This window comes from Lontra canadensis, unplaced genomic scaffold (genome assembly GCF_010015895.1).
Source record: "Lontra canadensis isolate GAN:19392208 unplaced genomic scaffold, GSC_riverotter_1.0 scaffold41, whole genome shotgun sequence".
NCBI classification, from domain to species: Eukaryota; Metazoa; Chordata; class Mammalia; order Carnivora; family Mustelidae; genus Lontra; species Lontra canadensis.
Window position 1 is genome coordinate 17931420 of NW_022631035.1, and position 71002 is coordinate 18002421.

Consider the following 71002-nt stretch of genomic DNA (forward strand, 5'->3'; position numbering starts at 1 on the left):
CAGGGCGCGGGGAAGGGCAATTCCGCGAGGTGGGACGAAGCGCTGGAATCTAAGCTGAGTTCCAGTCCTGTTTAGTTAGTAACTGCGTGACTTCGGCCAAGTTACTGAACCTCTCTGAATCAACTGTAAAAAAGAGTCTGTTAAGAATACTCACCTGCGTTCCTGAGAGATAACGTAACCGCGCGCATGCCAACAGGCGCTCTGTTTAGAAGGTGCAAAACGCCCAGACGGACCACTGCAGGTGGATTGGCTCGCCGCCCCACGCGCCAGATTGTGGGTTCTCCTTCGGAGCATGCGCAGTGGGCCCGCAGCGCGGCCCGTCAGGCACTGCGGTAGGCGCCCGGGAGCCTGGCAGGACCCTGACCCCAAGATGGCGGCGCCCAGCGAAGTGGCTGCGGCTGCCTCCGGAGAAGGCGATGGCGTGAGTACCGCCTTTGGGTCCTGGCTGGATGGACGGTTGGAGGCGCTGGGAGTGGACCGAGCCGTTTACGGCGCCTACATCCTGGGTGTCCTGCAGGAGGAGGAGGAAGAAGAGAAGCTGGACGCTCTGCAGTGTATCCTTTCTGCTTTCTTGGTGAGAAGCCCGGACGCGTTCCTTTAGCTTTCTGGCGGCCCCTGTCAGTACTTCGTACCCCCTTTCCCGTACCTGGTGTCCCAGACAATTAGTGGTATCACCTGGGAGAGGAATATTTTGAGCTCTTGGCCGCGGGGGAAGGGGATTACTCACCAACCAGTGTTTGGGGAAGTCAGGAGGTTGCAGGTGCATAGAGAAGAATGGTTTTCCCTTATTCCTTGGGGACACGGCCCTCTCGGATGCTTGTGGGTGAGCTGGGTGAGTGTTCTGCCGAAGGCGCTGAAATGTCTAAATGAGAGTTTTATCATAAACGCCTAACGACCAATTTCATTCCCATCCATTGACAGTGTTCAGAGAGGGGAATAAAGTGCTCTGGGATGTCTGTGCTCTTTAGGAGGCAGTGCCCAGGGCTGTCCCATGACAAAAAAGCCTGCAGGAAGTACCCTCTCGGTTCCAATTTTGGAGGTAAGAGTCCAAAAAAGGTAAGTTGGCAGTAAAACTCTAGGTATAGGTCTAGGCCTAGGTGGGAACTGAAGCAAATACTGTGCTTGATCTTTTATAGTATTTAGAAATGCAGTAATCGCTGGTTTTTGCTGGGGGAAGTGGCAAATAAGGTCAGAGTTTTAAAGAAGAGAAATAAACTTGGTACCCAGCTGCTTAGAAGCAGATTCAAGAATTCAGAAATGTGTCTTTTAATCTGTTTAGGTGGTACATTACCAGGTTGTCCACTTTTCCAACCTGACCATTCTGCTGCCTTCATCTGTGGTTACACTTACTTGGTGGAAACACCATTCCATGATTGGGCAGATGGTTGAAATATAATACTGGTGCAGCTGTCCCAGGTCCTTCTGGCCATGTCCCCCTTTTAGTCCCAAAGCCTGCTCTGGTGAGATTGACCTATAAACGGGAAAGCTTTAACACAGCTTGTGATGCAGCTCCTAAGTTCAGTGGAGATAGAACGCTATGGAGTAAATTCTTTTCCTGGAGGCTGACATTGCAGATTGGTGGGGCAGGGGGAAAGATGGAGGGTGAGACAAGCAATTTAAGTTAGTTTTTATTTCCAGCTTGGAAGTTTCTAAAGACACCATGAAAAAGAAATTGAAATAACTTGGGTACCCACTGGTACTAGCTCCTTGACTTGTTCTTTTCCTGGTGTCATTATTTAGGACTGCATGTCTGCTGATAAAGGCAGGCATGAATTTGCTTATACTATTAAGTTTCTTGGTAGAAAAGAGAAAAGTTATCTAGAACCAGATTTGGTTCTTTATGTTTGCTTCTTGTTTACATGAACTATAGTAGACAGACTTCTTTCCCCCTCTCTCTGCCCATTCACACACTATGCTTAATTTTGCTCTTGGTTTTCCCACCCCCTTCTGTATAGGAAATGGCTTTGGGAAGAATTGGCCAGGAATTATATGGTGAGGCAGGGTTCATGACACAACTGAGAAACAACTTCACAGATCAGCAAGGCCAATGAATGGTATATATCAAACACGTCATTCATAGTGCTACTTACTTTCTGTCGGTCAGTATAAAAGCCGCTAACTGTTGTACCAAATTCCTTTCCAGAAAAAAACAAAAGGCATAGCCAGATCGATCACCAGATGGGGCTAGGATTCAATATTAGGAATTAAGAAATTGTCAACAACAATTTGAGTGAAGATTCAAGAACACTGTATCTTGTCAGGAGCAAATAACAGTTAAAGCCTTTTATTATCCTTTTTTTACTCCTTCCAGTAGCTTTTTTGTTGACTGATTGATTGATTTGAGTTTTTATTGATAGGTTACTCTCTGCCAAACACTGCCCTAAGTGCTTGGGATACCTCGGGGAACAAAACAGAAATCCCTGCCCTGATGGGGGGGACATTCTAGCAGAGAAAAACTTAATCAGTAAATTATATAGTGCATTAGAAAAATGGTAAGTGCTAGGAAAAAAGGAACATACTTTAAGAAGACCAGGAGTGGAATGGAGGGGTGAGTTTTCAATTTTAAGTAGGATTATTACATTAATTGGGATATTACATCTTGCACCTATTTCTATACCAGTTTTCTAAATTGTCAGTGTCATGAGAGCCAGGGCTGTTTCTGATTCATCTCTTATCACTCATCTTAGTGCCTTCAACATGGCAGGCACTATGTGATGTGGGTGAATAAATGAACAAATGGATGGATGAAGGCTTTTGGTCTGGGTGAAGCCTGGGAGGAGAATAAACCACCTTGTCCTCCAAGAGGACCCTTTCTCTTTTGCTCCTCTCTCCCTTTTCCTTCCATTTCTTCTTCTTTTGCTTTTCTTGCTGGGGGGAGGGGGGTTCTATGAACTACAGAAACTGGGCTAAAGAAGTTCTACGTGTTTGTCATTTGTGCTTAAAGGATGCAGGGGAGAGGATGGAATCCTTTGTTGGGTACAATATAAGGAAATCCAAAATACGGCTTCACCTGGCTGGTCATTCTGTAGAGCATGCAACGCTTGATCTCAGGGTTAGTTGTGTGTTCGAGTTCCACATTGGGTATAGAGATTACTTAAAAAAAAAAAAAAAAAAGAAGTCTGTGTTCTACACCTTCCTACTTTCTTTGAGAGATGGTATCCTATAATGGTTGAGAACATGGGCTTGGAGGTGGACTGCTTGGGTTCAAATCCTGTTTAATCCATTTGTGTGTGTGTGTGTGTGTGTTTTACTTGTATGACCTTGGACAAGTTACTTAACCTCTGTACCTTGGTTTTATCATCTATAAATTGAGAGTAGCAATAGCCCTTACATCTTGGGATTGTTTTAAGAATGAAGAGTTCTTGGGTAAAGTATTGAGAACAGTGCCTGGCACCTGAGCCGACAGCTCATTTTGAGGGTAGAGTATGAAGACGATAAGGTAGCTGTGATGAAGATGGAGGGAAATACCCGGATTTGTTGACATGCCTTTTCTTCGCCAAGCAGAGTCGGGGTTTTTCACACATTCTCATTCATCCTCACTAAAATCCTGACAAGATGTGAAGCTCAGAAAGTTAAGAAACTCGTTCATAGATCTGGGCTTGACTTCATCTGACACTGAAGCCAACATCCTTTTGTTCTACTGTGCTGAGGAGGAGGATTGGTAAACACGCAGAATATGTCTGCTTGTGTGAAATGGACAGAAGGATGGTTGGATGGGAGACAGCTACTCATTTATCATCTTAAGTGGTGGGGTCCCCAAGGTCGTGGATATGTTCCAGCATCAAAGTTGATAAACCCTGGAAAATGTACTGAGTTGAGTCTATCAGCCAAGGAAGATTTCACAGAGGAGAGTTTTAACTCCAGCAACAGGTTTTTGCTCCAAAAGCATGAGGAAGACTGTTCTAAGTTATTGTGAATCCTTTCCGTTGGTGCTTGGCAGGACAGAGCGGGTGCTTTTGAACTAGCAGGTGTGGATTCTGAGACTCGCCGGATTACTTCTGAGCCTCAGAAAAGGCCCTCAAACCTTCCCCATGAACTCCTCATCACCAGAGGGAGAGCTGTGCCCTGTGCATGGGCTTTGTTCAGGCTGAGGGCTCTCAGGAAATTAATTGGTCTACCTTTTCAACTAGGAAGAAGATTCGCTTCTTAACATCTGCAAGGAGATTGTGGAACGATGGTCGGAAAGTCAGAATGTCATCACCAAAGTGAAAAAAGAAGGTAGAGTTGGGATTTTTTGCCTGTCTTAACCGCCAGTGCCTTTTCCAGCAACCTTTCCTATATAGCTGTTAGCAAGAGGATTTTGAGTTTTTCTCCATTTCCTACTCATTTTGCCCAGGATAATTTGAACTGGTAAACACCTGGCAGCTTCCACGAGCTTTTTAACTGAACACTGGCTTCCTTTTCCCCTTTTCTTTTAGAAAGAAAAGTGAAAGCCAGAATGAAGGTGACTGTGGTCCAGTGAGGTGGGAAACCCACTGAGCCACCCAGGCGCCCCAGTTGATTTTATTTTAAAATAATCTATGAATTTCTTGGCATGCCTGGGTGGCTCAGTCGGTTAAGCATCTGCCTTCGGCTCAGGTCATGATCCCAGGGTCTTGGGATGGAGCCCCACATCAGGCTCCCTGCTCAGTGGAGAGCCTCCTTATCCCTCTTCCACTCCCCATGCTTATGTTCCCTCTCTTGCTCTCTCTCTCTCAAATAAATAAAATCCTAAAAAATAATAATAATAATTTATGAATTTTACCTGGCATAATCATCACTATGAAAAGGACCAGCGTAAGTTGATTCTAGCTTCCTTCTTAGGTTTCTGAGTTAAGAGGGGAGAAAGTTGCATGCTTGAAGCTGAATTTTCTATGATTCTAATGCAGAGCTTGTCAACCTTTTTTTTTTTTTTTTGTCCCTTAAAGCATTAGAACTTCAATTTATAAAACAGGTAAAAGCAGGGCTGCTCTGATCGGAGATGGATACAAGACCTAAAGCCTAGCCCGCGTGGCCTTTCCTTGTCTTTCTCATTGGCCCCCAAGGCACCTCCTTTGAAGCCTAGGGCCCTGAAGAGTCAGCAGATGCCACTGTCTTTCCTGCAAACATTATCTGGGTGGACTAGTGGTTCAGTGAGCTTGTTTTCTCTCACATACAACCCTGTTGTCCCTCCCTTCCTTTCCCCCTCCCAGATGAAGTACAGGCCATTGCCACCCTAATTGAGAAGCAGGCACAGATTGTGGTGAAGCCCAGGATGGTGTCCGAAGAGGAGAAGCAGAGAAAAGCCGCCCTTCTGGCCCAGTATGCTGATGTGACAGATGAGGAAGAATATCCTTTTCGGAATCTTGGGACCACTCCCTGAGGCTTGAGAGCGACATGTTTGCTGGTTTACAGTGAGCTTTGAGAAGTTACTAATCTCCCCCTGTAGTGTAATTTTTCCCTCTAAAGTGGCTCTGATCTGTGGCCCTTCATGGGTGTGAGGAGTGACGTTGGGAGAGTTGATATGAGACTTAACATTTTTCACCACATAATCCGTATGTTCCTGAAAACTGTGGTGTAAAAAAAAAAAAAAAAAGCCTTAATAATGGACCACTTGTATTGTATTTTCAGAAGCGTAAGATATAGCTGTCATTCTTTATATTTGTCTAATACCTTTCTGTCCAGTACAGTATCCTTCATATAATCCATCTTTATATGCTTTTCCCAGTTGAGAAGGAAACCATGACAGTTAGAGATGCCTGTGCGATCAGAGACATACATAGCTTTAGTGGCAAAACAGGGACTAGAATATGGGTATTTTTGGATGAAGGGTTCCCAAATTTGGAGCAGTTTCATTTGAATTTTTTTTTTTTTTAATATTCCAGTGACCACATAATTGAAAGTGAGACTGAATCCCCAGCCAACACAGAAGAAGTCTGGAATTTGGGGGCCTGTGCAAAAGGCACTTGCTACTGACCGGGACAGGCTCGGTTGCCTGTGAGTTTGAACTTGTTTAGGACATGCTGAGCTCACGGCCTGATTGAATGGGGCGTGTGGAGCCTGATGCAGGGGACCTCATACCAGAAATGTTAGCTGTCTTATCACAAGTGTAGGAATTAGCTCCTAGGCTCTTTGGGGCCAGCTTGTCTTCTGGTTTCTCCTTTTTTTCTTGCCAGGGTCAGCAGAGCTATGGTTCCAGTGGTTCTTTCTTGGGCTAGAAAAGAACATTTTAAGCAGTGGTGGTTCTGGAGAACTTGTTAAACCTCAGATGGCTGGGCCCCACTCGCCAGTTTCTGATTTAGTAGGTCAAGGGTGGGGCCCAAGAAGGTGCTTTTCTAACAAGTTCCCAGGGAGTTCCAGGACCCATACTTTGAGAAACACTGTTTTAGAAGTCCTCTTGCCATCCCCTGGCATTGCCAGGTAATGTGGAAGTCCACCCAGACCAGGCAGTTTCTTTTCAACCTCCGGGAGATAAGGATCTCACAGTAGCTCTGAACAGTCTTGAGAGTCCTGAAGATGACCGGGCCAGGCTTACCCCTGCCGCTCTGACGGTGTTTTTCTTCAGCATGCTTTCCCTGCCCATCACTTCACCGACTGTCTTCTGATGCTGGGTTGGGATGTGCTAGCCTTTGCTTTCCATCCGACTTTCCTTAACGACGCTCACCGAAGCAGATGAGAAGGACGACTCCTGTGCCTCCACAGTGAACATTGGTTCTGATAAATGTATCCTTCTCTTTGTCCATCCCCAAGTGTTTCTCCACTGAACGCTCTTGAGGAATAGTTTTCATGTTGCTGTCATTGAGGGGGGATCCTTTTACCAACAGGAACTCGTTTTGGGCCAGCATTTTAAGCCCCATTCTAAGGATAACCATAAACAGTCAATTTAATGAGAACTTTTCCCAAAGAAATCATGTTAACATCTACTGTGAAGGGAGGAAGGATTTCTTAAGGGAGGATGTCTAAGGGAAAATAAGAATCTATACTCCCTGTGTATAGTGCTGGGTTTCCCAGCAGCAGAAGCAAGTTAAATAATACTGAAATTTTGACTTTGTCCTCAGAGAGTGTATAATTATTTGGAAAGAGAACACAAACAGTAAATACTTTTGAACTAAAAATATGGACAGATGGAAATAAGTGCTGAGGAAAGTCCCTACCAACAGACACTTATGAGAAGATGCTTCATTTATTTATTTTTTTAAGAATTTATTTATTTTTGAGAGTAAGAGAGAGCACGAGCCGGGGAAAGGGGCAGAAGGGGAGGGAGAGAAAATCTCAAGCAGACTTCTCATTGAGCGCAGAGCCTGATGCAAGGGTTGATCTCAGGGCCCTGAGATCATGACCTGAGCTAAAACCAAGAGTCAGACACTTAACTGGCTGAGCTACCCGGGTGCCCTGAGAAGCTTCTACATTTAGAAATCCACCTTCTTAGGGGCTCAGTTGGTTAAGTGTCTGCCTTCAGCTCAGGTCATAATCTCAGGGTCCTAGGATTGAGCCCTGCTTTGGGCTCTGTGCTCAGCAAGGAGTCCTTCTCCCTCTCCCTCCGCCTCTCCCCCTGCTTTTGCAAGGTTGCACTCTCTCGCAAATAAATCTTTAAAAAGGAAAAAAATCCACCTTCTTAAAGATGCAAAGTATGGTGGGTTATCCAAGAAGGGGAGGTTATGTCAAGGGGACTTACTTTAAAGCAACAAAGCAAAAAGAGTTGTTTTAAGAGTGGGAGGAGCATGTCTGGTGCTAACGTGTTGTTGTTTTTTTTAGTAATCTCTACACCCGTTGTGGGGCTAGAACCCATGACCCCAAGATCAAGTCATATGCTCTTCTGACTGAGCCAGCCAGGCCCTCCCAGGCTGTGTTTTTAAAGTCCTAAGAAATGGAGGGTAAAGTTTTTGGCTAGTTATTTTCTGACTGGTTAAACTTACTTCATATCTTTATAAATTCAGATTTTGTGGTTATTAGAACATGTTTTTCACTTAAGCTTCAGTGGTCTAGGAAAAAAAGCGAATTGATAAAGTTTAGTGAGGTTATACAACTTATTTAACTCTTTTCAAGCATTTTAATAGTGCCAAGCACATAAAATTTTTGCCAGTTACATTAATACTCTATTCACTAAAACTAGCCTAGATCCTCCCAACAATATTCTGCCATGATCTAAGTACTTATTCGGGAATGAAATTTCATTTTCTTAAAATATTTTAACATTCAAATTTAAAGAAGTCTGAGATTTTTATTCTGAGGATTAGTTTTAAACCTTTGTAATGATAGTTTCAGTGTATCCCATGAGACCAAAGATAAATTATCATAAGGACTTTTTTTTAAAGACTAGGAATATGTGGAGAGAGAATAAAGACAGTAGTTGGGACCTGTGTGACTTGTACCCTAATCCCTTAACTCACCTGTAGCTTTGTTCCGAAACACCAATGTGGAAGATGTCCTCAATGCCCGAAAACTGGAGCGAGACTCACTTCGGGATGAGTCCCAAAGAAAGAAGGAACAGGACAAGCTGCAGAGGGAGAGGGACAAACTAGCCAAGCAGGAGCGCAAGGAAAAGGAAAAGAAAAGGACACAAAGAGGAGAGCGGAAGCGATAACCTTGGTCCACTCTATTCTTTCTCCTCATGAACTTGATCAAAGGGAGAAGCGATTGTGCACATGTGTATTTAAGAGAAATGAGAGAACATTGCAAAGTGGTTTCCCAAGGCATTTCCCTTTTGTTTACACGGTCAAAAGGAAAATCACAAACACTTCTAATTACAAAATGTGCCATGTATCTGTGGTGTGGGTAATCAGATTATTGTAGTTGATGTCTGTACCAAAGATCTGGAATGGGGGCAACTTTTATATTTTAATACTGAAGCCCTGGCTCCTTTTGGCCACTTTAAAAGTCTTCCCTCACCTACGATAAGTAGCAGAAATATTCAGAAAGCTGACTGTTACGGTTTTCATCCTGAAGGAGCAGCATCATGACCACTCCTTTTCTGATATGAAATGTGGGAGCGTAAAGTACTTTGAGAGTAGTATTTGCCTCTTAATGTATTGTTTTATGGATGAAATAGAAAGCTAATGAAGAGCCCTACCTGGATCCAGATATTATGTTAACATGGCAACAAACTATGAAAACAGAAGAGATGATGTGGTAGATGTTCTAGATTTGAGATATTTTAAGTTTCAGCCTATGGGAGGAAAAAAGGATCTTTTTACGTAGAGATAGTTACATATTTTTCCTCATCCAGGCTGTGATATTGAAGAATGTGTATTGGATGAAAGGATATCATTGTTAGCTAGATTCATTTTTTATAATCATGAGCCCTCTTGGGTGTTAGTAGAGATTTTAATCCTGATCTGCCCTAAAGCATGTGTATAAGGATGTGTAATTACAGGCTGAAAGAAACTGCAGGAACCATGTGTCTAAGGAAGAAACACTGGAAATCTCTGCTAATACAAAGATGTTTGAGAGTGTACATTGTGGGTGCTCAACAAATTTATTTAATGAATGAGTGGAAAAACCTGGGAGAGTCACAGGTGAGCAGGAACTCTCCATTTGTACTTTTGTCACAAGCCACATTCAATTGTAAATAAATCTTTTCTCTACTTATGGCAGCAGACTGTCTAGAAGCCTGAAGGGAGCAATCTCCCTGACAAGACAGAAAATAGGTATTTTATACCTGAGGTTGGCAAACTACTGCAGGCAAGGAAATTTGGCCCCGTTTGTTTTTGTATGGTGCAAGTCAGCAATAGGTTTTGTATTTTTAAAGGCTTGTAAAAGAAGGAATACGTGACAGATCCCTCTTGTGGCCTGTAAAACCCAAAATATTTACTGTCTGGCCCTTAAGAGAAAAAGTTTGCCAACCTGTTTTATACCATTAACTAAGAGGTTAACAAATTTTTACCTTTGTGTAGAGGGTAAAAAGCTTGGTTAAGGAAAAGATGTGTCACCTCTATACACTCCTATAATCGTGGCATTGCATTTTTAAAAAGTAACCATCTTTTTAAAAAAATAAACTATTTAAATCACTGTTTTCTGATTTATTCTGATTCCTTCTAGCTGTCCATGGAAATGAATTGTGCGAACACTTCAGAATGTGTTGAATTTTGCTTTAGATTTTGATTAGCCCAATATGATCTTCTATAAGTAAAACGTCTTCCTAGAATCAAATTCTCTGCCTCAGTTCTGTGAGGTTGGGTATTGGGAGATCAGAAAGAGTACCTTGTAATTGGGACAAGTATTGGAAGTCAGTAAATTGGCTTTGAAGTCCTTGCAAGTACTTTTGGAGTCTTAGTCCTCTATGGCAGTAGCAATAATAGGCTGTGGCTACAGATAGCCTATGAGAGAGCCTATTTTATTAACCCTTATTTTGGATTTTTGGTTTATTTTCACCTTGATTTTGGTCTCTGAAGCAGAGCCAGGTTATATCCATGGACCCCTGAAGGGTACTTGTTTTAGTCCAACAGTAGCCAGTTCTTCTGGGACTCTATACAGTTAGGTATATACTTGAACTAATGTTTATTTTATTTTATTTTATTTTATTTTATTTTATTTTATTTTATTTGACAGAGACAGAGAGATCACAAGTAGGCAGAGAGGGGGAAGAAGACTCCCTGCTGAGCAGAAAGCCCAATGGGGGGCTTGACCTGAGATCATGCCCTAAGCTGAAGGCAGAGGCTTAACCCACTGAGCCACCCATGCGCCCCTGAACTAATGTTTAAATGGGAAAAAAAGATCAGCTCATTAGGCTTTGAGTAAGGTTATTCACTTAATTCAGATGCTGCTAAATCCTTTATGTCTAAAATGTTCAATACTGCAAAGGGCAAATTTTAAACTCTATCTTCTGTAGTATGATAGACATTTTAGACCAAAATAAGGATTTCAGGGGCACCTGGGTGGCTCAGTGGGTTAAAGCCTCTGCTTTCAGGGTCCTGGGATGGAGCCCTGAGCCCCACATGGGGCTCTCTGTTCAGCAGGGAGTCTGCTTCCCTCTCTCTCTGCCTACTTGTGATCTCTGTCAAATAAATAAATAAAATCTTTTAAAAAAATAGTGATTTCAGACATTAATTTCCAACCCTCCAAAACGTTATAGTAGCAGATTACTCAAGTGGTAAGGATGTCTATATAATTCAGGATATATAATTTTTAACCACTTTTATGTAAATCACTTTGTCTATTAAAAAAAATTAAGTATACCAAATTCTTTTGGATTAAAAATGAGGAGAGCATCAGTTTTATTAGTTTCACTTCAAATTATGTGTGATGTTATTTTTTGTTCTCATAGGTTGTAATTCAGAAGTCCAATACATATGAACCATCTGTTAAGAGAGTATGCCATAGAAGGAATAACCAACTAACGTATGAATTATTTACAGGGTGATGTCATTAACAGAATTTCAAAGAATTTTTGTGTTTGGTTTTTGTTAATGGACTAGTGTTTTATTTCTAACAGCTGTCATGTTAAAACTTCCCCAGAATTTTTATTCTGGTTTGCCTGGATTAGTATAAAGGCAGAGCAAAAACTTCACCTTTGGGGTGCCTGGGTGGCTCAGTCAGGTAACCATCTGCCTTTGGCTTTCGGCTTAGTTCATGATCTCTAGGTCCCTGGCTCCCTGCTCTTTGGGGAGTCTGCTTTCTCCCTCTGCCTCTCTGCTTATGGTCTCTCTCACTCTCTCCCTCAAATAAATAAAATCTTAAAAAAAACAACAACAACCAAACCTTCAACTTTGAAGGAGGTCAGGTTCAATGCAAGGATATCTGAATGGCATTGGTTAGCCTACCAACATTCTTACTTACATGTTAATGAAATTTAAAACTCAGTGCCAGTTCTTATCAGTGAAATGAAATTTGGTTTTCTGACCTGTGTGACAATTAAGGTTAGAAACTAATACAAAAATTAAAAAAAAAAAAAGAAACCATATATTTTCCAACAAATTTATTAATTTCTTCCTGAGAGACTAAATTCAGTACAATATTTGTTTTCATAACATCCAACATGTCTTATGTCAAACTTAACCACTTTCTATGCAGTGAGTGTGGTGGGGTGATCTATTTTATTTGACTACCCTCAATGTAATTCATTTGGGTAGTTCTAAAGCATATCAGTGATCGAAATGTTTTTCCCTACAGTTACTCCTGCATTCTCAATCAGTTTCTTCCGCACATCATCTAAAGAAAATTTATGTGGTGTGATTACACTCTTTAATACCAAGATTTCTAAAACTAGGAAAAACACCAACATTTAAAAACATCAGTGTTTCTAGTCAAGGATAGTTCAATTAAATTTCATCAGTACATTATATTATAGTTTAACTCATGCTAGAAATGTTAAAACCCAAGATCTTCTGAGTCACATAATACCAACATTTCATATTAATGAATAAATTACTCGGGTTTCATACAAAGATATTAAGTGATGAGAAACAAAAAAAAGCCAAGCTTTCAAGAGCTCTTAAAAAAAAAATACAGAAGCAAACTAATGAACACAACTACACAAAATATACACTAACCAATTGCAAACTAAACTATAGATTAACCTTAAAAAAATACATTTTAGAACTTCCTGATACCCTCATAAAATGCAGCAAACTAAGGGTATTAAAACAACAGTCATTATTTTAGTCACTGTGCATCAAGTCTAAAAGATCCAGATAAAGGAAATGTTTTGTTTTTGATTCAGTTTAAATACTTTAAAATTGGAAATATGTAATAATTGATAGTATAATTAAATTTTAAAGAATATACACAAATGATTTGAACAGGTTTTATATTCAGTAACTTGCATGGTTTTTACACTGGCACTTTTATCACTAATTTAGGAGAATCAGATGCATTTCCTTCCATATACTTAGGCACTAAGATTTCAAATTTATAAATATGGTAGTATTTTAAATATTAAATTTTTACATGAATATTGGGTTCATCCTTGTTTTCCTTTGTTTCTTAGGTATTATCCAGTATTGTAAGAAAAACACTTTTATATCACAATCAAAACTTGTCTTGGTTACTAGACTGTAGCCGTAATTGGGTTACAGTCACTTAGATTCATTATTTGGAATTATACTTACTAAGGCAGACCTAAATGAAACTTATCTTCTAGAACAACTTCACATTTGCATTTACCTGCACTGCAGAATGGGCTTAAGCAATATTTTAGCTGTTAAGAAATATTTAATTTACTTAAACTTGTTAGTTTTGGCTACTCGGAACTCCTAGAGTAGTCAACTTTCCCTTTGAGTTCACTTTAAACTATATCTGATTCATTCCAAATAGAAGATTTTTAAATAGAAGTTAGACTTCATTAAGGTATTAACTTTAAATCTGAAAGAAAATTAATGTATTGAATTTTTCAAGTTTGACAAGTTCATTAAAATTTTTTAGCATGTCTTGATACATTTACTTATCAGCTTTTTATTCTTCTTTCTGCTGGCATTTCCTTAATGTTTGTTTGCTTCACCTCTCTGGTTCATTGGATTGCTACTATTTATGTTTTCATGGACTTTGTCTTCACAGTTCACTATATCTTGTAAAGCCTTTTCCACATCTGTTTGGCCAGCTGTACTGGCTGTTTTTGGCAAGGTCATCTGCAGTGCACACCACAGGATAGTGCGTGCTTTCCGAGTAGCCACACACATCTCTTTAATTGCTGAAGCAAGGGCAAAAACATCTGTAAAAAAAATTAAGGGTCAGTTCATATTAGATACATTTTATATATTCCTTAACTCTTAAAAAGCCCAATGTTGTGCTATTAAATGTTCAAACATTATTTTTACAAAAGAAGGATGGCTATTGACTGGACTGAAGTATTTGGCTTAGTATTTAAAATTGTCGGTACTCTATTTCTTACTCGTAGGACAATGACTATGCTTTGGGTAGAACAGACTTTGACAAGAGTTATAATTAAATGGGTAAAATTAACAAAATTGATCAAAGTACTTTCAGAGTAAATTATATGGGCGTCATTTACCGATTTATTCTTCACCTAAGTGTAAATTTTAGAAATCCAACCTTTTAACCTCAGAATCTGATTTTAACAACATTCAAATGATCTCACTGCCTTATCAAAAGAATATGCATTAACACTTATACCTCTGTCATCTTGGCATCTAGGAACTCCTTGCCTTTGCCGATTTGAAGCATTAACAATTTCATCCTTTCTACGTGACTGTACAATGTGAATGGACTCCAAGTGTCGATCAAGAGCAGTAGAGATATTGGCATGAAGGGGAGAGCTTCGAAGACGTTCCATTTTGCCTAGTAGAGTCACAACCTGAGGGAAACATTTTAAATTTTGATAAGGCATATAACCATACTGCCCTGTCTTTTAAGTAAGAACAAATCTTCAGTGAAGCAGAATAGAGATGAGGACAATAATATTCATCTAATAAATAACTGAATGCCTGCGGTGTCCTGGTACCATGCTGGGGAAAACAAAGCTGTAAAGTCAGTCTTTTGTACCTACTTATTTGAGTAATCCGGGAATAAGCAACAGTTAAAAAAACTGAACATTCAAACATTTCCACATTACTGACAATAAGTGCAAATTTAAGATCTAACATTGTTTTTTGCAAATAAGAGAACAGCCTGCTCTATTAAATTCTAGAAAATTCTGAAATTACAAAGGAAATAACAGGAATAATCATTTGTTAAATCATAAAATGATCTAACATCAGGATTCTTTATATTGAAATGATATATAAATTTTCTAAAATAAGATTATTATATAAAATTATGCATACCCATATCCTTCAGTATTTTTCAGTTTTTCAATATTTAATCCATTGCTGGATATACTTAGCGTTTGTCAAATAACTCAAAAGAGTACAGGGTTAAGAAAATGAAATACAGTAATTACCTGTTATTTACCAGCTTGCTCATCAAGCTAGAAAAAATGTTTGTGTCTAAGGAATGGGACTTTCCATATAAATAATATTCAAAATTATTTTTACTTTAGAATTCTTTTCTTGAGGATTAGCTCTATGTTAATTGGGTTTCTTAAAGAGGAACCATTTAAGTTACTAAACCTACTTTAAAAATGATTAAGGGGGTACAATTTCCCTTTCCCTAAATATTAATCATAGTTCTAGGATTAAACTTGGAAAAGTATATATTTAAAGAGTTATGCATAAATGTGAATTTAAAAATCCTTCAGAACTCTAGGTTTTAAAATTTTATCGAATAATTTAAAAAATCCATTATTGGGTGTTTTTACAGCTTACTCTGGCTTGTTCCCGAAGTTCATCCACAATTAAGCGATCAACTCGAGATGGGTTGGAGGTTAGCCTTGGAATTGGAGTGTTGTTAGTACTGGATACTTTTTTTCCTGGGTAATTCTTGGCCAGGGCCAATTCAGTCTGTAAAAAATTATATAACTTTTACATGCTGAACTTTCTACATATGACTCAAAACTGAATAACATTTCTCCTAGGCCTAAGAAATAAACTGAAAATCACAACTTTAAAATTGTTTCCATTTCTTTCTCTCTTTTTAAAAAAAAGATTTATTTGAGACAGAGCAAGCAAGCACCAGTGGAGGAAGGGAGAGGGAGAAGCAGACTCCCCACTGAGCAGGGAGCCTGATTTTGGCGGGGTGGGGGGTTTCAATGATCCGAGGAGTCTGAGATCATGGCCTGAACCGATGGCAGACACAACCAACTGAGCCACCCAGCCTCCCATTTTGGTTTTAAAAGGCAAAAAATCCAAACCACAATACCACCATATTTTTCTGTCCTATTTAATGCATATAAAATACCCAAAGGCTCTGACAGCTTAATACTTAATTAAAAGAACTTCTTAAGGGTGCCTGGGTGGCTCAGTTGGTCAAACGACTGCCTTTGGCTCAGGTCACGATCCAGGGGTCCTGGGATCAAGCCTGCATTGGGCTCTCTGCTCAGCAGGGAGCCTGCTTCCCCTCCTACTGGTGATTTCTCTCTCTGTGTCAAATAAATAAAATCTTTAAAAACAAAAAAGTAGTTTCTACCACTCAAACACAACCCTAAGCCAGGCAGGCACCCCAAAAGTATACCTTTAATCCATTAAGGAAAAAGTCTACTTCATAGGCAAAATAAACTTTACATAAACGCTTCAAGCTTAAGTCATCTAATTAATTCCTTAGTGTCATGGACTTAATAAATACGGTACATTACAGAAAAAATTCAGCTTAGAAATGAGGCGAGTACTCTTAAACTACTCAAATAAAATGAAGACAGGCAAAGGGAACATCCTAAATTACTCCTATATGGATAGCTTTGTGTTACCTTTTTTCTCTCCTTTTCTAATGCTCTCCATTGTTCATAGCACTCTTCTAGTCGAATATGAAGTTCACTGGCTGGTCCACTACGGGTTTTAATTGGTCTTTGAAATCCAAAAGTTGGCACGAAACCAGAAAAGGAATTATCACCATACATCATATCATTAAAATAAGGGTATAAATGGCTTAAGTCATCATAAGAAAACAAATCATAAGAATCTAACAGTGGAACAACTGAATGGCCAAATGGGTGAGTGGATCTTAGGGGAAACCCATTTGAACCAAGTGGTTGAAAACTCTGATTATGCCTTAAATCTCCCATCATATAATTATTAGAAAAGCATGATGCCTGTGTGCGATTCACACGGCTATTAATATTGTTGTCTCCACTTCCCTGTCTGTGGCTATTAAAATGACCCTGTGACTCCAACAGATCTTGATATGTATTTTGAGATAAGCCATCTAAATGTTTTGGACCTTCCTCAGGATCATAATGTCCACTCTGAGGCTTAGCTTGAAAATTATGTTTGTTTACATTTTCAATGATCCCATACTGCTGAGCTGAATAGTTATCACAAAATCCATTTGGTTGCTTTATTTTTTTATCAGTAACTGATTCAAAGAGATTTTCTTCTCCAGTCTTTGTCAGTCCTTCCATGTGATTGACAGATTGAATTCTTTCTGCACCATTGTAACTGAAATCAAAACTAGAAAATGCTGAAGGGTTTTCTTGGCAATACTTCTGAAATAAACTGCTATTTGGGGTTAAATTTGTGGATGACAGTTGGGGGAAATCTGAAGAATGGTTAGAACCTTTTGAAGCTACACTTAAGTGGCTATTTAATTTCATCAAGTTACCTTGATTCCGAAAAGGAATAGGAGTGTTATTTTTTGTTTGGACATTCATCCAAGTTGGTCTGTTTAAGTTGATACCTCCTGAAGATGTTGCTGAGTTTGGTAATAAATTCACAGATTTAAAATACTCAGAATTTGGGGGATCAGGTTTTGTAAACTGTTGTTTTTCTGTGACATTAGTAAAATCATTATTAGCTGGACAAGCCGTGTGAGGTTTTAGTCCAAATTCTGATTTTAAGCCAAAATCAGCAGTGAATGCTGCTTCCTTTGCAAACTGCTTTTCTGTCAGATGTGGTGTGGTTTTTGGAAATGTGAAATTCTGCTGGTCAGGTATTGTCTCCTCCATTTTTTTCTGATTTGCTGGTTTAACCTGAAATAACTTCGTGTAGGTGTCTGCTTCTACAGTTGGTGTTTCAGGTGTGCCGTTGGCTAATTTTTTACTATCTTGGACACTAAAATTCGAACACTTATTAAGCTTAGGCTTATTAGGATGAACATATTCTGGGTATCTGCAATAATCTGTGTTTTCATTGTATCTGTTAAATTGAGAAAGAAACATCTCTGCCCTTTTCTGCTGTAATGGTGCTTCAAGACCTTTAGCACATATTTTCTCTCTTCCATAAGGGTAAGTATCAACTCCTGTTTCTTTCATGATGTCAGACAGACCAGTTTGTGATGTAAAACAGTTTTTGACAAATGGATAATCTTGGAATGTTGTCTTAGCTGTATCATTTGTCTGGATATTGTAACAGTTAGAATGATCACTTCGTGAGGGGTACATCCATTGTTCTTCAAGGTCTAAACCAGTAAATCCATGATAAAGTTCATCTATTTTTTGTTGTGGTGTTAGATTACTATTATGCAGGTATTGCTTTTCCACTGCTGACACAGATTCACCACTATAAAAAGCTTGCTGAGAGATGGCTGTATCTATTGGCCTTTTGGTTTCTGTTAAGAGGTCATGGTGATCTGCAAATCTGCTTGTGTTCATTGGCCAAACTGACTTTAAATTGGAGGAGCAGGTCCTAGAACAAGTAAATATATTTAATTACAACTTAGGTTTTAAATGACTTTATTGCCTTAGTGGAAAAGGTAGGACAGGTTTTCAAAACATTTATATCACCTCACTGCCCCACTATCTATCTAATCCTTTCTAATTTTGCCATATAAACTACTGTAACATCCAAATAATTTTCTATCACTTGAAATGTCACATGCTACATAAATATGCATTTTAATCTTAAAATGTCTACATTATACTTTCCCAAGAGGCATTAACTAAGGTCTGAGGCTGGTGACTGCATGATCTTACATGAATTGTTTATCTACAGTAAGCAGAAAACAAAGTAAGTTTCTCCTTTAATTAAGTTATTATACAATACAAAAAAGTTGACGGCAACTTTTTAAACGAAAAAGATGTACTTTGCTGAAAGTATTACTGAAATTAAAATATTTTAATTGGTTACATGTGTGCTGCACATTTCCCTACCTATGAAATAGGGCATTTGGGTAATATGGCTTCCACACCCCAAAAAACAGAATGTATTTAAAAAATGTTTACCATATGAATAAAGTCCATACATATTTCTACACAGCACTAATGATAGTTTTATTCTTTGGGATATATCTATAAAAGCTCTTTGGAATTTATATTCTTTAAGCCAAAATTTAGCTCATAAACTTGAGGGAAAAAGCTCTGAATTATGCAAGAATAATTTTTCAAATGAAAGTTCTTACTATCAAATTAAACTTTAGTATGAAACTTCCAATTGTATGGCAAGTACCTCAGAAAAATCAAGGCTGCTAGATACAAATATGTGAATTAAGATGTCTATAGTCAGATGATCCTTTATTAAATAAGAATGAAAGCTAATAAATACAGTAATCTAGTATATGTGAATTTAAAACCTTACTATATACCATATGGCTTATATAATATACTAACCCCTCAGCAAAATATGGCTGTGACTTATCTTGTTCTTCCAAAATATTAGACACAAGTCCATATAAGTCTGTTTCACTGCCATAGTCATTTCTTTCTGTTTGAATCCTAAAAATAAATGAATATCACATGTAAATTCTTTTCCTCATACTGAAGTACAATATATTGATTTCTATTTCCAGACTTATTATATCATTATTTTTCTATAAAATATTTGGATTGGATTTATACCATCATTTCAAATAAAGAGGGAACGGGAACTCAAGAATATTTTCCACTTTAGCATAGTGCCTATGCTACGTAAGTGTTTCTCCTTCATTTCAAATCCTACGTCTAATTCACAAGGTATGCTTAACTCCTATTTCTCCAAAACACATGCTATTCATTTTAGGTTCCAAGAGCTAAATCTCTGACCTATGATGTTTTAGACAGGCTTGGCTCCACGGCTGCTTCTAAAAGCATATCTGGTCCCATTATACATTATTCCATCAACACTTGCTCAGTTTCTTCATTTGTGATTTGAAAACCATACGAATCTGCTGCTCTACTTTTGTGACGCTTCAGACCAAATGTTGGATTTAAAAAGTGAAATGTGATATGGTCATCCTAGTAGCACACCAGTATTGCAGTTGCCCCTTAAATGTCATAGATTTGTGGGCTATCCCAAATCCTTGCTAAAGAAACTGGAGCTCCGTATACCTGAAATTGTACCTTGTGACTAATACTAAATAATACAAAATGTAAAAACCACAAGAAGATCAAAATTAGTCCTTTTTACTTCCTATGTATTTAAAGAAATTTGTTCCTAGAAGTAGTATGTTGCTTTAGGTTGTAACTTCTTGTTTTCTCACATTTTATTTCTAACATTTCATAATGTTAGGTATTTTAGAAATAAAAATACCGAACACTCAAACATTTCACTGATCTTCGTAACACGGGATGGGCAAGTATTAATAATCATTAAGCTACTGAAGAATGAGGATTTGAGATTTTAAGAAACTTGTATTTTGGGGCACCTGGGTGGCTCAGTTGGTTCAGTTGGCCTGCTTCCCTCTCTCTCTGCCTGCCTCTCTGCCTACTTGTGATCTCTCTGTCTCTGTCAAATAAATAAATAAAAATCTTAAAAAAAAAAAAGTGTAGGATATTTTGGGAGCCGGTTGCAAAAGAGGGAGTGCCATCTACTGTTACTTTAATTATGTATAAGAGAGCAGTTGGCAGAAGTTCATACATCTTTAGTTTAATTGGAAAATAATTATGTTAAAAATCTTACATGTTTATTCTTTTTTTTTTTTTAAGTAAATTTTATGCCCACCATGAGGCTTGAACTCAGGACCCTGAGATCAAGAGCCACATGCTTCACTGACTGAGCCATCCAGGCTCCCCAATTTTTAATATTCTTTAATTAATAAAATTTTAAGTGGCTCAATCAGTAAAGCATGCGACTCTTGATCTCAGGGTTGTGAGTTGAGGCCTCATGTTGGATGTAGAAATTATTTTTTTTTAAAAGATTTATTTATTTATTTTAGAGAGAGAGCATAAGTGGGAGGGGCAGAGGGAGAGGGAGAGAATCTTAAGCAGGTTCTATGCTCCAAGTGCCATCATGGGGCTTGATCTCACCACCCTGAGATCACCACGTGAGGTGAAACCAAGAGTTGATCTCCTAGTCTCCTAACCCACTGCATCACCCAGGTACCCCTAGAGATTACTTTAAAATTTATTTATTTATTTATTTATTTATTTGACAGAGAGAGAGAGAGAGCTCATAAGTAGGCAGAGAGGCAGGCAGAGAGGGGGAAGCAGGCTCCCTGCTGAGCAGAGAGCCCTATGTGGGGCTCGATCCCAGGACCCTGAGATCATGACCTGAGCCGAAGGCAGAGGCTTAACCCACTGAGCCACCCAGGCGTCCCTAAAATTCTTTTTTAAATGTTAAAAATTTTAAAGTTTTAGTAAGTTCTATAAAATAGTGATTTTATTAGAAAGACATATATAATTCTATAAAAATATTTTTAAGTTGATTTTTAAATTTTTAAGTTATTTTTTTTTAAGATTTTATTTATTTGACAGAGAGATCACAAGTAGGCAGAGGGGCAGACAGAGAAGCGGGGGGAAACAGGCTCCCTGCTGAGCGGAGAGCCTGATGTGGGGCTCGATCCCAGGTCCCTGAGATCATGACCTGAGCCGAAGGCAGTGGCTTTAACCCACTGAGCCACCCAGGTGCCCCAATCCTACACTTTTTTAAACTTCACTATACTTGTGCCCAGGAAGTCACTGTCATCATAGTCATCATTATCATCATTTTAAGATCTCTAAAGGTAGGGATAATATTTGCCATGTTAATTCTAGTATTCCCAGTATGAGAGATCTGGCATAGAGTAGGCCTTTATTATTAATGGAATTGAAAAATAACTAAAAGTATCTTATATTTGATAAAATCCTGTTTGTTGTATACTTGTGAAGGAGATAATTACTAAAAATTTAGAACTGGATGAAAAAAACAGATCAAAAATTATAACTCATTTATATGTTATCCTTAGAAAGATGAATATGTACTCACTAAGGATTGCCTCTAATGAATAAAAAAAAGTAATGAGCTAAAAATTATACACAAAATCTGCTCAGTTTAGGATTTCTAAAAGTTTAATAAACATAGAATTATAATGTCATGACATTAAAATCCTGATATAGGGGAAAAAGAGCTAATACAACTGGGTTCCCATGTAATCAAACTTAAAAAGAACTTCATTTAGCCTGAAAAATCTGATTTATTAATTTACCTGTTCTTTACATTGATCTGAGAATTAGAAGGCTGTTTAATATCATCTCCATAAGTAGACCATGGTGCATAGAAAAGTGAAGAATCTACAGAACTTGAATATTCTGTTGATGAAGAAAGTGGAGTATAGGTCTGCCTTAGGTCAACACTGTCTTCACTCTGAAATTTTAAAGACATATTTGCATATCAGACACATCAAAATTACATTTATTATAAAATATTAGTGAAATAATAAGAAATTAGAGGAAATAACCCATGTGTAAGTGCTGGAAGACTTAAAATCTAGATTTAGCCACTTAAGTTTGTTTTCTACTAGGGGTTGGCGACTTTTTTCTGTAAAGGGACAAATAATAAATATTTTAGGTTTTTCTAGCCGTTAAGGTCTCTGTTGAAACTCCTTAGCTCTGCTTTTCTAGCACCAGAGCAAACAAAAGACAATATGTAAAGGGCATAGCTATATTCCAATAAGATTTTGTTTATACAATCAGGCACTGGGCAGATATGATCTGTTGTTGCTTATCCCTGGTATGAAACACCTACAATTACCACACTTTTAACTTTTCTGAACAGATGAGAATTGTGTGGACACTAGCAGTGTTATTTTCAAGTAATCATTTACAAAATTTGGTCTTAATGCCCCCAATCTGTGAAAAAAGTAAATGTTTTTTCATATTTATATAGAATATTTACATAGACTTTTCAAAGAAATTTCATATAACATTGTATTCATTCAACCTTGTGACATAAGTACTCTACTTGAAAAAGAGGGACACTAAGGCTACAGATTACTGAGCTGATAGATGGTAAAACTACACCCAAACTCAAGGCCTTACTTCTACTGTAGGACCTTTTAAATAATATCTTCAATTTTCAGCCTACTTTCTATTTCCAAGAGATATTATAAAAATGACATGATACATAAAATTTTATGATCTCTTTAGAAATTTAATAGCTATTACTACAATTAGAAGAAAAATACAAACTATTTTTCTCTTTTTGTGGATACTTCTAGAATGAACTTTGAGCAAATAAGGTAAAAAATTTGAATTTTAAGATTTTATTGGTTTAAAATACTGCCTCAAGGGGCAACTGGGTGGCTCAGTTGGTTTAGCATCTGCCTTCAGCTCAGGTTATGATCCCAGGGTCCTGGGATTGAGCCCCACATCGGGCTCCTTGCTCAACAGGCAGCCTGCTTTTCCCTCTCCTTTTGTCTGGTGCTCTCCCTGCTTGTGCTCTCTCCCATTCTCTGTCAAATAAATAAATGGAATCTTTAAAAAAATCAAATGCTGCCTCTTTCCAAAAGGGATTGATGTTCCGGGAAAATAATTTTAGATACTTAATGTAGTAGAATGAATTTAATAAATAATGAAGACTAAACTTAGATGTCTTTTATTTTAAAAAATGCTTCTTTAAGGAAGGCTGAAAGTATAAATTCACAAAATTTTTAAAATTAACATATATTAAAATAAATAAAAAATTTAAAAATAAAATTAACATATAATGTGTTATTTGTTTCAAGGGTATAGGTCTGTGATTCATTAGTCTTACATAATGCAGAGCACTCGCTATAGCATATACCGTCCCCAATGTCCATCACCCAGCCACCCCATCCTTTCCATTCCCCTCCCCTCCAGCAACCCTCAGTTTGTTTCCTAAGATTAAGAGTCTCCTATGGTTTGTCTCCCTTAGTTTCACAAATTTTAACTCTCCAAATGAAACCTGAGATGTAATAACTATAAATATCCAGACACAGTAGAAATGGTATTTTCTTATAAATACAGATAAAATATAATCCTGACTGAAAATATTTTCTTTTTTTTTGTTAAAGATTTTATTTATTTATTTGACAGGCAGAGATCAAAAGTAGGCAGAGAGGCAGGCAGAGAGAGAGGAGGGAGCAGGCTCCCTGCTGAGCAGAGAGCCCAATGCAGGGCTCGATCCCAGGACCCTGGGATCATGACCTGAGCCGAAGGCAGAGGCTTAACCCACTGAGCCACCCAGGCGCCCCTGAAAATATTTTCTAATTGTTTTTATACTCTTAATCAAAATTTACATAAAGAGAGAAGACATACTTAGATCAAAGTATTCTTAAATTTTTGTTCATCATAGACATTATTGAAATTCAACTCTTTTTTTTTTAAGATTTTTTTTTTAAATTTATTTGACAGATCACAAGTAGACAGAGAGGCAGACAGAGAGAGAGAGGAGGAGGAGGCAGGCTCCCTGCTGAGCAGAGAGCCCGACGCGGGACTCGATCCCAGGACCATGGGATCATGACCTGAGCTGAAGGCAGAGGTTTTAACCACTGAGCCACCCAGGCGCCCCGAAATTCAACTCTTTAAATATATAACAGAGTTTATACCATAGCAAAAAATTATGAAAATCTCTTCCAATCACCCAACTTTAAGAATCTCAAATATTTGACAACCATTTGTTTAAATTCTGGTTATGACTGCTATTTGAAAACTACACATTATAAAATATCATGCTGCCTATTCTGAAGGTGCAGAAACCGAGGTACCAAAGTAATTTTACTAAGTGTGTCACTAAAAAAGTACTTTTTCAGAATTTCTTAGTTAGCAATAACTTTTACAAAGGCTTTTATCTTTAGAAACTTCCAGAATTGTATTCCTTTAGTTCTGAATCTTTTTTAAAGATTATATTTATTTTTCTGTCAGAGAGAGCACAAGCAAGCAAGTGGCAGGCAGCGGAGGCAGAGAGAGAAGCAGGCTCCTCACTGAGCAAGGAGCGTGATGCAGGACTCCATCCCAGGATGCTGGGATCATGACCTGAGCCGAAGGCACCCGCTTAACAGACTGAGCCACCCAGGTATCCCAGTTCTCAAGTCTTTATCATAGGCCCACCTTAACTCTCTTCTGGGTGTGAAACATCCAAAGTGATATAAGTAATTGTTCATCTTTCTGAGACAGGGACTTAAAAGAAGTAATATTTTCAGATTATGCACTATCAAACAAGATATACAGTATTTGAAACCATTCTTTCAAGTTCATTTTATATATTAAAGTAAGATTTGAGGATTAGAAAAACTAACTCCTTTTATAAGATTGATTTCAGTTAGGTATTCTAGGATAAAAGAAACAGCTAAAGTAACATGGTGGATTTGACCATAATTATACTTTAAATATCTAGACCCTTTTTAGTTAAAACATTTATGGGAATTAAATATGCAAATGCTTGGGGTTGCCATATTAATCAGACTAAATAACTGCAAAATGTATCATTTATATCCTTGCTATACTTAACTGATTGAAATTAAGTCTAAGTAAATTTTAGGAGCTGTATAAATGTTATAGAAAACAGTGGAATGCTGGTCTTAGCAGTGAAAAGACCTGTGTTCCACTTGGGCTTTGTCACTTAAAGCACGAAACGAGCTCTCTCAGCCTCAGTTTTCAGTCTGTATAGTGGATGTAATACTATACAAAGTTGTAATGTGGCTTAAATAAAATTATTTATTTTGCGATATTGTTATAATTCAAAGTATAACAATATCAGTACTGATGTCCTAGTTAAATAATTTCAAATGAAAATGATTTACACTACCCTAAGCCTAATTTAGTATGATTAATAAAACTGAGTGTTTTAGGTGAGGTGACAAGGCACCATGTAATCTAAGACACTGCTAAGGCCAGAAAATGAAGGAGTGCAGAAAAATTTCGCCTTCAGATGATCAAAAGTATGTTTGTGCTGACTTGTAATAAATGCTTGAAGGAAAAACTATTTTATGGTCTTACTAATAGGGATTTTCTTATATTTCTGGCCTCACGTTACACTGAGGACAAAATGATAACAAGAATCAATGAAAAATCTTCCTTAACTTGTTTTCAAAGCAACATATGTATTGTGCAGACTCTACTGAAAATGTTACTGGCGGAAAAAAAGAAAGGGAAGAAAGAAAGAAAACGTTACTGGCTTTCTGGTCCCTAAACTTGCAGCCATGTAAAACCTAAGTGAATGGGCTCGGGTAAACGACTTTGATTTCGAAAAAAATCCTCTTAACAAAGTTTGTACCTGCGATTTGTAGCAATCATAGAAGGAAGTGGAGCCAGTCAGCATCACGCTGTTGAACACATCCGTTAGTCTACTGCTGGGGTCGGCACCGAGGTTCCAGCAGCGACTCGCACCTCCACGGAACGCTACCTTGGGCTGCACAAGACAGGGGTAGGAAGCGGGAGAGGCGTCACGCAGCGCAAAGCCGGGGCTGGGGACCCACAGACGGCTGTTGCACCGCCACTGTTTGCCCTGCTCAACTCGGAATCCACTCCGACGCCACCGATCCCGGGGCCCGCGCTTCTGTCCCCAGGATTCCCTGTCTGCCTCCCGGCCAGCGGCGGGCCGACCCCAGGAGGCGGCCCTCGACGGCCCTGACAGGCCCACGCCAGCGGCCACTCTGACCGGCCTCAGCGCCGCGGCCGCCCGACGTGGATGAGGCGGCGGCTGCTCTGGCGTTGCGGCCACTGCAGTCCGTCCGGTCCGTCCAGTCAGCCCGTGCTGCGCCTCCCAGGCCGGGGCCGCCGGTCGGCGCGCAACCCGCCCCCCCCCCGCGCAGCCCGTCCCCGCCCCGCGGCCCGCGGTCCGGGTGTCCCGTCGGGGGCTCTCCCCGGCGACCTGCCCTCTCCAGCCCGGCCGCGGCCTCCTCAGAGAACCGCGTCTGGGGCTGCGGCTCCTCACCGTCGCCATCCTCCAAGCCTGGCCGCCTCCCGGACCCTGACCGCCCCCACCGGTTACCTCAAGTCCCTCCCTCGGGCCTGGGGGGTTGGGGGGTCGGGCAGGTGTCTCCGCCTCTCACCTCCATGGGGCCCCCCAGCCCCTCCTGGACTAGGTACAGCTCCTGGGGTACGGGGGTGAGGGAGGGCGTCGAGGCCCGACTCCCTCAGCCCGCACCCCGCCGCTGCTGCCGCCGCCGCCGCCGCCCCGGGCGCTGCCTGGAGCCGGTCTGTGGGTGGGGGGCCGGAGCGGGGAGGGAGGGGCGGGGGGAGAGGCCGTTACATTGCCTACCCCCCGGCTCGCGACCCGGCACGCGACCCCGCACCGGCCTGCTCCGCCCCACCCTACTCCCTCCTGTGAGGCCCGCCCCCCGCTTCGCACCTCCTCATTGGCCCGCTGCCCAACCAATGGGCAACCGCCTCCAGGGCCTGTTACCCCACTCCCCCACCCCCCCACCCAGAGACAAGGCCAAGAGGGGGCCGTTAGCTGACTTCGTTCTTCCGCAGCTTCAGAGCCTTTCCCGCTCAAAGTAAACCTGTTCGGAATTGGCCCTGACTGGCAAACAGCGGCCCGATGATTGGCTAGTGGGGCAGCAAAGGGGCGGGGCGTAGAGGGTGGGGAAGGAGCGCGGGCCTACCGGATAGGAGAAGTGATGTAGGTGCTAGGAAGATATGAGAAGTCGCTCAGCAACTGGTTGATAATCCTTCACCTATCACTGTGCACCTTACGTATTTCATTTTTGTTCCTTGGTCCCCTCCCCTAACTCCCAGAATCCTTTGGAGCGGCCAAGAGAATAATAGGCGTGCTCATTTTCTGAAGGTGAGGAGCCCCATTAAGGAGTTGGGTGTTGTTGGGAGTCCACTGCCCCCCCCCCCGCTTTCCGAGGGAGAGCCGCGCTCTGTTCTAGGCCCGAGGCCACAACGAGGGTGTAGGCGTTTTGGTGTTAATGTAACTCTTGAACAGAGTTCACGCCGACTTGCACCACAGAAACCATTTACATGGGCAGTTCCATTTGGAGATACGATAGAGATATGCTGAGTGTTGTGGGCGTTGAAATATTGAAGATGAGAATCATAAACCCTCCAAAAGCCTATAAGGTGTTCGTTTAAAATCAAAACTTGAGAAGCGCTCAATGAAGTGGAAGATTTTTTTTTTAAGATTTTATTTATTTATTAGAGAGCAAGCGCACATGCAGGCAGAGGCGGAAAGAGAAGCAGGCTCCCTGCTGAGCGAGGAGCCGGATGTGAGACTCGATCCCAAGCCCCTGGAATCATGACCTGAGCCAAAGGCAGCGGGCTTAACTGACTGAGCCACCCAGGCATCCTGGAAGATGTTCTTTTAATTCAAAAGCAAATGGAGATAATATAGGGGGACAAGTTTTATTGGTCCATTCTGTCCCGGGAGTTATTTTGGATGCCTACCCAGATTTGATTTAAGAAAGCTGACCAGGGGGCGCCTCAGTGGGTTAAGCCGCTGCCTTCGGCTCAGGTCGTGATCTCAGGGTCCTGGGATCGAGTCCCACGTTGGGCTCTCTCCTCAGCAGGGAGCCTGCTCCCTCCTCTCTCTCCGCCTGCCTCTCTGTCTACTTGTGATCTCTCTCTGTCAAATAAATAAATAAAATCTTTTTTTTTTTAAAGATTTTATTTATTTATTTGATAGAGAGATCACAAGCAGGCAGAGAGGCAGGCAGAGAGAGAGGAGGAAGCAGGCTCCCCGCCGAGCAGAGAGCCCGATGCGGGGCTCGATCCCAGGACTCCGAGATCACGACCCGAGCCGAAGGCAGCGGCTTAACCCACTGAGCCACCCAGGCGCCCCTAAATAAATAAAATCTTTAAAAGAAAAAAGAAAGAAAGAAAGCTGACCAGGTGAGGTGGCTGTATCAATTAAATTTCTTTCCCTACAATACCCTTAAAGTTGCTGATGTGGAGCTCATTCTCCCCTTGCTTGACGGAGCTCTAACTCCCTTCCCTCCTCCATTGTGCCCAAAAGAATTTTGAAAAAGTATGAATCGTCTTATGTATCTTTTTTGTTATAGTAAGATACACATATAATTTACCATTTTAGTCATTTTCGAGTTTACAGTTCAGTGGGGTTGTGCAGCCATCACCGCTGTTGATTTTCATTATCTCAAACAGAAGCTCTGTACTCAATATAACAATAACTCCCTATTGCCTCTCCCCCATCCACTGATAACCTCAATTCTAATTTCTGTTACTAGAATTTTGCCTATTCTAGGTACCTCACATAAGTGGAATCATAAAATATTTGTCCCTTTGTGGCTGTCTTATTCATTAGCATCGTTAAGGTTCATCAGTATTGTTCCATGTGTCAAAATGTCATTCCTTTTCTTGGCTGAATCATATTCCACTGTACGTGTATACCACATTTTGTTATCCATTTATCAGTTGATGGACACTTGGTATGTTTTCACTTTTTCACTATTGTGAATAATGCTGCTCTGAATATCAGTGTACATGTATCTGATGTCTCTTTTTTTAAATTCTTTTGGGTATATGCCTTAGAGGGGAATGGGTCAAATGGTATTCTTTTTTTTTTTTTTTTTTTAAGATTTTATTTATTTATTTGACAGAGAGAGATCACAAGTAGACAGAGAGGCAGGCAGAGAGAGAGGAGGAAGCAGGCTCCCTGCTGAGCAGAGAGCCCGATGCGGGACTCGATCCCAGGACCCTGAGATCATGACCTGAGCCGAAGGCAGCAGCTTAACCCACTGAGCCACCCAGGTGCCCTCAAATGGTATTCTTTTTAACATTTTGAGGAACACCAAACTTTCCACAGCAGCTGCACCATTTATAGTCCCATCAGCAATGCATGATGGTTCCCATATTTCCACTTTTTGTTTTCTTTTTCTTTTTGAATAGTAGCCATTATAGAAAGTATGATGCAGTGTCTCACTGTGCTTTTGATTCGTATTTCCCTATAACTAATGATTTGAAGCATCTCTTCATACACTTATTGGCCATTTGTGCATATATATATATATATATATTTAAGATTTTATTTATTTATTTGACAGAGATCACCAGTAGAGAGACAGGCAGAGAGAGAAGAGAGAGGGAGGGAAGCAGGCTCCCTGCTGAGCAGAGAGACTGATGCGGGCTCCATCCCAGGACCCTGAGATCATGACCTGATCCGAAGGCAGAGGCTTAACCCACTGAGCCACCCAGGTGCCCCTGTATATATTTTTAAAATATTTAATTTATGTAACAGAGAGAGACACAGCAAAAGAGGGAACACAAGCAGGAGCAGTGGGAGAGGAAGAAGCAGGCCTCCTGCTGAGCAGAGAACTCAATATGGGGCTCGAGCCCAAGACCCTGGGACTATGACCAGAGCCAAAGACAGATGCCCAACAACCGAGCCATCCAGGCACCCCTATGATTGGATTTTTAAAATAGTTAAGAATATTCTTTGAGGGGCACCTGGATGGCTGAGTTGGTTAAGCCTCTGCTTTTAGCTCAGGACATGCTCAGCAGGGAATCTGCTTCTCCCTCTTTTTCTCCCCAGCGTGTGCTCTCTCTCAAATTAACTAAACTCTTTTTAAAAAGAGCATTCTTTTATATAACTAGGAACAATTTAAAACCTATTCCATTCTTAAGAATTAGTGCAGAATGCACTTTTCTCCAAAATATAGGTTAGGTTTTTTTGTTTTTGGTTTGCAACTCTGGAAGACAATGTAAAATGTGGTACTCTTCAGTTACATTAGTGAAACTATTTTTATACTTTTACACATGATAAACATTTTGTTTTGTAACAAAAATAATCAGTTCCATTGAAAAAAATCAGCCTGCCCCCAAGAAGTGTTTTGTGTGATAAAATAAATAGGATTTCAACTAAAACTTCAAGTGCAAATAAAATACATATTTTCAAAAGTTCAAAGTGTATCAGGGCAAAGTCTCAATGCCAGAGAGAACTCTGAATTAATTCTTCATAGAAAGCAATCATATCATTCCAAGTCAGTATATAATTAAATCACTGCGGGATTATTGTATATGCTCACATATATGTTAAATGAATTGTTTTTCCAGTTTCCTAATGGACTAGTGGTCCAACAACTTAAATGGGCTGCAAACCTACTCAGTTCAAGCCATGAAATTCTTTATAGGCTTCTCTGACTTGAGGGATTCAATTATCTTAATTATACCTTCTGAAATTTACTGGGCTTCCATATATGGGTTCTCTACCCCTCATAGGTTGTTGGAAGAGTGGAAATGTATTAAGGAAATTTAACTCAAAATCGGAGTTGGGAAAATAGGAAGGGAAGGCTTTCACACCTGTACTCCCACTCCTCCTGGCTTGCCTCCTCCAGCAAGAAGGAAGATTGCTTCTCAGACCAGCAACAGCAAGCTGCTCTCACCTGCAGCCAATGAGAGGCCGCCACCACTTCAAACTCTCATTTTCCTCCAATGAACTTTTGTTCAAAACATACCTCCCAGCTGGGTGCCGGTGTGGCTCAGTCAGTTGACTGACTTTGGATCTGGGGTTCTGGGGTTGAGCACCATAGGGCTCCCTGCTCAGCGGGAAGCCTGCTTCTCCCCCTCCGTCTGCCCCACCCCCTGCCTTGTGCGCACGCGTTCGCGCGCGCTCGCGCGCTCTCTCTCTCTCTCTCATGAATAAATCTTAAAAAACAAAACAAAACAAATCCCTTCAAACTTCCTCTTTACCTCTGTAGAAGGACCTCTCCCATTTTGTTGCCAGGACTTGCCTGTGGTTGGCCATAGTTTGCTTGTCCTGAATTTCAGTTTTTCTGCTCTCCCACCCCCACCCGAAAACTCTTATTTTCCTGGCTGAATTGCTTACCTTTTTCTTTTAAAAAGGTTGACAGAAGCCTTACAAAATGCTCTTTATTAGAGCTCTCTGAATTTACTCCCTTTTTTCAGTACTCAAATTAGTGTTTTTGTGGTTCTCTAGCATTGTATTTACAGCTTGATTGCTTACTTATTTATTTAAGATAGGTAGGAAGTAAACCTGTTTCTACTTTAACCTTTCTGGTTGGACTTGTGTTCCAGGAAACTTGTAGGTTTCCACTTAGCTTGAGATGAGGCCCTGAAAAATTCATGCATTTACCTTTGCTGAATAAATGTTTCTGCTTGGAGGGGGGATTCTTGAGTTGATTAATATTTATCAAATGTAATATTAATGTGCATTTTCTATGGCAAACTCTTCCATCCCTTCAAAGATAACGTTCTTTGTCATCTTTTTTGTATTTTGATTTTATCTGTGTAAAACTTTATTTTATTTATTTATTTATGTTTTTGGACAGAGAGATCACAAGTAGGCAGAGGCAGGCAGAGAGAGAGGAAGGGAAGCAGGCTCCCCGCTGAGCAGAGAGGGCGATACGGGGCTCAATCCCAGGACCCTGAGATCATGACCTGAGCCGAAGGCAGAGGCTTAACCCACTGAGCTACCCAGGCTCCCCATAAAACTTTGTTTCTTGAATAAGATAGAGTGTATATTTGATATTTAAACTGACGAATTGACATTGAACTAGGGCTTTCACTATAGAGTGAAAATTCTGAATCTCTGTTTCAGGGCCCTCCAAAACTGAGTTTCTATTTCTCAATGTTTGATTGGAACCAGATGTTAGAAAAGGTTCATAGAGGAGCGCCACCAGGAAAAGACGTCTTTTAAAGATATCTTTTGAAATTTCCTTTGGGCCTTTAAATTTCTCCTGAATTTGAGGGATCCCCAGACTGTATAATGAAGGGTCTTCTGACACAATGGACCAGAAAACAGCATCTTAAAAGAAATTAAGATCCAGAGTTTTAATTTAGGCCACAGAGTTCAAGAAGTTATGAACGGGTCCATTTTTTAAGTTCTATCAAAGCTTTGTGTTTTGTGACATACCACTAAACATAAACTTCCTTCCCAAGGGTAATTAAGTTAAAAGAACATTCATGAAAGGTATGGTTTCCAAATTGGATGATTATATGCCCTTAAGGTGGGAAATAAATTCTGTATTTATAGAATCTTCTTGAAAACTCACAGCTCACCTAACTGTTGCGATCTTTAACCAGCCCAAATTTCTGTATTATTTTATCTTCCTTATTTTCTATTTGAGCAGTCTTAAGAAACTATGAGAGGATCTACCATAGGTTGAGTCTGAGAGTTTGGTTGTTTTATAAATCCTTGTACTAAATAATGGGATTCTTCATCTTTATCACATTGTCAGAGCCTGGAGATAGCTGTTTTCATTGCAAAAACTTTTATTTTTTATTTTTTTACTTCTTTTACAGAGACAGATCACAAGTAGGCAGAGAGGCAGGCAGAGAGAGGAGGAAGCAGGCTCCCTGCTGAGCAGAGGGCCCGACGACGCAGGACTCGATCCCAGGACCCTAAGAGATCATGACCTGAGCCACCCAGGAGCCCTCATAGCAAAAACTTTTTAAAACCTGCCTAGGTTCTGAGCTGGCTCCTAATCAGGCAGGGTTCTATGGGGTATCCATCCCCAGGACACCTACAAAGTTGAAACCTGGAGAAGCTACTTCACTGGCTCCAGGAGAGCAGAGTATGGGAGATTTAGCCAGTTATAAGGTTCTATCCCTCTTTCAGGGTCCTTACCTCTGATCTGGAGTCCTACTACTTATCTAGCTGGATGATCTGGTGCTTGTTCTCCTTTTTTTTTTTTTTTTCTTTAAAGGTTTTATTTATTTATTTGACAGACCGAGATCACAAGTAGGCAGAGAGACAGGCAGAGAGAGAGGAGGGAGCAGGCTCCCTGCTGAGCAGAGAGCCCGATGAGGGGCTCGACCCCAGGACTCTGGGATCATGACCTGAGCCGAAGCCAAAGGCTTTAACCCACCGAGCCACCCAGGCACCACCACCCCTTTTTTTAAATAGACTTTATTTTTTAGGTCACATTTAGATTCACAAGAAAATTGAATGGAAAGGGTAGAGTCCCCATACACTCCCTGCCCCCACACATGTACAGCCTTCCCCATGATCAGTATCCTGCACCACAGTGGTTCATTTGTTACAGTTGATGAACCTACATTGACACAACATTATCAATCAAAACCCATAGTTTACAAGAGGATTCACTCTTACTGCTGTGTCCTCTGTGGGTTTTGACAAATGTGTAATTTTCTTTTTTAAAGATTTTATTTATTTATTTGACAGAGAGAAAGAGATCACAAGTAGGCAGAGAGACAGACAGAGAGAGAGGGGAAGCAGGCTCCCTGCTGAGCAGAGAGCCCGACTCGGACTCAATCCCAGAACCCTGAGATCATCACCTGAGCCAAAGGCAGAGTCTTAACCCACTGAGCCACCCAGGTGCCTGACGAATGTGTAATGTTGTATATTTACCATCATAGTGTCATACAGAAAAGTTTCACTGCCCTAAAAATACTCTGTGTTCGACTTATTCATTCCTCCCTCTCTCCTAACCCCTGGTGACCACTGGTGTTTTTACTGTCTCCATATTTTGCTTTTTCCACAATGTCATATATTTGGAATCATTCAATAGTAGCCTTTTCAGACAGGCTTCTTTCACTTAGTAATATGCATTTAGGTTCCTCCATATTTTTTCATGGCTTGAGAGCTCATTTCTTTTTAGCACTGAGTAATATTCCGTGTCTGGATGTGCCAGTTTATACATTCATCTACTGAAGATATTGGTTGCTTCTAAGTTATGAATAAAGCTGCTGTAAGCACTCACATGCAGCTTTTCGTGTATACAAGTCTTCAACTCATTTGAATAAATATCAAGGAGCATGATTGGGGCACCTGGGTGGCTCAGTGGGTTAAAGCCTCTGCCTTCAGCTCAGGTCATGATTTCAGGGTTCTGGGATCGAGCCCTGCATCGGGCTCTCTGCTCAGCAGGGAGCCTGCTTCCCCTCCTCTCTCTTTCTGCCTGTCTCTCTGTCTACTTGTGATCTCTGTCTGTCAAATAAATAAATAAAATCTTAAAAAAAGAATAGCAAGGAGCTTGATTGCTGGATTATACAGTAAAAGTATGTTTAGTATTGTAAAAAATAGCCAAACTGTCTTCCAAGGGGACTGTGCCATTTTGCATTCCCACCAGCAATGAACAGGAGTTCCTGTTGCTGAGCATCCTCAACAGCATTTGGTGTTGTCAGTGTTTTTAATTTTGGCCATTTTAATAGGTGTGTAATGGTACCTCATTGTTTTACTTTTTTTTTTTTAATCTCTTGCTTGTACATATTCTTGGTTCCTAATTACTCCTCTATTCTTTCTTTTAAGATTTTTGTTTTTATTATTTATTTTAGAGAGAGAGTGCAAGATAACACAAGCAGAGGGCGGGGCAGCACAGGCAGAGGGAGAAGCAGGCTCCCCACTGAGCAGGGACCCTGGGATCTTGACCTGAGCCCAAGGCAGATGTTTAATTAACTGAGCCACTCAGGCACCCTGCTTCTCTACTTTTTCTTACCGCTCAGCTTCTCGATAAGTTGCTCTCAAAGCACGGTCCCCAGATCAACAACATCGGCACCACCTAGGAACTTGTTAGAAATGGAGTTTGGGGGGCGTCTGGGTGGCTCAGTGGGTTAAGCATCTGCTTTGGGCTCAGGTCATGATCCCAGGGTCCTCGGATGGAGGCTCCCTGCTCAGTGGGAAGCCCGCTGCTTCCTCTCCCTCTGCCCCTCCACCCCACTCCTGCTCTCTCTCTCTCTCAAATAAATAAAATCTTTTTTAAAAATTAAAAAAAAAAAGAAATGGAATTTGGGGGCCTTGCCCAAACCTACTGAATGAAAGACCTGTATTTTAATAGCCTTCCAAGTGATTCTAATGTAAGCTAAAATTTGAAAACACTATTCTAGACCTTCACTCTTCAACATGATAGCCTCCAGACATACATAGTTATTGAACTCTTGGAATATGGTTAGAATGAATTACGATATCCTATAATTGTAAAATATACCCCGGATTTTGAAAACTTTAGTGTGAAAAAAAGAAAAAGTAAAATATCTCATTCATAATGTTTGTATTGACAACATTGAAATTAAAATATTTTGGATATATTGAGTCAAAGAAAATACATTATTCAAATTAATTTCACCTGGGTTTTTTTTTTCCAGTTTTGACATAGGGTTATTAGGAAATTTTGAGTTAACATTCGTAGCTCTCATTATATTTCTGTTAGACACCATCATTCTAGACTGTGAGTCTGCAAACTATAGCCTGTGGGCTACATCTGGCCTACTGCCCGTTTTTAGATGGTCCATGTGTTAAGAATGGTTTTAAATTTTTAAATGGTTGAAAATAAATTTTACAAAAGAATATTCCAGGACATGTGAAAATTATACGATTTTTTTAAAAGATTTTTTAAATTTATTTGACAGAGAGAGAGAGATCACAAGTAGGCAGAGAGACAGGCAGAGAGAGGGAGGGGAGGAAGCAGGCTCCCCACTGAGCAGAGAGCCCGATGCGGGGCTCGATCCTAGGACCTTGGGATCATGACTTGAGCCGAAGGCAGAGGCTTTTAACCCACTGAGTCACCCAGGCGCCCCGAAAATTATACGATTTTTAAGTTTCATTGTCCATAAATAAAGTTTTATTGAAACACAGACACACTCATTTATTTTTGTATTGTCTATGGTTGCTATTCCTGTATAGCAGCAGAAAACTAGCTGTGGCAAGAACCCTATGGCCTACAAGTGTTACATATTTACTATCTGGCCCTTTACAGAAAATACTGGCTAAACCCTGTTCTAGACTGTCATCTTCTACATACTATCTAGGAGAGAACCCTACTTTTAACTTGTCCCTACTCTTTGTTCCCAAACTTTGCTTAACTTTTAGGCTCACTCCTTGACCCCTATAACCCAAATCTCAGTGGTATTTTGGAGTTGCAAGATTTCGCACAGAAACTTGGTTTTTTGTTTTTGTTTTTGTTTTTGAGGCCAACACAGGGCTTAAACTCATTACCCTGAGATCAAGACCTGAGCTGATACCAAGAGTCAGATGCTTAACTGACTGAGCCACCCAGGTTTCCCCTGGAGTTACAAGATTTGATCTTTGCATTATTTAGAGTATAAAGAGATAGGCCAAAAATATCCTTGCCTTCCAAAACTGCACAAGAAACTATGAACCCAGCAAAAAGGAACAGATAAATGTTCAATAGTTTCTTTCTTGATACATGGGAACGTCCTTCTTTTATTTATTTATTTATTTGTTTGTTTCTTTATTACTTATCTATTTATTTGAGAGAGAGAACAAGCAGAGGTGGGGGAAGGAGCAGAGGGAGAGGGAGAAGCAGGCTCCCAGCTGAGCAGGGAGCCTGATATGGGGCTCCATCCCAGGACCTTGAGATCATGACCTGAGCTGAGGGCAGACACTTAACTGACTGAGCACCAGGTGCCCCAGTCTCTCTCTTTTTTTTTTTTTTAAGATTTTATTTATTTATCTGGCTGCAGGAATGGGGCAGAGGAAGAGGGAGAGAGAGAGAATCTCAAGCACTGAGAGCAGAAAAGAGTTGGACTCTTGACCAACTGAGCCACCCAGGCACCCGTGGGGCCTTCCTTCTTAAGGATAAGAGAACCCAGGATTAATTGTCCCATCAAATCAAGAGGTAAGCTAAACCAAGGCAAGCAAATTGAGGACTGGTCCCTTTCTTTCATAACTCAGCAACACCTCTTGAATTAAAACTCTCACTCTCTCTGCGAGCTGGTGCCTACTCTCAGCCAGATTAGTTGGCTTCTGCAGCACCTCGTTCTGCCAGATATATTGGGGAAATCATTATGGTGGTTTTTTCCACTCCAGTGAAGCAGACGTCTGGAGCCCGTTGAGCCTGTATCCTTATACTCTACCACCTGCACCAGTATGCAACCGAAGTCTTGTTGGCTCAGTGAATCTTTATGGTCTCGTTTTATAGGATTCCCAAAGAAGAGAAGTATGGCTGTGGTTTCCAGAATGTTAATTGATAACAGTTCTTGGCAATAGTGCCCTTACTGGCCTTCCCTCTTTAACCTGCTCCTTCCACCCGTAATAATAACATCATTCCTTAAACTGGCACCAGTCTCAAGTTTCTCTCTCTCCTTTTCTCTCTCCCTCTCTTTCTTTCTCTCCCTCCCTCTCTCTCTTTCTGTTTCTCCCCTATTCCCCCAACACCCACAGGCCCTTCATTCCTTTTTTCCTTGTTCTACTGAAAATACCAAGGACTGTTTAACTTTCTAATATAAGCTAGTTTGTTGCAAATTCCCTGAACATTGTAATTATGTGAATATTCATGATTAAAGGGGGCCTCATTGAGAAGCGTTGCTCCCTATTTCAACCACAGTTCACTGTCAAAGTTAAGGAGAGGTCTCGCATCTCTATTCGTCTAAGAACTCTCTGCTCTGGACAGTTGTCTTTATTTTTTTTTTAAGATTTTATTTATTTATTTGACAGAAAGAGAGATCACAAGGAGGCAGAGTGGCAGGCAGAGAGAGAGGGGGAAGCAGGCTCCCTGCTGAGCTTGATCCCCAGGACCCTGAGATCATGACCTAAGCCGAAGGCAGAGGCTCAACCCCCTGAGTCACCCAGGCACCCCTGGACAGTTGTCTTTAGATTCTGTTGTTGAGTTGAATTTAGAACCTAGGCTCGGAGTGGGAAGAGGCAGAAACGCTTTCGCATAGGGAAACCATAGACAAACCTGGCTTTTCCAGTTGAGCTCATCTTAAATATTGGACACCAAGAGGGAAGTCTCTCAGGGGTGTCTCTTAGAAAATAAGCTGGGGGATCAGGTGGCCTAGTGTTTTCTCCAGCTCTTCTCCAGATGATCTCCAGATTTCTGGCATTTACCTTGGCTGAGCTTCTCTTTTCTCTGTAAAATAACAGGTTTGATAAGTCAACCTGCAAAGTTCCTTCCAACTCTAAATTTTTCTGGTTTAGAATATAGAAAAGTTCAAGCTAGTAGAACCATGGAATTAAAGGATTTTTGATCCAGAGGTGCCATTGGGGATCATTTGGCCCAACCCTCAAATGTCCAAATGAAACTCAGAGGAGTGCAAACCACAGGGCTGGTGATGCCACCTGAGAGGAGGTGGCATAGCTTTGAGGCTGAGTGGAATTGGGTCAAATAGGGATGGAGAATAGACCTAAAGTCTTCATATGTGGGGACAATATGGTTAAGAGTGGAGTCTTCTACTGTTTTTTTGTCTTTGTTTTTAGATTTGCTGGAGATTATACTTTTTATTTTTTTTCCCTAAGCAAGTTCTCAAAAAATGGGTTGAAGACTCAGAATTGTTTCTCTCCGTGGAAATCTTTAGTAAAAGGTGAAATATTTATGCGATCTGAAGAGAAACCAGAGTAGGGGGATCATCCTTCCTAATGCAGTACCGACCAATGGTGAGAACCTTGCATTAATGCTCACAAGAGCCATCTGAGAACACAGCCATGAGTATGGCTCTGAAACAACATACTTTCCTATAAACTGTTGGGTTTTTTTGTCCCCACCAAATATATGTGCATATAATACAAAAAACAACTGTTTGACTTAAGAAACCTAGTTAGATTTACTAGAAGAAAAATAACAACCTCTTGAACTGAAAATCAAAGTCAGTTATTTGGTATTATAATAATAGCATAAACCAAGATACTGGTACCAAAATTTTCCAAATTTTTTTTGTTTTAAAGACAACATTCTTCTCTCCATGTTTTCACTTTCTTTCATTGTCCCTGGAACTTTTCCACTTTTTAATGGGTTGATATTTTATTGACATCCCTAATACTGACTTTATTTTTGTCAGTTGAGTAAATTCTACCAATTATGGAGCTGTTTGGGTGTTGTACAGATAAAATCCCCAAATAAACAGTAGTTGGAGAGGACTTGCATTGTCTGGTTTTGTCTGGTCCTATGTATGGTTTTTGCACTTCCCTAACTGAGGAGAAGGGAGGATTTCATCTGATTAGCCCCTGTGGGAAGCTGTGTTCTGTACTTGTCAGAGATGCTCCATGATCTTCAGAAGGAATTCAGGGATTGTGGTGATGTGCTCTACAGCTCACCTAACTGGATATTAAAGTCCAGACATGCCTGGAGAGTTCGACTATTTCTGTTTACCCAGTACTCCCAGCCTCATACACCTCCCATCTTGATTATTTATTTTTTGTTGTTTGAGCTTTCTTTTTGGCTTAGGAAAATGTCAAATGTTGAGGGAAGGGGTGTTGCTTGGGTCACGACTTTGACATAGTCTTTGACCAGTGCTCTATTAGAAAACATTTTTAGGAATTCCTCATGCTGGGAGCAGTTACTAAGAAAAACCCCAAGTTAAAAATATATATACATTTTATGTGAATTTTCACTTCTTAAATTTTTCTCTTCAGTTTGCAAAGATAATATTGCTTGTGGAGAGGTTAAAAAATATAGAATAGGTTAAAGAGAAAAGAAAGAGTCCCTAGAAATCCCACCATGTTGTCAAAGACCCCAGTTTCTCTCTTCCACGTATATGTGTATACACATGCAGGAGCATAATGGAAAGCACATGCCGTAACTGATTTTCTTCCCACATCAAAATAGAAACTCTGGGGTATAATTTAACATGATAGTGGTAAATATTAAATGGTGCTCAAAGATTTTTAGTTTTAATTTCTGTCCTGACAGTTGGAAATTATAGTTCTAGAGATGAGTTCATGCACTATCATATCTATGTACATCTTTGTATGCCTGTCTCTATTACATTTAGGGTGGTTATAAAAATTTCTCCCCTTTGGGGGCTTCTGGTTATTACATTTTGGGGAGGGAAATATTATAAGGGGCGCCTGGGTGGCTCAGTGGTTAAGCATCTGCCTTCAGCTCAGGTCATGATCCCAGGGTCCTGGGATGGAGCCCTGCATCGGGCTCCCCACCGGGCAGGGATCCTGCTTCTCCCTCTCCCACTCTCCCTGCTTACGTTCCCTCTCTCACTGTCTCTCTTTCTGTCAAATAAATAAATAAAATCTTCAAAAAAATTTTTTTAAAAAGGAAAATATTATAAAAGCAATGGGGGATACATTATGATGTGTACTGCCATTTTCAAGAGACAATATTTTATGGAGATCTTTCTGTAGATTTAGGAGATTATGTATATATTAATATAATACAGTATATAATAATACATATGATATAATGTATATTCCTTTGATGTATTCCCTGATACAGATGTTTTATAATTTATAATCTTCCAATTTGTTGTATTTGATTGTAAAAGTAATATTTGTTTGCTTTAAAACATTTTAAACCACTACAGAGCAACTGATGAGGGGCACCTGGGTGGGTCAGTTGGTTAAGTGTCTGCTTTTGGCTCAAGTCATGATCTCAGGGTCCTGGGATCAGGTCCCATGTTGGCCTCCTTGCTCAGCGGGGAGCCTGGTCTGCCTCTGTCTGCCACTCCCCCTGTTTGTGTACTGGCTCTTTGTCTCGCTCTCTCTCTCTCTCTCTCTCGATCTGACAAATAAATAAATAAATAAATAAATAAATAAATAAAATCTTAGGGAAAAAAAGAGTGACTGATGAATTATTGAACTCTACACCTGAAACTAATGGTGTACTCTATGTTGGCTAATTGAATTTAAATTAAAAAATAAAATGAAATAAACCACTGCAGAAATATACACAGTAAAATATAAGTTTCTTCCCCCTATTTTCTCTACTCCCTTCTAAGCATATCTGCTATTAATATTTGGTATATATCCTTCCAGACTTTTTTACTTTTGGTACAAACAGAAGTAAGCAATATGGTTTTTATTTTATTTTTATCTTTTCGATTTATTTATTTATTTATTTGAGAGAGAGCAAGAGAGAAAGCATGAGCAGGGTGAAGGGCAAAGGGAGAAGTAGATTTCCTGCTGCGCAGGGAGCCCGACATGGGGCTTGATTCCAGGACTCTGAGCTCATGATCTGAGCTGAAGGCAGACCTTAACAGACTGAGCCACACAGGTGCCCCAGCAACATAGTTTTTAATTTTTTTTTTATAAAAATGAGGTCATACTACAGTATATATGGTTCTGCAACACTCTTTTCAAGCAACAATATACCATGATACATTATCAAAGTATGTATATTTTTAGGGGCGCCTGGGTGGCTCAGCGGGTTAAAGCCTCTGCCTTCGGCTCAGGTCCTGATCCCAGGGTTCTGGTATCGAGCCCTGAACCAGGCTCTCTGCTCAGCAGGGAGCCTGCTTCCTCCTCTTTCTCTGCCTGCCTCTCTGCCTACTTGTGATCTCTCTCTGTCAAATAAATAAATAAAATCTTAAAAAAAAAAACAAAACCCAAAGTATGTATATTTTTAGAAATGGGGTTTGGGACAAAGAGAATCTGAAGCAGGCTCTATGCCCAGCATGGAGTGGGACACAGGGCTCCATCTCACGACTCTCAGTTTGTGACCTGAGTTGCAACCAAGAGTAGGACACCTAACTGACTGTGCCACCCAGGTACACCCAAAGTATGTATTTTTTTAAATGATTGCAGAGTATTCCAGTAGTATGGACCTATCTTTTTTTTTAAGATTTTATTTATTTATTTGACAGACAGAGATCACAAGTAGGCAGAGAGGCAGGCAGAGAGAGAGGAAGAAGCAGGCCTCCCGCTGAGCAGAGAGCCCGATGTGGGGCTTGATCCCAGGACCCTGAGACCATGACCTGACCTCAAGGCAGAGGCTTAACTCACTGAGCCACCCAGGTTCCCCTCTTTTTTTCTTTTAAGATTATATTTATTTATTTGAGAGAGAGAGAAAGAAAGCATGAACAGGGTAGAGAGGAGCAGAGGGAGAGGGAGAAGTGGGCTCCCCACTGAGCAGGGAGCCCAATGCGGGGCTCGATCCTAGGACCCTGGGACAACAACCATAGCTGAAGGCAGATGCCCAACTGACTGAGTCACCCAGTCCTGGACCTATCTTTTATTGATTAACATTTAAGGTTTTTCCCCCCATTTTTACCTATTATTTTTGTTTACTTGTCTTATGAAGAGTAAGTTGATTTACTATGTTGATACATGAGACAAAATGCCCTCTAGGACAGTTATACTATTTTATACTTTTACCAAAAGTGCTGAGAGGACCTATTATCTGGGCATCATATATATTTTTTTCTTCATCAATTTGATGAACAATAAATACAATCCCGGGGCGCCTGGGTGGCTCAGTGGGTTAAAGCTTTTGCCTTCGGCTGAGGTCATGATCCTGGGGTCCTGGGATCCAGCCCTGCATCGGGCTCTCTGCTCAGTGGGGAGCCTGCCTCCCCCACTCTCTCTGCCTGCTTCTCTGCCTACTTGTGATCTCTGTCTGTCAAATAAATAAATAAATAAAATCTTAAAAAAAAATACAATCACCTTGTTGGTTTTATTTATATTTCTTTAATTGTTAATGAAATTAAACATATTCTCATATGTCTATTGACTATTCAGCTTTTCTTTTATAAACTGTCCATTCTTATGCTTTTCTTTTTTTTTTTAAGATTTTATTAATTTATTTGACAGAGATCACAAGCAGGCAGAGAAGCAGGTAGAGAGAGAGAGAGGAGGAAGCAGGCTCCCCACTGAGCAAAGAGCCTGATGCGGGGCTCGATCCCAGGACCCTGAGATCATGACCTGAGCTGAAGGCAGAGGTCTCAATCCATCAAGCCACCCAGATGCCCCTCTTATGCTTATTTTCAATAGAAGTAATTGACTTTATCTTAAAAACTTGTAAAAGTTCTTTGTATATTGGAGAAATCAGTTATCTATCATATGAATTGCCAGTATTTTCCCAATTTATTTGTCTTTCAACCTTGTTTGTAGTAATTTTTTGCCATACCAAATATACAAAAGTTGCTTCTTTTTGTGTGTTTTATGTGTGTAGTCAAATTTCTCAAACTTTTCCTTTTGGCTTCTAGGGCTTCATGTCAAACCTATAAAAATCCCTCATCATCCCAGGATTATACAAAGTACTATGATATTTTCTTTCTAGAACTCTTATGCTTCCATGTTTCTACATTTAATTCTTTAATCCATCTGGAATTCATTTTGGTGTAAACTGTGAGGTGTGGGTCTATATTTTTTTCCCGAATAGTTAACCACTTATTCTAACATCCTTTATTGAACAATCCGTCTTGCTCCCACTGATTTTAACCACATTGTTTTCCCTGGATCTGTCATCTATTCCTGTGCTGATAACACACTGTTTTAGTTTCTGTAGCTTAAAAATATATTCTAATATCTGATAGGATTACTCCTTTAAAATATTATTTCCACAAGGTTTTTTTGAGATTTATTTACTTATTTGAGATAGAATGAAAATGAGAGAGCAGTGGAGAGGAGCAGAGGGAGAGGGAGAGAAAGAACTTTTTTTTAAAGATTTTATTTATTTATTTGACAGAGATCACAAGTAGGCAGAGAGGCAGGAAGAGAGAGAGAGGGAAGCAGGCTCCCTGCTGAGCAGAGACACACACACACACCCCCTGACGCGGGGCTTGATCCCAGGACCCTGGGATCATGACCCTAGCCGAAAGCAGAGGCTTTAACCCACTGAGCCACCCAGGTGCCCCAGAGAGAAAGAATTTTTAAGATTTATTTATTTGTTTGAGAGGGAGAGAGAGATTGAGTAGGAGGGCAGAGGGACAGGGAGAGAGAATCTGAAGCAGACTCCACCATGAGCACGAGACCAATGCAGGGCTCAATGTCATAACCCTGAAATCATGACCTGAGCCAAAATCTAGAGTCAGACACTTAACTGACTGAGCCACCCAGGTGCCCCTAAAGTTAATCATTTTATTTTTTTTATTTTTTTTTAAAGATTTTATTTATTTATTTGACAGATATCACAAGTAGGCAGAGAGGCAGGCAGAGAGAGAGAGAGAGAGAGGAGGAAGCAGGCTCCCCGCTGAGCAGAGAGCCTGATGTGGGGCTCGATCCCAGGACCCTGAGATCATGACCTGAGCCCAAGGCAGAGGCTTTAACCCAATGAGCCACCCAGGTGCCCCAACACAAAAATTTTTTTAAAGATTTATTTATTCATTTTAGAGAAAGGCCGAAAGGGGAGAGGGCAAGAAATCTCCAGCAGACTTCCCGCTGAACGTTGAGCCCCATGTGAGGCCCAGTCCCACGATGCCGAGATCATGACCTCAGCCGAAATCGAGAGTCGATGCTTAACCAACTGAGTCACCCAGGCTCCCCTGCACACAAATTTTTAACACAAATGTCATACTTTTATTATAAAATTGCAGGCTTCAGATCTGCCATGTATGAAGGAAGATTAAAATTCAAGTCCAAGTTCAGAATTCTAGAGAAGCATTCCTGATTAAGACCATTCTCCAGCATGCCTCTGTATCCCCCACGCTTACTTCTGCATCCCCAGTAGCCCAAGACTTAACTTGGATTATTTTAATCTACTGCTAAATTGCTTTGTGATTTTTCTCAAGCATCTGCAGCTTGTGTTATGTCTCCTCAACAACCTTGTAAACCTGCTCCTTTTTTTCCCCTCCAGTCCCCTCTCATAACATCTGGCACTGGCTTTACACAGTCACAGGCTCATTAAATTATTGTTGACTGATTGTTATCAAAACTTCCATATTGGACTCCGTGGGGTGTCAGGAGACTGCCTGGAGGGTGATGTAAATGGGAATTAAGAGGGAATTCAACACACAGCATTTTGCTTCCAGATAATATACTACTCGTTGCCATTTATTAAGTGCCTATTAATTGTCCTGTCATAAACATTGCCTCATTGAAAATTCGTACAACAATCTCTTGAGGTGGAGGTTTTCTGGTGATACTCAGTGAGGTTAAGTAATTTGCTTAAAGTCTCTGGGCTTAATATCAGATCCAGGCTTTGAACCCGGGTTGCCTACTACACAGCATCTTCTACCATGCTTCATTGTCTCCATGTCCTCTCTCTGCCGAGGGCTACCCATCACCTTGTCCGGTTCATGCTTTTACTCTCGTTGTTATAGTCAGGTTTGCCCTGAGGGAATATCTAAGCTCTCCTGCTGAAGCATAAGATGAAATACTCAGGAAGCACCAAAGAATCATTACATCTCTCACAATCTTACTTCACGCCCTGGCCCAGCTGTCAAGGATCAAGTTCATTCCTTGCTTTATTATGTTCTGTGTTCTGGATGGGGTTCCATGCTGGCTAGCCCAGGTGTTATAACTGTCACCTCGGCTAGAGCTGGAGGTGGTATGTGGAGTTGAAGCCAGACACCGCAACCACCATAAGGATGGGAGATATCATTTTCCTAAAGGGGACAATCCCAGTGGGTGCCTGGAAGTTCAGTCTCGTCCCGGTCTTCCCTCAGGTGACATCTTCTTCTTTACTTCTAGAAAATGTGTAAAGCTTGGGATGTCAGAGAGCACTTTGGAGAAATGTAGTGTAAATGAAATCAGAAACATACAGATTGGCATTACCACAGAGGAGACTCACATTTTAAAGCAGAAAGGAAAATATATGGGACAAAGGACCAGGTGGGCTTTTAAGGATGACATGGCAGGGTTGGGATATTTCAGCAAATTCTAATCTGTTGGGCACCGCACCCCAACCTGCCCCTCACAGCTGCAGAAAGACAGCCACCTCAGGGATGATGGAGGTCTGGATCTGTGTTCTCAGAGGACAGAGGCTCTGCATTTGGAAATGGAAGGAGTAGATTGTTGACGCAGCAATGCCATTTAACATTTGTGACTTTGTCACTGGACAAAACACTTGGTCCTTGTAGATTTTTTCATCTGTTTAAAAAAAGCAAGGGCTTATTTAATGACAGCATCTTTGCTACCCCTTGTATGGCTTTGTGACATCATGGTTCCAATTTGCTGTAAACTATTAAGCCATTATCATCATTTAGATGTATAAGAGACTTTAGAGAGATAATAAGTGATGATAATTAACAACTTAGGTCAAATGGACTGACAGTTTTTAAAATTGCTATAAGACCTTTAAGGGGATGTTAGATAAGAACTCACATCAATAACTATTTTTATTAGATGACCCTTTCTCAGCCTGGATTCCTGGGTGACCTAGTCATTCATTTGGTAATAACAGAACCCAGTTCTCCATGCTGAGTATGAGTGTGTTCTGGGCCATGGGGGTTTCTGTAGAGCACCAGGGATAGTGATGAGCTAAAAGCCCTTAATACTGGAAGGAAGCTTAAGGATCATTCATTCCAATTTCCTCGTTTTCCAGGTAAACAGAATGAGGCCCAGAGAGACAGGGCAATTAGCCTGAGGCCACTTGGCTAATGGCTGAGCTGGGGCTCATCCTCAGCTTTTGGTTCTTAAACTCTAGTGATGTGATGAAAGAATACGTGAAAATAAACTAAATTGAAGAATGCTTTGAAAACACTATCAAAGACGGGTCACTTTGCAGCCATTTTTCTTTTGTTCTCAAGGAATACAGAGATAGCTGATACCTGATTGGCAGGTTAGGGAAGGCTTGGCTCCCACAAGATCCTCATCAGCCCTCTTTAAGGCTACCAGTTGTCTCGCTTGCATGGAAGCATTTCTCAGATCTCAGGCTCTTGATAACAAGGTGTTGGAACTGGTCATCTGCAGTGAACCCTGTGCCCGGGGAAGTTCCAAATTCTCTTCCCCGTCCTCTCTCCCTGGGAGATGCGCAGGCTGATTTCATTCCTAGAGGAATGACTAAGTGATCCTTGGACTCAGACCAGCCTAGGCATAAATAGTAGGAATCTGTTCATGGTTATTTCTGTAAGCCTTAAAAACATCCCTAGCCAGGCAAGAGATAGGATGATAATGGAAAAACCATTGTCAAGTTATAAAAAACTTGCACCTTGAAATGGGTCTGGTCCTAATTGGAAAATTGAAGCCCCCTCCCCCTTGGCTTAAAGTAGTTTTGGCTGCATTTGGCTGTTCTTTTCTGTTTGGAGGACTTCTTGACCCTTGAGGTGCAGCTCTCTGCCTGGTGCCTCACCTGTTGCTGTCCAGTTTCCCAGCCTGGGTTCCTGGCTCCCTGACACGTGATTTCTCAGACTATTCTTGGTCTGTCTACCCCTGTTCTTTTCTTTCTGCCCTAGGACCCCTGGATTTGACCTCTTGCTCGCCTAACCCATGGTTCATTCATGCCTGTTCCTTCCATCCTTTACTCTCTACTCAGGATATGAGTTTTTTATTCCCATAACTGACTCAGTTGCCTTCCCTGCCTGCCCTTAACTCTCACCCCTTCTACAACGGAGCCTCATTACTACTCCATTTCTGGGGTGACTCTTCCCTACCACACTGAATCTAACATTCTCCATGCCTAAGCCCCAAATGGACAAGAACACGAGACAACTATTTGCCCAGTACCCTGCCTTCATTATCATCCCCCAGGGTCATGTGGTGTCCTTACTGGGGTGTGGCTGCAGGACCTTGCCCATCTCTCACAAGCCATGCGGTATATTTAGAACAATAGTTAAACTTTCCCCCACCATGACTCTCTTTGCTTTGCCGAAGCAGAAAGTTTCAGTGTCAAGATGTTTCTGAGAGGGCATCAGCTAGAGGGTTATTGTAAGAACCTGAGCTAGAAGGACAAGAACTTGAACTGGAGACATGGCAGTATGAAGAGAAAGCAAGAGACAGTTTTTTCATGAGAAAGAGCAACAGGACTTGGAGACTACAGGGACGTAGGGAGTAGAGAAAAGGATCAGTCAATGCAAAGGCCATTGTTAGAACTGACCAACTAACTGGTCTAAAATATAACAGTTTTCATCTCCAAGCCAGTTCTTCCTCTGTCTCTCCCCATTTCATTCAGTGGATCTAACACTCCCTTCACTCTCCACCTTTGAAGTTCTGAAAGGTCTTTGACTCTATCCGCAAGGTCTTCCTTAAATCCAGTATATCGCAAGTCCTACTGATGTTTCCTTTAGAATGTTTCTTCAAATCCACCCCCTCATTTTATTCCTAGTGCTCCCACACTGAGTTAGGGTCCCAGAGCATCTAGCCAGGACTTACCTCAGTTCTACTGTCAGTCTCCCTGGGTCAACCCATGCCACACTCAGCTGCTAAATCATCTTTCCAAGACACCACTTTAAACATGCTGCCTCACTGCAAAAAAATATCCCCATGACTTCTGTTGTGTGGGAAATCATCATACTCTGATGGTAGCCTTCAGTTGGGTTCATGATCGGGTGAGCTATCCCTAAGGTTGCAGCATAGGGATGCCTGGGTGGCTCAGTTGGTTGGGCATCTCAGATGATGATCCCAGGGTCCTGGAATCAAGCCCTCATCAGGCTCCCTGCTCAGCGGGGAGCCTCCTGCTTCAGCTCCCACTCCCCTTGCTTGCCTCTCTTTTCTCTCTGTCAAATAAATAAAATCTTAAAAAAAAAAAATAGAAAAAGTCATGTTAATGCTCAAATCACATGGTTTATTAAGTCAAATTAAAACACACAGCAAGAGGGCTCCTGGGTGGCTCAGTTGTTAAGTGTCTGCCTTCGGCTCAGGTCATAATCCCAGGGTCCTGGAATCGAGCCCCGCATTGGGCTCCCTGCTCCGCGGGACGCCTGCTTCTCCCTCTCCCACTCCACCTGCTTCTGTTCCCTCTCTTGCTGTCTCTCTCTCTGTCAAATAAATAAATAAAATCTTAAAAAAATAAAACACATAGCAAGAAACAAGGGGAGGGATGCCTGGGTAGCTCAGTGGGTTAAGCCTCTATCTTCAGCGCAGGTCATGATCTCAGGGTCCTGGGATCAAGCCCCACATCAGGCTCTCTGCTCAGTAGGGAGCCTGCTTCCCGCCCCCACACCTGCCTCTCTGCCTACCTGTGATTTTTCTCTCTCTCTCAAATAAATAAATAAAATCTTAAAAAAAAAAAAAAAAGAAGGGGAAAGTGACGAGGCTACCTTATCAACTTAGGGAAGGGTACAAGTAGGGTGGAAGGAATACAGTACCTGCATTTGGGGTATGCACTGTTTATGTATTCTGGATTTCTGTCTGCTGCATCTGACATATCTGCTGAAATTACAAGAACCAGAGTTGACATTCAAGGAAGGGGACCCACAGATGGAAGGTTCCCTGGGCCCGTGGCAGACATATGAATGAGTATGCAGGACCATTGCTGTAACTTGCTAAGCTCCTGAGCTGCCATGAGTATATTTGTATATCTTGGGTAAAGTACACAGGGAACATACCAGAATAGATGTCACTGAAATGTCATATGAAAACCTCGTGAATAATGAGTGCCCTTATACATTGAGTCTATCATGAGTATCAGTGCCTTTGGTATATTTAGTGCCTTATGCATGTTTATGTGCCTTCTGGATGTTTATGATATCATAAATATTTAGTACCTTTTATGCATTTGGCACGCCATGACTATTTAGTACACAAAGGCTTTTTCAATCTTGGGTATCTCTTCTGAGTCCTATCCACACATACTCTACTTACTAGTTCACACATCCTATGACCTCTGTCTCTGTCTAACAAACACTGGTTATTAGCTACTCACCTATCATTAAAACACCTTAAAATATTTCACTCAGATTTTACAAACTACCAACTTATTTATCTTTTATAACAGGACTGAATATTCTCAAATCGGATTCCCACCTTCCCTTTGCCCCCACCTCCTCCTTCTCAACTTTATTAGGTCCTGTAAGGTCTCACTCATAGGTCTTCAGGGAGCTTCCCTCATGGGGGGTGGGGAGGAGCTGGGTGGCTCAGTCGTTAAGCGTCTGCCTTCAACTTGGGTCGCGTTCCCAGGGTCCTGGGATCCAGCCTGGCATCTGGCTTCCTGCTGAGCGGAAAGCCTGCTTCTCTGCTTCTCCCTCTCCCACTCCCCCTGCTTGTGTTCCCTCTCTTGATGTCTCTCTCTCTCTGTCAAATAAATCTTTAAAAAAAAGTCTTTCATGTAGGGGTGCCTGGGTGGCTCAGTCAGTTAAGTGTCTGCCTTCCGCTTGGTCCATGATCTCAGGGTCCTGAGTTCGAGCCCCACATCGGGCTCCCTGCTCCGCAGGGACTCTGTTTCTCCTTCTGCCTTTGCCTCCCACTCATGCTCTCTCCTTCTCTCTCTCTCAAATAAATAAAATCTTGAAAAAAAAAACATCTTTCATGCATCCTGTTTCTCCAACTAGACTCTAAGCCCTTTGGCCTCAGGATTCCCATCCAAGGCTTCTTGTCTCCTTCACAGCACCTGCCTCAGAGCCATTCACAGAGATGTTCAACTCAACATTTGTGAGTGCCCACAGGATACCAAGCACTCTGGTGGCTTTTACACCCATTGTCGCCTTCATCTCCCATGAGAGTTGCACCAAGTATTGCTATGCCCGTTGTGAAAACAGAGGCTCAGAAGGTATAGCAATCTGCCTAAGGGCACCCAGTTAGCAAAGAACAGTCTTTTAATTCCGCATTTGGGTGATAGCCTCGTACATATTGTCTGTTTCAGGAAATATTTATTCACAGTGGGGATGGTCATTATCATCATGGTCTCAGTTCCTTCCTACCAAGAACTTGGCTGAAAATTCCCTGTCCTTGAGCCGCTCCCCTAAAGTTCTTCCAGTGACCTGCATCCCCAATTCCCACTCAATTTCCTAGTCATGTCACATCTCTTTGCTAAATTCTCATAGACCCTGACACCTCACGCATCTTGTCTCCCCACAAGCCCTTCTCCGTATCTTTCCCCCATGATGGTTTCTCTTCCTCATGGCCCCCCCTTCTTACATCCCCCTTCCAGTCCAGTTTTACTTCGGGTTGCAGGGATGAAGAAATACACCCCCATGTGGGAATGCTCTCTGAACTAGAGTGCTTATGTCTAGGAGATACCTAAGGTTCTTTGGAGGGAATATTATTACTACTTATTAGCTGGGTGGCCTGAGCAAGTCACACCCCATCTCCATGCTTCAGGTTTTTTTTTTCTTAACCATTTTTTAAATTTAAATTCCAGTGGGTTAAGCCTCTGCCTTCAGCTCTGGTCATGATCTCAGGGTCCTGGGATCGAGCCCTACATGGGGCTCTCTCCTCAGCGGGGAGCCTGCTTCCCTCTCTCTCTCTGACTGCCTCTCTGCTGACTTGTGATCCCTCTCTCTCTGTCAAATAAATAGATAAAATCTTAAAAAAATTTTTAATTCAATTAATTAACATATAATGTATTATTTGTTTCAGGGGTACAGGTCTGTGATTCATCAGTCTTATATAAAACCCAGTGCTCATTACAACACATACCCTCCCCAATGTCCATCACCCAGTAACCCTATCCCCCCACCTCCCTCCCCTCCAGCAACCTTCAGTTTGTTTCCTAAGATTAAGAGTCTCTTTTGGGGGGCGCCTGGGTGGCTCAGTGGGTTAAAGCCTCTGCCTTCAGCTCAGGTCATGATCCCAGTGTCCTGGGATCGAGCCCTGCATCGGGCTCCCTGCTCAGCAGGGACCCTGCTTCCCCCTCTCTCTGCCTGCCTCTCTGCCTACTTGTGATCTCTGTCAAATAAATAAATAAAATCTTTTAAAATATTAAAAAAAAAAAAGAGTCTCTTTTGGGGTACCTGAGTACCTCAGTGGGTTAGGTGTCTGCCTTTGGCTCAGGTCGTAATCCCAGGATCCTGGTATTGAGTCCCAGATCAGTCTCTCTGCTTGGTGGGGAGTCTGCTTCTCCCTCTGCCCCTACTCTCCTGCTTGTGCAAGCTCTCTCACGTGCGCGCTCTCTCTCAAGCAAATAAATAAAATCTTTAAAAAAAAAAAGTCTCTTCTGGTTTGTCTCCCTCACTGGTTTCATCTTATTTCATTTTTTCCTCTCTTCCCCCATGATCCTCTGCCTTGTTTCTTAAATTCCACATATCACTGAGATCATATGATAATTGTCTCTCTCTGATTGACTCTCTGATTTCACTTAGCATAATACCCTCTAGTTCCATCCACATCATCGCAAATGGCAAGATTTTATTTTTGATGCCTGGGTAATATTCCTCTGTGTGTGTGTGTGTGTGTGTGTGTGTGTGTGTGTGTGTGGCTGGGCTCTTTCCATAGTATGGCTGTTATGGACACTGCTGCTGTAAACACTGGGGTGCAGGTACCTCTTCAAATCACTACATTTGTATCTTTGGGTAAATACCCAGTAGTGCAATTGCTGGGTCATAGGGTAGCTCTATTTTCAACTTTTTGAGGAATCTCTATGCTGTTTTCCAGAGTGGCTGCACCAGCTTGCATTCCCACCAAGGGTAAAGGGGGGTAAGTCTTGCTCACATTTATCAATGTACCTACATAAGGTACATAAGCATTGTATATATTACAAGAAATCAATAATAGCAGATGCTTTTCAGCATTTCAGGAGTGCCAGATGCTATTCCAAATGCTTTATTTACAGGTATTTATTCAGTTAATCTTCACAACAGCATATAGAAATGTTATTATTAGCCCTATTTCACAGACAAAAAATCAGTCTCCAAATTAAGTAGTTGACCCTAGATCACCCCAGCACGTGGGTGGTTAAAACCGGGCTTCCAAGTCTGGCAGTTCTGGCTGCAGAGTCCCCTGTCTTAACCACTACCCTATGCTACCTTGGATTTCCTCATAAAATGAGAGGGGCTAGTTAAAAATAATCCCCTAGACTTTTATAGCTCTTTTCCGATTCTAAAGCACTGTTCACACTCCGTACCCTATCGAATCTTCAAAACAACCCTAGAGGTAGATATTATTCGAGCAATTTACAGGGTAAGAACTGAGACTTGGGGCGCCTAGGTGGCTTCAGCTGGGTCATGATCCCAGCGTCTGGGGATTAAGCCCCCACTGAGGCTTCCTGCTCAGTGGAGAGACTGATTCTTCTCCTTCTTCTTCTGCCGCTCCCCCTGCTTGTGCTCTTTCGCTCCTGCTCTCTGTCTCACTTGCTCTTGCACTATCTAAAAAAAAAAAAAAATTAGTAAATTTTTTTTAAAAAGTACGGAGACTTTTAAGAGGGTAATGTGTCCAAGGGCACTCAGCCAACGAGGGCGAGCACGGGACTCGAACCCAGGACCACTCATTCCCAGCACCCCTCCTGTTGTACCTCTGAAACCACAGGGCACATCGTGTACTTTCTGAGTCTCCTCCAGCTCTAATACTGTACGCCACCCTTTCCTCTCTCTTTAAAGAGACCCCAGGGTTCCCTCAAAGGATCCCCTGCCTTGTCACCCCCACCCCGCCTTTACGCCGCGCATGCTCACAATAAGCAGCAGGGGGCGCTATAGACCAGCACACAGGGACCGGCCTGCCCTGGGAGCCTCCGTTGGAGGACACAGCTGTAAGCCTCCCTGCCTATTCCCTTCTTTTTAATTTGTTTCCACTATAAAATGTTTTGGTAAGTACTCCCTGTACATAGCACAACATTTGAAAGGTACAAATGAATATACAATGTACCTGTGCCCCAGCTACCCAGTTCATCCTCCTGGGGGGTAAGCCCAAGAAGTGTTCCAGTGTTTCTTTCTAGAGAGAGTCTGTGCTTCTTTAAGCCAATATGTATTTTTCTTCCCACGGGCTCAGGACGGCATACAAACATGTACGTGTTGGTTTTTATTGCTCAGATGGTGGCCATCCTATACACACTCTTCTTCCCGCAGTGTTTTGGGATAACTGATCGTGCAGATCAGTCCGCGTCGCAATTCATAATAACTATATTTAATTGAGTGATAAGCCATAATCAATTTTGCCAGCCCCCGATTATTTTTCTATCTTGTACCATTACAAGCAGAGCTGCAAATAAATACACTGTTCCTAGGTCTCTCTGCATGTGTGCCTATCTGCAGGATAAATTCCCAGAAGTGAGATTGCTTGCCTGCAAATTACACACATTTGTAATGTTGATTGATACAGCCGAATTGCCCTTGCACAGAAGCTGCCCATTTATGGCTACATCAGAAGGGCACTGGGGGGTATGTTTCCTATACCCTCACTGATACAGAATCTTATCAGACTTCTGATCTTTGCCCATCCCATCGGTGAAAGATGGTTTTAATTGTTTCTCCTAAAACGAGTGCCCACTGACCTCTGGGATTCGTTCACGCAATCTGTAAGTAATTAGCAGGTATCTCCTCGGGGCCAGGGTGTCCTGCCCCAGCTGTCCCCTGGTCTGACTGTCATTGTCTTTTCCCGCCTGCCCAGTGCTGCCCTGCCTTGTGATGTCTCCCAAGAAGCCATTTTCCTTGCTTGGCCTTCCTCACCAGGTCAAGCAGGGGCGACCTCACTTGACCTCTTCTTTAGAGGCTTAAGAGTGAGGAGAATGTGGTTTCTTGCCTTTTCTCTGTTCTCAAGACTAATTCCTGTAACCCAATTAAGCAAAGCTGAGAGGTGGGGACATGTGTCTTAAGGTCAGAATTAGCACTGGGTCTTCGGGCTTCTCAAACCACCCGGTCCAGTAGGTCAGTCGCTGCCTCAGTTTTCCCGTCCCTTCCCCTCTAGGTGTCAGGAAAGTGAACAGAGAGCAGGTATCTGGACACTTGTCCATGTTCAATGCTGGTGTTTGCTCTGTGACTGGCTGGTCAAAACTGCCTCATATCCGATGCCAGCTAAACAGAAATGCATCTATGAGGAGCACTGGTTAGATTAAAGCGGGGAAGGAAAGACATGAGGATCAATGTTCTTTTCTACATGGAAAACCTCTGGAGCATTTCCTACCCCCCCCTCCCCGTTTTATGGCAGTCCCAGAGCACTTGACTCCGTTGTGTACTTGACCCTGTTGCAGGGTAACTTCTCCTTCACTTGGCTCTGCGCAAGGCTATGTCGGACGGAATCAGCTAGGGCTGGCATCTTTGTTCATCTCTGTATCTGTCCTCAGACTAAAGAAGGGATCAAGACATGGGAGCTTTGAATGAATATCTTCCTGCCTTCCAGTTCCCAGGAACGGTGTATGTACCCCTCACGTCATTCTCTAGTCACTTAACTAATGGGACCTTTACCTCTAGTTCATCCCAAGCATGGCTGCTGGAGCTTTCCTCCTCCTAAAGCAAGCTCGTAATCCAGTCACTTGTGGAGGTTCCCTGTGGCCTACTAAATGAAGTGCAAATTCCTAAGCTTGGAATTTAGGGGCCCCCGTGGTGATATGGCTCTGGTCTACCTTTCCAGTCCTACTTTCCACTACCTCATGCTCCAGTCAAACGGAATTACTCAATGCTTCTCAAGTGTGCCCACATTCCAACCCTGTGCCTTTGCCCCCTGCTGGCCCTCCTGTGCCTAGAACACCTTCCTCTTTGCTCTCCTTCCATCACCGATGCCTGCTTTTGGTCTCTCTCACTCTCTCTCTTCCCACGCCATCCTTTGTTTAAAAAGGAAGGCTCATAAGATTTTATAAAAAAGACAGACTTTATTTTTTAAAAATTTTATCTATTTATCAGAGAGAGAGAGAGAAGAGCACAAGCATGGTGCATGGAGGCAAAGGGAGAAGCAGGCTCCCCGCTGAGCAAGGTGCCCAATGTGTGTCTTGATCCCAGGACCCTGGAATCATGACCTGAGCCGGAGGCAGATGCTTAACCGACTGAGCCACCCAGGTGCCCCTGTTTTGTTTTTTAAAGAGTTTATTTATTTATTTGACAGAGAGAAAGAGAGCACAAGCAAGGGGAGCAGCAGGCAGAGGGGGAAGCAGACTCCTCACTGAGCAGGGAGCCCAATGCAGGACTCGATCCCAGGACCCTGGGATCAATGACCTGAGCCAAAGGCAGACGCTTAATGACTGAGCAACCCAGGTGCCCCACTGAGAGGGTTTTTGTTTTTTTTTTTAAGATTTTATTTATTTATTTGACAGAGAGAAAGATCACAAGTAGGCAGAGAGGCAGGCAGAGGTGGGGGGAAGCAGGCTTCCTGATGAGCAGAGAGCCCAATGCGGGGCTCGATCCCAGGACCCTGAGATCATGACTGAGCCGAAGGCAGAGGCTTTAACCCACTGAGCCACCCAGGTGCCCCACTGAGAGGGGTTTTAAGGCAGAGCTGTCCCAGTCAAATCAGGAGATGCCAGCAGCCCTCCAGAGAACAGCAGGGACCTGTGTCTCAGGCTTGGGAGAAGAGTGTCCTATTTGCCCTTTTTCTGAGGGAAGGTACCACAGTTAACATATCTGACTGACTGGAAGGAGCAACATTTGTTCACTTTGAGTTCTTGGAAAGAGAAGTGGAAAAGCCATCTCTCTCCTTCCTCTGCAGCCCTGGTCTCCCCCACTGAGCAGATGGGCACAGACACTTCTCCATTGAAAGTCCTGTCTGCATTGTTGGGTGGTGATGTGTACACTGGCCAGGCAGCAGGAAGACAACCTGGTCCTCCTCCAGGGCTTGCTTCTGGTACCTTCTGCAAAGGAAGGAGTGGCATTTCAGAGTTTGGATACGAATTTTGGTTCTTACTCCACCATTCAATAGCCAGGTACCTTGACCAGCTTCCTTAATCTGGTTCAGCCTCAAAATAGGAATAGCTTTACCTTTACCTTCCATATGGGCTGTTCTGAGCACCAAAAGAGAAAATGTACATGACACTGTTTTGCAGATTTTATTTTAAAAATGTTATTTATAGCTTGCCTTGTAGTGCAGTGGGTTTACAGAGGCTTACAAGATACCTAAGATGTAGGAGAACATAAATTAAAAGCGAGAGTTAAAAGCAGTGGACAAAAAGAATGAGGACATAATGAGCTCTAGATGCAACTAAATGTGTACCTTGTTTGCTGTGGGTGGGTCTCGAGGTTGCTGGGAAATACATGCTGTTATCTGAATCAGTGGAAGGGGTTACTTGGGTGGTGGTGTTTCAGGATGTCCAATGTGGACAATGAAGGCTCATAACAGGGCTGGCAAATTCTGGATGGGCCTTGGATCTCCATGGATAGGGATCCGTCCCAACCTCACCCTCCCCGTAGTGTGCCATTGCTTCCGTCCAACCCAGATCCACTAGAACCTGGAGGCAGCCAGTTCCTTCTAAACATCTTTTTTTTAATATATATATTTTATTTATTTGTTTGTCAAAGAGAGAGAGCACAAGCAGAGGGAGTAGCAGGCACAGAAGAGAGAGAAGCAGGTCCCCCGCTGAACAAGGAGCCTGAGGCAGGACTCAACCCCAGGACGATGGAATAATGACTTGAGCTGAAGGCAGATACCCAACCCACCGAACCACCCAGGTGTCCCCCTTCTAAACAGCTTATCCTTGCCCCACCCACCCTGCCTAACCAGCATCACCTCTCTGTGGGGACAACTCACCTCCAGTCCAAGGTTCACTAATGCCCAGCCAACTGAGCCACCCAGGTTCCCGAAAGTTCACCGTTTTAAAGTGTACTGCTCAACGGCTTTTTTTTTTTTTTTAAGATTTTATTTATGTATTTGACAGAGAAAGAACACAAGCAGGGGAAGTGAGAGAGGGAGAAGCATACTCCTCAATGAGCAGGGAGTCCAATGCGGGGCTCGATGCGGGGCTCAATCCCAGGACCCTGGGAGCCGAAGGCAGACACTTTAGGACTGAGCCCCCCAGGCACCCCAATGGTTCTGAGTATAGAAACACTCTTATCTCCCATGCTGAATACCATGCCCACCTGATATTCCTTGCCACACAGACCTCAGTTTCTTCTCTTGTGCTCTCCCTCTGCCCCTAATTCTTCACTCTCTGGGCCTGGACTCAATTCTGGAAATGCCCCATCATTCTGGCATTTTCCACCTCGGACCCATCCCTTTGGCTGGGTGCCCCCAATGAGGTCTGCCTTACTAAAAGTAAACTGGCTCTGGGGTTGGCAGGGAGTGCACAGAAAAGCCACCAGCGTGATCTGCACATTCTGTGAGCTTGAGGAACGCCCAGGGAGAACCCGGGCGGGCGGGCGGCAAGAGGCTGTGGGCAAGACCGGCCAGGGAGCGGCAGCCCTTGTCAGATCACATTGTTAGACCGTGACTCACTCCCGCCCGCAGTCTGGAAAGCGGAGGCTCTCCGCCTGGCCTTCAAAGGAGGGCTGCCCGGACTGTGGGTGGACTCTCAGAGCAGGGCTCCCAGGGCCAGGTTGCACGGGCAGAGCTGGGACCTGTTAATTCCAGAGCTGGCCTGTTTCATGTCCCTTGACCCCACCACGAGAATCCCATGTGAAAAATCTTCTGTTAAAAAGTCATATGTTGGGAGCCTGAAAGGGGGAAGGAAAGGGGTCCTCTCTGTACTTTCGCAGAGAGAAGAGGGAGTCATTGGAGCTCCTGAGCCTGGTCAGGGATTTGGGCTCTGCTAACTGGTAGTGGAGACCCAAGACCCAGCTGGGCAGTTGGCCCCCTCAAGGACCCTTTCCTCCTCAAATTCCCCACAGCGCCAGGCTGTTCCTGGATCCCATGCCACTCACATGTCTTTCTTCTCGTTCCCTTCTCCTTCGCCCCATCTTTCTGTTGTTTCCCCATCCACACTATTGGCCCATCCCAGATCTTTCACATATAGGGAAGAGAGGGGGGAACCTTCTTTTCCAGCTTACTCTACTGGCTGTGTTTCAAGTGCCAACGGAAGTCTGGATTAAACTGGTCCCTTTCTACACCCCAGGGAGGCGCTGCCCAATCCAGACCCCATCCCCTTCCCGCACAGCACGGGATCCTGCTCAACTCGCATGCGCTTGCTCAGTCCAGAACCTGACTGGAATGTTGAGAGCGCTACCCAGAACCCCCTGTCTGATGGGGGAGGACAGAGTTTGGTCTCTGGGAACTCCCGTCTGGTGGAGGAACTTAGACCTAAACAGTTAAACACTGTTTCATAGAGCAGTATGTTCCCAACTGCAAATCCTACAAAAGGATAAAGCCACAGAGAGGGGCTGGAGCTGTGTCAAGAGTCTTTCTGAGGGGCACCTGGGTGGCTCAGTGGGTTAAGCCTCTGCTTTCAGCTCAGGTCATGATCTCAGGGTCCTGGGATTGAGCCCCGTATTGGGCTGTCTGCTCAGTAGGGAGCCTGCTTCTCCCTCTCTCTGTCTCTGCCTGCCTCTCTGCCTACTTGTGATCTCTGTCTGTCAAATAAATAAAATCTTAAAAAAAAAAAAGAGTCTTTCCAAATCTCCTTCCTTAAAGCCCTTGTGGGAACCATCCCATGTGGGTGGTCACAGTTTCTTTTTTTTTTAGGATTTTATTTTACTTTTTAAGACTTTATTTGAGAGAGAGAGAGAGCACACAAGCATGAGGTGGGGGTCAGAGGGAGAGACACACACCCCAATGAGGACAGAGCCCCAGCACAGGGCTCCATGTGGGGCTCGATCCCAGGACCCAGAGATCATGGCCTGAGCTGAAGTCAGATGCTTAACCAACTGAGCCACCCAGTAGCCCCTTAAGATTTTATTGTTTAACTAATCTCCACACCCAGCATGGGGTGGAAACCCACCACCCTGAGATCAAAAGTTGCATGCTTTTCTGACCTGGCCAGCCAGGTGCCCCTGTGGTCACAATTTCTTTAAAGATTTTTTTTTTTTTGAGCGAAAGAGACAATGAGAGAGAGAGGGGGAGAAGCAGGCTCCCCGCTGAGCAAGGGTTCAATCCCAGAACCCTGGGATCCTGATGTGAGCCAAAAGCAGACACCTAATTGACTAAGCCACCCAGGTGCCCCACAATTTCTTTCTTTCTTTTTTTTTTTTAAAGATTTTATTTATTTATTTGACAGATATCACAAGTAGGCAGAGAGGCAGGCAGAGAGAGGGGGGAGCAAGGTCCCTGCTGAGCAGAGAGCCCAATTCGGGCCTTGATCCCAGGACCCTGGGATCATGACCTGAGCTGAAGGCAGAGGCTTTAACCCACTGAGCCACCCAGGCACCCCTGCCCCACAATTTCTAACACTCCTGCAAAGTTGGGTGGAGAGTGTCCATTGCCCGTGAAAGTTAAACCTGGGCTGAATTAGGGGTAGCTGCCTTTAAAAACTGTAAAGACCCCCAAATTCAGTGGTCTTTCCACCACCTCATGCCACTTCCACTGACATAAGGCACATGGGGATGGGCATGTTGGGGCGTGGGCTGTGCGGCCAAGCGGGAAAGCTGCAAGATGGCGAGGGCTGCTCCATCTACTAAGGGAAGGGGGATGAAGGAGTCACCCACTTTCTCAAAATAGCATTTTTTTTTTTTTTTTGAGAGGGGCATCCAGAGGGAGATGGGGAGAGAGAATCTCTCACAACCCGGAGATCATGACCTGAGACAAAACCAAGGGTCAGATGCTTCACTGGCTGAGCCACCCAGGCATCCCCAGTATTTTCTCTTCCGTGGAAATAGCAAGTACATCTGAAGGAGACAAGGAGAGCTCCCAATTTTGGGGGGAGATTGCCTGGTTGGGAAACCCTCCCATAGCCAGTGAGGACACCTGCACGGTCACTTTCCCCAGCTACACACGCACTTGGCCCAACGCACATTCTCTATGGGTGTGTCGCTGGTGCTCCCTCCATTTTCTCTGTGAGGCTCTGAGAAGTGGGATCCCCAGCAGCTGATTCACTGCGGATTTGGGGCCCGAGCCCAGCTCTGATTGCAAGTCTAATGGTTGTTCCACTACTCTGTGTTTCTCAACTTATGAGGCCGGTGTCTAGGGTCATTACCGATTCCAAGGTCTCCACTGCACTCCCTTATTCCTGACCCAAGTCACTGCCCTATTCAGTATTTTGGGCAAAGCTGGAAAGGCTCCTGCTCAGGGCTGAGGCCCCTGGCCCTTTTCCCAGACTCGTCAAGCCGTTCTTAGTCAAGATGTTCTTAGGCTCCGTTTTACACCCGGTCCAGCTCCCACCCACACCCTCCTAGCCCCAGCTGACTTGGAAGCAGAGAGAAGGACACAAGGCCAGAGGCTTTTGTTTTCCAGCGATGGAGAAATGGCTGAAATCCCGGCATCTCCCCCAGAAGACAGAGGCAGCTCTGGATTTCCTGTTGCTCCCAACACGGGCCAGATAATTGGAGACAGATTTTTGGGCTTGGGTTGGGAGGTGAAGCTTAAAGTCCAGTCATCGGGCCCTCCCGTGGGTCCATGTGTGCATACCAGTTCATTGGTTTCTTTGTTGGTACTTAATGTGTGTGTGTAGACGTTTGTGTTTGAGACAGCATATGTGTATATCTCTGTGTGTGTGTGTGTGTGTGTGGCACGCCTGTGTTCCTTGTACTTCTTTTTTAGCGTCCAGGACCCCGCATGTATGTCTGTGTAAGGAAGTGTGTAAGCATGTGTCTGGGTCTCTGTGAGTGGCTCCCTTGTTTTTTGTTTTGTTTTGTTTTCCTTTGTGAGAGTCAGTCCAGCCCAGAGAGACCTCGCTGGTTCTTTTTGGATCTTATTATCCAAGACTTAGTGATTAAATGTAGAACAGTAATTAATATTTTAAAAAAAAAAAAGGCAGGAAGGTGGATGGCCTTCAGCTAGAGGATATGAGGGATGGAAACAGCCAGAGTGCAGTCAGAGGAGAGAATGAGGAGAGACCTACTTACAGAGCACAGGGTCTCTTTTGGAGGGGTTCAGATGAAGCCCCCCCTCCCCCACCTCTCTAATGGAGAAAGGTACCACATGGTTCCAGAAGGGTTCTGTTTTGTCCACACTTGAAGGCTGGGCTGGGGAGAGAGCTGTTCTTGCCTTGCCTTCCTGCCTGAATGGTGACCCCACAAGGAAAACCGAACCTCTTTCTTCTAAGCCCCTCTGTGCATATTCACGAATGTATGTTCTACAAATGAGATACAGACCAGTTGGGAAACAGTCTGAATCCTAACACTTGTGGCCAGTCATGGTATCCCTGCTGCACACTCTGCCCTGAGCTGGGCCCCTCACATACATTTTCTATCAACAGTATAGATGGATGGATGGGTATAAAACCACTTATGAGGGGCACCTGGGGTAGCTCATCAGCTAAGCACCTGAGTCTTGATGCTTAGGTCCTGATCTTAGGGATGTGGGATCAAGTCCTGCTTAGGGCTCTGTGCTCAGCAGGGAATCTGCTTCTCTCCCTCTCCCTCTGCTTGGTCGCTCTCTTCCTCTCTCAAATAAATAAGTAAATCTTAAAACAAAACCAAAAACAACACCACTTCTGAGCTTGAAATTGCCGTTTTGGAGAGGAAATGAGGCTTCCAACAGAACAAGGACTTTAACCCACCATGATTCCCCCAAATGGTAACTCATTTGTCCATTCAACAAACATGTGCTTTCTCACTACCTTCATTAGACACATGGTTGACTTTGGGGGTAGGGGTGGGGACAGAGATAACCAAGACACAGTTCCTGCCCTCACCAAGGCTGCCCTCTAGGGAGGAAATCAATGATGTTCCACGGATTAAATTTATCCCTGTCAGTGCCAGAGCAAGGTGGGGGGAGGGGGGGCAGGGCTGAGGACCTTTCAGACTGGGCCAAGATTTAGTCCCAGGATGAGTTGTTCCTTGTAAAGACACTGGAAATAAGGCCTAGCTGCAGAGAAGACATGGCGGAAATGGAGAGCAGTGGATGTATGCTCTGGGGGCTTGAGTGAGATGGGACGGGGAGGACATCTCGCCTGCCTGCCCTCGCGTGCTCTTGATAGCCCAGCACTCGCTGGGTGGACACAGCATCCTTAGGCGGCGCAGGCCTTCTGGCAGGAAGAAGGACAGAAGGGGGGACGATACTCACACCTGTGCCTCTCTGGACTGGTCTCTGAGATTCCCAGGGGGCTGATTTGGGGGATGGGGAGGGTAGAGTCCCCTGCTAGCTCCTGGTGGCCTGATCAACTCCCCAGTGCAGCCGCCTCAGCAGGCCACCAGCACTCTGGCCTAAATCGCTTCCAGTTTGTTTAGTCAAAACCCTTGGCCCCAACATCAAAGCCCTCTGGAGTTTCTGGGGGTTGTTGTTCTTACATGGTGTTTATTTCAGGGAGGCTTCTCTGTCCCTGACTGTGCCTGAGCAGGGTAGGGCCAGAGGGGCTGCTGGGGCCTTTGGGTTTCAGAGACATCAGGTTGCCTGGGGGAGGGTGACAGGATGGTTTTCATGGCAGCTGCCCAGGGACACTCTCTCCCCTATGCCTGCCTCTACCTGGTGCACCGGGGTACCCAGAGAGAGTCTGCTTCTCCCCTGCCCAGGGCCCCACAGAGGAGCCGCCATTCCCCTCACATTTAGGCAGGACGTTTTCACTGGGGCTTCCAGGGATTCCCCCTCCGCCCATACCTGTCCACATCTTAGAAACCATGACTCACTCCAAGCAGACAACTCTCCCCTGACCACCTCCCCATCCTCGCCTCTCTGCGCCTGGGCCTGGGCCTGGGCCTGGACCCCAGCTCCTCCGCTTCCCTCCTTCCCAAGAGCCCCGCCCCCTTTCCCTTTACTCTGGCCGCATGTGCGCTCAGCTATTGAACTTACCCTGGGCCAGGTTTGGCTCTGGAATGTGTACCTTTCTCACTTCTGGTAGGTCCCCTCTTTCCTGTGATTTGCTCCTCAGTGCCCAGACTAGGTGTGCACCCAGGAAAAAGGGAAGTTCTCACCAGGTAGGTGGAGGGAGGTGCTTCTTCCTTAGGGGCTGTTAGCAGAGCTGGTGGCCTGGCCGGAGGCAGAGCTACTAGGAGTCTCCCTGGGGAAAAAAATCAGCGCTGGGTGAAGCGGAAGCCAACTCCAGGCCTTAGTCATTCGCTGGAGCAGGAACAGATGAAGAAGGAAAGAAAGACCAGAAAGAGAGGAGAGAAAGCGAGAGCAGGAGACAGGAGTGAGGATAGGTAAGGGGCCCGAGTCTTCAGTCGCCAGTTTGTTAAGCACAAAATGTTCCAACCATGATCTGTAAGGACAGAGCCCTCTCTGGGTTGGCTACCCTTCTTTCCCAGGGCATCCCTAGGAGCCAGAGGGGTCTCCAGACTCTCCCCAGTTTCTACTCTCCCTCCACCACCTCAGCTGCCTGTTTTTCCCTCCGATCATTTTCTTGGGCTACGCCCTTCCCGCCTTCTTAACTTCCCATCTGCTGTCTCAGTGCTCCCAGGCAGAGGGACCTGAAGGCACCAGTGGCCACTTTCAGCCTCTCCCATTGGCTAATAATTCACAGTTGCTTGCTAAAAAACAGGAGCCCTGCTGGGAGAGATGGAGGTAAGACTGGGAGTGAACTTAGCAGTCAGCTCTGCCACCGGACGTTGGGAGGGGCTGAGTCTGAATCTCCTGCCCTTTGGCCCATATTTGTGAGCCAACAGCAAGGTCTTTACAGGGACTCCCGGCCTAGAAATTGCCCGTGCACAGGTGAGCTCTCTTGCTCCAAGGAGTTTCCCACAGGGAACCTAATCGGGGGTTCCCCCCAAGATGTGGTAGTTCAGAATGCCTGGACACAGGCTCCCCAGCCTCAAACCAGTGTCTTCAATGCTTGTCTTCTAAGGAGCTTGTCTCCTAGTTATGGTGGGGGGCGGGGTGCTGTTTTGAACCACTCTCTCCCAGAGTGGCCCCTTGGCTCAGTCCTACAGCAGGTGCCTCCCTCTCCACCCCATCCCCCTACTCTGTACCCACCCCCACCTCAACAGACTGCTCATTAGTTAATAATGTTAACGTGGCTGCAGCTAGTGATTAAAACCATTGGTTTGACTGAGACTTAGCGATCAACATCCCTGGCATAGTTGTTAATCCCTCGGAAATATGTTTTTAATAATCATAGGGGAGGTCAGGGTGGGTGGTCCTGGGAGCTGGGATCCTGTTCCTCCTATTGCCCCAGTCCTCGGTTCCCATGGTTTCTCTTAGGCAGGCACTCTGGGATGTGTTGGAGCAGGGGAACCACTTGGGAAGACTGGCCAACTCTGCAGCAGATGGGGATGTGGGGCCTGGGGCACAGCTGCCTCCGCTAATAGGGCAGGGATGGGACTGTGCCAAGGGTGTGGCCCACATGGCTAAATGAAGAGCCCAGGGTCAAGAGCCCTTAGCCACGTGGAAGGATTAATTCTGAGCCCTGTATTGTGCACTCCTGAGCCAAATGCCCAGGGAGGAACCAGGGGTCCCGAAGATCCCCTCACCAAAGCAGCCCAGCTGCTTCTTCAGTCTCTCCCAGCCAGAAAGACCTTAAGTCAGAAGGGTTCCATTTCTCGGGTTTCTTGGGCCTCCTGATCATCCCATTCAATTGCTGAATTTATGTAATGCTTTTAATAATACATAATTATAATTGTTAAAGGAACAATAAAATAGGCATATAGTACATGTAAACTATATATTAATATATTATGTGCAATAATATAATTATTATGATTAACATTTTATTGACTGCCTCCTTTGTCAGGCCCTTTATATATATTACCTCTTATGTTCGTAACACCCTGCCAAGCAGGCCTTATTATCCTGTTTGATATATGAGAAGTCTGAGACTCAAAGTGGTTAACTTGCTCAAGGTCATAGAGCTAATAAGGGACAGGGCTAGCATCACCCCTAGGTCTCTGGCTAACTTCAGACCCATTCTTTCCCAAGCCTAACACTGTAGGGAACTCGAAGAATAATATAATACACCGAAGGTGTTATTAAAACACTGATAATCCAGGGGTGCCTGGGTGACTCAGTCGGTTAAGTGTTGAACTGTTGGTTTCAGTTCAGGTCATGATCTCAGGGTTCTGGGATCCAGCCCCACGGCTGTCTCCTCGATCAGTATGGAGTCTGCTTGTCTTTCTCCTTCCCCCTCTTCCACCCCTTCTACGGGTCCCTGCTCATGTTCTTTCTCTCTCTTCAATAAATAAATAAAATCTTTAAAACAAACACTGATAATCGAGCTGCCAGGACATGGCACATGTGCGCACACACACACACACACACTAAAAGTTAGATGATGACACAAAATAGCCTTTGGCGGGCTGATGCCAGGCAGTGTGGCCAAGGGCCCAGGGAGTGGTACTGGCAGTAAAAGTCACAGTTTGGAGGAGGGAGGGGCCACCAAGGGCATCAGGGATCCCTGAAGACTTTATGGGGAGAGGAGAGGATTTGCTGGGTGGGGTAGGTGTTGGTAGCAGGGGAGGCAGGAGCAAGGTACACAGGGTGGAAGTTCAGGGGCCGTGAATAGATCAGGCTGGTCTACTCCAGCGCAATAACTTCTGTCCCTCCATACAGGCCTGCCCTTAACGGTTGCGGGGCTTCTGGCAAGAGTACAAATAAAAGGCCACCAAGAAATTTTCTAAAATATTTAAAAGTTATAAATCAAGTTATAAATCAATGGTAAATAAGATAGAGCTTATCCTCTTACCTTCACAAATCTGCTTTCCTAATGACTTTGGAGCTTTGCACTGGAATCCCATCCTCTCACCTGCCCACCTTCTCTTCCCACCACCAATTGGGTTCTGCTCTGCTCTGGTGAGGACACCTGCCCAGCCCCACAGACATCCCTCCCTTGACCAGAGGGCGTGCGCATTTGCGCTGGGCTGCCCTCAGCAGGATGGGTGGGGAAAGAGCTCTAGTGACCTTGGAAACAGTCTAGGGTCACTTCGCTGGGGAATTTGGGGGATCAGTGAGGCCCTCAGCTCAGATGAAAAATTTAAGGGACACCGAAAAGCTCAGTAGTCATATTTTAATGCAATATTTTGAAAGCAAAATTAAAGCAAAATATCCATAATAAAATACCAAAGTTTTAAATAAAGACTGGATCAGTATTACTGTTTTAGCTGTTTAGGTTTTTGTTTTTGTTTTCGTCCTTTTTTTTTTTTTTTTTTTTGCCTCAGACTTCAGTATGGTTCCACATAGCACTAGGCCAGGGGCCCTCACTCGGGGGGACCATGTAGGTTCTGGGTAGGCATATCCCATGGACTCTGCTCTGTGGGGTGGGGAGTGACTGGAGGCCCCCAGGGCAGGGAACCCTCTTGCCTAAAGCCTAAGGGTGGTACATCCTGAGCGTTCCTGAAGCCATCCGGCATCCAGCAGAGCCTCTGACCTTTAGTAGGCCCTCAATAAATACTTCTTGAATAAGCACATGAATAGCACTAACTTTTCCAGAATCATCACAGTCCTATTCATTGCAAGGTTACCAAGTGAGCTGGGTTACAGTGACTCAATGTGGGATCCCTGTTACAGGCATATTGGCTGGGTCAGGGCCATGAGTCTGGGAACAGAGGCAGGGGACCTCAAGACTTAGGGAAGACTGACCCAGGATCCTGAACAGTTTGGGGCAGCAGCAGGCAAGGCTGTGATTGAAGAGAATGAGCCCCAGGAGGAGAGCCAGGAGAGATGGTGGCCAGGGGTCTCAGAGGCTCAAAAGGAGCAGAGTTCCCAAGATGGCGAGGGGGATTTGGAATCGAGACTTCCGGCGGGGGTCTGGGGGTAAGGAACCAGGAGGGAAGAACTGGTTCCCAGAGGAGGGCTGAGGAGCGGGCTGGGGGGAATGAGCAGGAGCAGGAGCGGGACACAGAGAAGGGAGCTATGGAGTCTGGCAGGAAGAGGGCAGAGTCTGGACTGAGTGGCAAGTGCATGCTGCTCATAGTGACCAGGCGCCTGCAGAAGGGGAGGAAGGAGAGTAGAAGCCTCCGAGTGGGGATCCCAGAAGCCAAGAACAGGTCAGTTCCCCAAGAAAGGTTCTGGGCAGCCACCCCCCTCACCACGCTCGGGTTACACAGCAGTGTTTCCGATTTCAGACCCTAAGCCCTTGCCGGCTGCTCAGCCTCCGCCGCATCCGCCCTCCCTCTCCCCCGCTCCCCCCATTCCCCAGAGAGGGACAAACACACTTGATATATGAAGTGTTTCCACCTCGACTCTTGGGAATCCCACAAAGGCTTCAGTGTGCCGAGGCCCCTCCTCCCTTTCCACTCCCAGCTCCTCCCCTCCCTTCTGTCTGGGCGTCTGGGAACGCCTCCTTTTCCTGGGGAGGGGGGTGCGGCAGAGAGAAGGAGGACAAGCCGTGGGTGTGGAGGATTCTTGTCCTCTCCAGCCGCGCCCCTCTACAGCAGGCGGGTATGGGGGAGCGCTGGGGGCACGGGATGATGATCCCGGGTTTCTTTGGCTTCAGGCTCCAGACGTCCAAGGGGTGATGGGGGCAAGGGGTGGGGGGCAAGGCGTCACTCACTTGCTGCCAAAGGACGCTCCCATGGATCAGGGGGACGTTGCCCACGCACCGCCCTTTCCTCCATACTGGAAGCCAAAGGAGAAATAGTACTGGAATATAATCTTCAAACACACTCTATGTGCCAGCCATGGTGCGAGGCCATTCTACAAAAACCATGGCCATTCCTTCCCGGGCAGCTTCTCAGGCAGGTATTTTTACAGCTGAAGACGTGGTGAGTCAAGGGCCTTTGGAGGCAATTTGGCACCGTGTTCAAGACCGTAGACTGTTGCAGCAGACAGACCTGGGACCAAATCTCAACTCATAGCCTCATGAACGGGGCATGTTTCTCTACCCCCAAAGTTTCAGTTTCCCCATCCCTAAAGGAAGGGTATAAGGCCCCTCATAGGCCTGTTAGAAACATTAAAAAATAGGGGAGCTTGGCTGGCTCGCGCCACTTTTGTTTTCAGGGTTTCAAGTTCGAGCCCCACATTGGGGGTGTAGTTTACTTAAAAAAAAAAAAAAGTCTTAAATAAAATATCGTGTGGGAACTACCTGGCAAGTGTTGTGTAGTAGTTGCGGAGATGACAATTATCGCACAATCTCAGGTCCCATAACTGGTAGGGGGCAGAGCAGCCCTGAGCTCTCCACCCCCAACAAGGCTCCTCTCAGGGGGCAGGAGCCCCCGGCCTAGTGGCGTGTGCTTGGAAGGACCCGGTCTGTTGAGGCTGGGAAGGGGATGCGTGTGTGTGTGTGTGTGTGTGTGGGCAGGAGAGGACCGCTTTCCAATTCCCGGGAGCACCCTGGAGAAGGACAGATGCACGCTTGACTCCAGAAGAGCCTGAAGTCAGGGAGGCTTGAGGACACAGCCGTCCGACCCCCATCCACAGGCAGTGGGGGGAGGGGGAACCCAGCGCGACGCAGTGGGTGGTCTCTCTGGCGCTCCCCCTGACTCAGGGAGAAGCTGCAGCTGGCCCTGGGCCACACCAGCCACTCACGCACGCGGCCAGTCACACCACACGCGACCATCCCTCTAAGTCTCCCCGACGCCCACATGCGCGGTACAGCGAACACGGAGATGGGCACGCGTGGGGGTTTGGAATAATGTTTTACATGGGACTGAGGGAAGCTGTGGGCTGCGCGTGGGTAGCGGGCACCCACGCGGAGGATAAGCTTTGGGGCGGGGTGTGTGTGTGTGCACGCTCGTGTGTGCGCACACATTCGAGCTCCTGCAAGCCCGACCGGAGCCGCGCCGGGGGTCCGGGGCGCACGGTTGTGTGCCGTGTGCCAGGTTCTGGGCTCGTGTCCACGTGCGTGACTGCAAGTCCGACCGACCCCCTGGAGCTGGGGCGCTGCGGGAAGGGTCAGCCGGCAGTCTGAGCCACTTTTCATGTGTCAGGAAAATCGGGCTCCCCTTTCCGGAAGCCTTCCCAAGGAAAACAAACCGAGCCCAGCTCCCAGGGCAGACGGGGAGGGAGCCGGGGCTGGGGAAAGAGAGAAGGTGGCTGAGCTTGGGGGAGGAGGTCCCCAAGCAAGGAGGTCAAATGACACCCCTTTGGCTCCACCCTATGACCCCATTCTGATCTCTGGAAGTCGGCTTCCTATTGCTTTGTCCTAGGAGGGCTTTGTCCTCTTTCTCCCCTTCACATCCCTTTTTCTCCTCTGGGCTCTGCTCTCCCCCTGCTTTCTTCTCTCCCTTCTCTTTCATGTGCTCTTCTCCAGTTTTCTCTCCTCCTCCCAACTCCTACTACTCTGGCTGCCTGCCCATCACCCCTGCTTCTCCCTCACCTCTCAGGCAGGAGCCCAGACCATTGGCTACCTCTGAGAACAGGGTTCAGAAAGTCCCCATAAGGAGAACTACAGGTGTACAGGTCCTTTTGGGTTTTTTTTGTTGTTGTTGTTCTTGTTGTTGTTTTGTTTTGTTTATGGGTTGTTTTTAACTTTTGTCTTTCGGTGCCAGATTGGCTACAAAGCCTCCTGGCTAGTGCCTTCAGCTCTAGAGGGAATCTTTTATTTGTTGATTGACTAACTGACTGCTCCCTTAACCATAAGTTTATTAAGTACCCCGTTATCGCCAGGCCCTGTGGTTGGCCCCAAAGCTACAAAAGAGGGCAGGAAGCAAGAGGAAGAAATGGACTCTGCCTCACAGAATTTTCAGACTGATGAGGGAGTCAGAAATTAATCAAAGCCACACACATAGGGGCTCCTGGGTGGCTCAGTGGGTTAAGCCGCTGCCTTCGGCTCAGGTCATGATCTCAGGGTTCTGGGATCGAGTCCCGCATCAGGCTCTCTGCTCAGCAGGGAGCCTGCTTCTCTCTCTCTCTGCCTGCTTCTCAGCCTACTTGTGATCTCTCTCTGTCAAATAAATAAATAAAATCTTAGAAAGCCACACACATAATATAAAATTAAAACAACGTGGGCGCCTGGGTGGCTCAGTGGGTTGGGGCCTCTGCCTTCAGCTCAGGTCATGATCCCAGGATCCTGGGATCGAGACCCGCATCGGGCTCTCTGCTCAGCAGGGAGCCTGCCTCCTCCTCTCTCTGCCTGCTTCTCAGCCTACTTGTGATCTCTGTCAAATAAATAAATAAAATCTTTAAAAAAAAAAAAACAACGTGAGGGCACTAGACAGAGGAATACATCTACATGTATGTGTGGTGACAGCCTCTAATGAGGGAATTGACATGATCAGGGAGATGGGAGACATTCGCTAAGGAAGTGATTAGCCCAGATTTGGGGACAAAGTAAGAGTTAATCAGGCCAAGGAGTGGAAGATTATTGGATTGTTGATTTGGGGACAAAGTAAGAGTTAATCAGGCCAAGGAGTGGAAGATTATTGGATTGT

General features: G+C 43.7%; 2 protein-coding genes and 1 non-coding gene across 5 annotated transcripts; 1 reads left to right on the forward strand and 2 right to left on the reverse strand.

Annotated features, from left to right (window-relative positions):
- The first annotated feature begins 222 nt into the window (after nt 1-222).
- CCDC43 (coiled-coil domain containing 43) lies at nt 223-9970 on the forward strand. 2 transcript variants are annotated; one of them, XM_032871033.1, is made up of 5 exons: nt 306-574; nt 4131-4218; nt 5172-5307; nt 6623-6681; nt 8355-9970. In XM_032871033.1, the coding sequence occupies exons 1-5, from the start codon at nt 371-373 to the stop codon at nt 8540-8542; spliced, it is 675 nt and encodes a 224-aa protein (XP_032726924.1). In that variant the 5' UTR covers nt 306-370; the 3' UTR covers nt 8543-9970. The 2 variants fall into 2 exon arrangements, with proteins under 2 accessions (XP_032726926.1, XP_032726924.1); XM_032871035.1 differs by lacking the exon at nt 6623-6681 and having other exon boundaries at nt 223-574; nt 8355-8542.
- Nucleotides 9971-11851: 1881 nt separating this feature from the next.
- MEIOC (meiosis specific with coiled-coil domain) lies at nt 11852-26825 on the reverse strand. 2 transcript variants are annotated; one of them, XM_032871029.1, is made up of 8 exons: nt 26563-26825; nt 25785-25919; nt 21757-21914; nt 18986-19090; nt 16193-18065; nt 15156-15290; nt 14026-14206; nt 11852-13603 (listed from the first exon to the last, which is right to left on the reverse strand). In XM_032871029.1, exons 1-8 carry the CDS (start codon nt 26566-26568, stop codon nt 13374-13376), a joined length of 2823 nt encoding a protein of 940 aa, XP_032726920.1. In that variant the 5' UTR covers nt 26569-26825; the 3' UTR covers nt 11852-13373. The 2 variants fall into 2 exon arrangements, with proteins under 2 accessions (XP_032726920.1, XP_032726921.1); XM_032871030.1 differs by lacking the exons at nt 11852-13603; nt 14026-14206 and having other exon boundaries at nt 15218-15292; nt 16194-18065.
- Nucleotides 26826-38630: 11805 nt separating this feature from the next.
- LOC116875532 lies at nt 38631-38745 on the reverse strand. Its single transcript, XR_004384213.1, has one exon. It is a non-coding gene; the product is annotated as a U5 spliceosomal RNA (small nuclear RNA).
- Nucleotides 38746-71002: the final 32257 nt, after the last annotated feature.

Excerpts from the sequence above, each read along its gene's own strand:
- CCDC43 (XM_032871033.1), top strand. The coding sequence starts at position 371 with ATGGCGGCGCCCAGCGAAGTGGCTGCGGCTGCCTCCGGAGAAGGCGAT. Across the intron at positions 4,219-5,171 it reads CACCAAAGTGAAAAAAGAAG|ATGAAGTACAGGCCATTGCC; the intron begins GTAGAGTTGGGA and ends TCCCCCTCCCAG. Across the intron at positions 6,682-8,354 it reads GAACATTGGTTCTGATAAAT|CTTTGTTCCGAAACACCAAT; the intron begins GTATCCTTCTCT and ends ACTCACCTGTAG.
- MEIOC (XM_032871029.1), bottom strand. Across the intron at positions 18,066-18,985 it reads CAGCCATATTTTGCTGAGGG|GACCTGCTCCTCCAATTTAA; the intron begins GTTAGTATATTA and ends TACTTGTTCTAG. Across the intron at positions 15,291-16,192 it reads TAGAAAAGGAGAGAAAAAAG|ACTGAATTGGCCCTGGCCAA; the intron begins GTAACACAAAGC and ends AATTTTTTACAG.